This window comes from Thunnus maccoyii, chromosome 8 (genome assembly GCF_910596095.1).
Source record: "Thunnus maccoyii chromosome 8, fThuMac1.1, whole genome shotgun sequence".
NCBI lineage: Eukaryota > Metazoa > Chordata > Actinopteri > Scombriformes > Scombridae > Thunnus > Thunnus maccoyii.
In genome coordinates, this window is record NC_056540.1 from 30,466,240 (window position 1) to 30,538,328 (window position 72,089).

Consider the following 72,089-nt stretch of genomic DNA (forward strand, 5'->3'; position numbering starts at 1 on the left):
TCTTTGGCATTGCTTTATGGTATTTAGGAGTAAGCAAAAAATACATTAAAATATAAAATATTGTAACACAAGAAGGTTAAACAGACACAGATAAGATTAATTGTGTTAATACAAATTTTTTGATTTTTGTGAAAGGTCACTGTTACTGTATTTATTTTAGTGTGAACCTTTTATTTTTCTTGATATTATCATTTTCCTCTTTAGTTCATAAATTTTGAGTTAATTTGTGGGGACATAGTTGTTCTGTGATTTCTGTTAGGTATAAACATTACCACAAGGAAGCCAAAAATAAGGGAGGAAATAATTATGGATTATTGATATTAAAATACACTCTAAAAAACAGGAATGTCAGAGTGTCAGACAGTCAGAGTCAACTGGCCCTTTGGACTTATTTCACCTGTCAGCAGCTTCATAACCCCATAATTTATTGATAATTTATATTTTTTTCAACTGTGCAATACTCTGATGTATATTTATACTGCATTTATACTGTATATTTCAACTAATATTTATTTATACTAATTTTGCAATTTAACACATTTATAGATCACATTTCTCAGTATTATTATTTACACTGTTGTATATTGTAGTATGATGCACATATTTTTACATATTTCTTATTTTTCATATAATTTCTCTATGCTGTAACATGACCCAATTATGCCTCGGGGCTCAATAAAGTATTTCTGATTCTGGTTCTATTACCGCACTAACAATACTCTGTTAAAAGCAAAAGTCCTGCATTTAAAGATGTGCTTTGGTAAAAGTGTAGGTGTATTATTAGTACAATCTACCTATATTTACTTAACTTCTGTTCAAGGTGGAGCTCATTTTATCTGCTTTATATACTGCTGGATAGTTTAATCTATGATAACACTTCATATTTTATTTGTTCATCATATATTTTGTTTGTAAAATATTAATCTGTAAAGTAACCAGTAACAAGCTGTCAGATAAATGTAGTAAAAAGACAAGTACAGTCTTTCCCTACTTCTGCTGGAGAAGAAGTAGCCTATACAGTTGTATAAAATGGAAATATTAAAGTAAAGTACATGTACGTCATAACTGTAAGCATAATACTTGAGTAAATGTACTCAAGTATATAGTTACTTTTCACCATATGGTATCAAGAAGGTTGATTATATCCATAACTGCATCGATATAGATTAAACTACTCAGCAGTACATAAGGATATAAGGTTAAATGAGTTAGAATAGTAACATCATTTTATATGTTTCATATCTAAACATCATAATAAATCTTTTAGGCCTTTTAGTTGGGGGCACCAGGCAGTTGCCTGTCTTGCTCAATGGTAAAGTCCACCACTTATCACAAGGATACACACAATGAGTTTTGGTGAGTAACAGTGAATGTAAACACTTGTTACTTTACAAGAAAACTCCACAGAGCACCTTGAATGTTTCAATGTTCAGACTTGGGAGAGGTTTGTGTACTCTGACTGTTTACTGTGATTCAAGTAGTCATGGGATTTACTTACCATTGTGCATGTTCTTAGCATCTTGGCCTTGTTTCACTTTCCAAGAGACTCAGTACCTGAAGGAACAAAACATTAACAGATATTACACAAGAAAGTTTGTAGATATTTGACATCATCATACACAGAGACGCTAATAAGTAGTAGTGTGTGTTGGCAAGATCGGCAAGTAGATAATAAGCTAATATTCATTTATTTCTTTTCAGTGTAGCCAAAGTAAATTAATATGAATTTAAACTGGCCTGTTTTTGTCATCAAATGCTCATTATATTATTTTCCTGTTAAAGATTTTCACCTGTCTAAGATTCACTGAAAGGTAAGAAGCAATTGCTTGATAACATCAACAAGCCGACAGATATTTTCCAAATATCATTCTTCAAAGTAAGCAATTAATAACAGAACCGTTTTTATCTTACCTCACAATTTATCTGCAAGTTTTAACACAAAGATGTATCTGTTGAGCTGTGTTGTGTTGTGGTTGTTTTGATGCTTTGGCAGCTCAATGATGCTGTAACTGATTTGTGTTACTATTCACCCTGGGATCATAAATTCATTTGAAGTGGGTGGATCTTCAACTCAAGTCTGATTGGTTGGCATAAATTCTTGTAGCAACTTCTGTGAAATAAAAAAGTAAAACTTAGCAGTTACATATCAAACATGAAATAGGAAGCAAAGCAGAGTGACCATAATATGTTTAATCATTAATATGAATTGATCGACAAAGCAAACTAGGGAAGAGAAAGAACAGGATGATCTAATTAAAGTTAAAGTTCAACTTTATTTGTCCCACATAAAACAAACACATTACATTACATCACATTAGTAAGAGTAACACATTAATGAACAAGCATAATCGTTGGAACATCAATAAGACCAATAATAATGATGACTATCCTTTTATCCAACATACATAAAGTATAACCAGCACAGCATTACAATCAAAATACATCAACAAATCCGTCCAGCAGCATCAACATAATCATAAATTAACATAAACATCATCCTACAAGTTCATACTCATGATGGGCAAGCTACCTCCTTTTCCCTGAGTTGAGGAGGGTGATGGCTGAGGGGATGAATGAGTGTTTGTATCTGTCTGTCTTGACTGAGGGGAATCTGAAGGTGGTGCCAGAGGGTAGAGAGTGAAACTCCTGATGAAGAGGATGGGTGCCGTCTTCACCACCTGACTGTTATACAGAACAGACAGGCTACTCTGCTGGACACCTGTAATTTTGCTTTAGTTTAACCAATGCATTCTTGGATTTGATATTTAGATTATCATACCAACAGATGAGGGAAAATGATAAAATTGATTCTATGTAGGATTTGTAAAAGAGTCAACAGAGACCTGTCAACATGAAACTCGGAAAATTTCAGAGGGCAGACCAGTTGATCTCTCCTACAAACCATTTCAGTATTACATTCAAAAGTGAGATTGTTATCAATGATTGAACTGAAGTATTTAGATTCCACCTCTTGACCCTCAGTGATGGTGCTCTGAGTGGGAAGAGGATGGTGTCTGAAGTCTATGCACATCTTTTTTTTTTTTGATACATTGAGTTGGAGGAATCAGTTTTTGCACCAGGTTAAAAAACTATCAACCACAGGGCCACCGTTGAATATCATATTAGTGGTATGTTCACACAACAGTCTCGCAAATTTTGGTGGCATTTCACCTGTAGGTGGCGTTACAGTACAGATAAAACTTCAAATGACTAGGTAAGCAATTCTCTATCACCACAGAATTTTTTGTCAGTATGTGCAGCTGTGGATCTTGAAATACTCTGTTTGGCCACTGGGGGGTGCTGCAACCATTTGAATTTTGTAAAAATGGAACATCTTGCTGTAAATCTTTCTGCAGCCCCAGCAGTAGCTGGCAGTAATCACATGCAGTTAGTTATATATTGTTTATATATTCAATGTTAGTAAGTCCAAATAACACAAATTAAATGCATTATATCAGAGTAGATATGTAAGTATACTTGTTTACTTTTATTTTCACAAGGGTAGGGTGGGAACATTTGGGATCAAAACATGTTTCAAATTAATTCATGTATTCCACTGACAGAGGAGTAAGTTCAGGAGGAGAGAGATACTGAGAATGATGTTTAGGTTCACACTGCAGTAAATATTGTTTTAATTATATGTAGTATGAGGAACATGCCTCCTACAACAGCACCAGTGGGAATTCCTGCAATCCAACCAGCTGCCGCTGTAACTAATAGAGCCAAAACTAAAGGCCTCAGCTCCTGTGGTTGAAGATAAAGAGACACAGAAAACATGAATTTAGTTGCAAGAAAGTTAGTTTACTAACATTAAAATCTCCATGAAAATAATTCGTAACTCTGGAACTCACTTTTATTGTAAATCTGATTTAAAATCCCCCCTCACATATGAATACATGACATACTGTATTGACTGGCAGATAGTTATTTTAATGCTGTTATTTTAAACCTCTTATAGAGCACTTTTTGTACATCAGGTGCTGTATAAATACAGTTTATTGTTATTGTTATTATTATTATTAATCTGTAGCTTCCAAGCTTGTTTGCGCTGAACATCTAATTTACATATTCAGCTCTATTTGGGCAATTGATCAGTTGTTTTGTCCTGCATTCTTAAAGCTTCCCTTGTGGAGTTTTTGACCTCTAGTAGAGCTATAGATCAGTTTTTTATGAGTAGGTTTTTGGCATTGTGCACACAGGTGACACGATACACAGTCCTACAAATCGTTTCACACTCTTCCACGGATCTACATGTGGCTGTAATCTGCTGCCTAACACAGCAACGTACACATGAGATCCATTAAAACTTCCACCAGCAGATACAGAAACTGTTACCCTACTAAATAGCTGAACTGTACTGTTATCAAATTGTTTTTTACATTTCACATCCCTCTTTTAGTCCTTGCTTTTGTCATTTTCATAAATTTCATCTAATTGTATTTATATTATACATTACATTCAACATCCCCTGTTACATAATTTAATCATTCATTGTACATATATTTAATTTTTGCACTTGTCACCTTCATATATTTCATACACTTCATTTCTTTGTCCATATCACAGTTTAATATTTCCATTGTACAGTCAGTATTTCATTTCAAGTTGTATGTCCTATTTCAAAACTATTATTATTCCATTCTGTAAATAGATTCAAATTGAATTTAATTGTAAGAGTACTTTTTTTATTCTATTATTATTATTATCATAATTGTTATATTACTTTTGTTCTATTTTTATTCTTCTATGTTGCGTTTGTGGGAGCAAACAGTAAGACTCATTCTTTGTATGCTGAATACTTAATAAACTAATAAAACAAATTCTGATTCTGATTCTGACAAACGCAGTGAAGAAGAAAATTGTAGGCCAGTAAAGATGAGTGTAAACAACTCAGGATTTAAAATACTTGAAAAAATCAACAACTCTGTTTTGTAAATATTTTATGAGGAGACAGACACAATGACTTTTGGTGAGTAACAGTGAATGTAAACATAACTTTTGTTTGGTTACAAGAAAACTCCACAGAGCACCTTTAATGTTTGTGCACTATTGCACAACTGTTGCTCCTGTCCGCCAGGCACTGACACTATACAATTAAGGTTCACACAATTCCTACACAAACAGCAGTTACCATAAAACAAGTAAAGAACAAATCAGGAACTAACTGTTAATACAGTATCTGCAGAATGACTCTATGTAGCAGATGATCATATAAGAACAGATTGTTTGATACTGAAATATCTAACGGTCAGCTCCTGGATTGTTGTGAATCTCCAAAATGTGAGTGAGAATCATTTTCAATGAACAGATTCAGGTGTTAAATGTTGCAGCATTGTTTTTCTATTTGCTTATGAAATGTCAAGTCACAGTGTAGACTACTGTACAGGCACATGTATCACATGATTGTCTATCAATGACTCATCTATCATGCAGACACTGATTCAGACTGAGAGGTAAAAGGTTCTAGCCATTTTCTATTAGATAAAATAAGTGTTCAGACTTTGGAGAGGTATGTGTACTCTGACTATTTACTATGATCCAACTAGTCATGGGATTTACTCACCATTGTGTGTGTTCTTAAGAGTTTTGACCTGGTTTGACTTTTCAAGAGACTCAGCACCTGAAGGAACAAAACATTAACAGATATTACCCAAGAAAAGTTTGCAGACATCATCATATACAGAGAGAATAATAAGTAGTAGTGTGTGTTGGCAAGATTGGCAAGTAGCCAATAAGCTAATACTCTTTTTTTTCTTTTCAGTGTAACCAAATTAAATTAATATAAATTTAAAGTGGCCTGTGTTTTTGTCATCAAATGCTCATTGGGGAGATTTTTTTCCTGTTAAAAATTTTCACCTGCTGAAGATTCACTAAAATGTAAGAAGCCAACAAATATCTTCCAAATATCATCCCTCAAAGTAAGAAAGCACATAACAGAACTGTTTTTATCTTACCTTGAAATGTATCTGCAAGACGTACCTGTTGCCTGTTGTGTTGAAGTTGTTTTGATGCTTTGGCAGCTCAATGAAGCTGTAATTGAATGTGTGTAACTATGCATCCTGGAAGTTTAAATTTATTTGAAGTGGGTGGATCCTCAACTTAGGTCTGACTGGCTATCATATTTTATTACAGGTGTGTTGTTTAAGTACAGGTCAATGTTCTTGTAGCACATACTATGACGTAGAAAGTAAAAGAATAGCACAGAGTCAGCAACACTGCATCAATGAACAAGCATAGTCATTGGAACAGCAATAAGAATGATAATGATCACTATCCTGTCATCAATCAAATTCTTGGATTTAGACCGTCATACCTACAGATGAGGGAAAATGATCAAATTTATTCTATGTAGGATTTGTAAAAGAGTCCTCAGAGACCTGTCAACATCAAACCATTTCAGTATTACATTCAAAAATGATTGAACCGAGGTATTTATAGCCGATAACAGATTCCACCACTTGAACCTCAACGATGGTGCTCTGAGTGGGAGGAGGATGGTATCCGAAGTTCAATTCAGTTTTATTTCTATAGCTCCAAATCATTAAAAGAAGTTATCTAACTCTTTAATTTACAGAGACCCAACATTCCCCCATAAGCAAGCACCTGGCGACAGCGGCAAACTCCCAGGAAAAACTCCCCTTTATGGGGAAGAAACCTCAAGCAGAACCAGGCTCTAGAAGGACAGCCTTTCTTTTAGTATTTTATTATCTTTTTTTATTATTTTGTTTCACACTTCAATTTTTTATCCTACCTCTGATGTTTCCTAATTGCAAATTCATGAGTTATGATAGCGTTTCCTCAGTTCGTGTTTTTATTGTGTTCTTTATAAAATAGTCAGTTATTGTTTGTGCGTGGGTGGGGGGTGGGGGGTGGGAAAAGGTCGTCAAGCAGGACCACACCACCACGGGTTCCCTGCAGCCACAGTCCTTGGAATCCCACCGTCCATAACTAGGGGGTCCATGACCCTGATCCATAGGAACCTGTGAGACGAGAAGACACAAAAACTCTGGGGAAGAAGCCATGAATGCGTACAGATGGAGAGGAGGAGGAGGAGAGAGGAGCTCACTGCATCATGGGAAGTCCCCTGGCAGTCTAGGCCTATAGCAGCATAACTAGGGGCTGGTCCAAGGAAAGCCTGGCCAGCCCTAAATATAAGCTTTATCAAAAAGGAAAGTTTTAAGCCTACACTTAAACATAAAGAGGTTGTCTGCGTCCTGGACCGAAACTGGAAGCTGGAGCCTGATAGCTGAAGGCTCTGTCTCCCATTCTACTTTTGGAGACTCTAGGAACCACCAGTAAGCCTGCATTCTGGGAGCGCAGTGTTCTAGTGGGGTAATAGAGAACTATGAGCTCTCTAAGATAAGATGGTGCCTGACTATTAAGGGCTTTGTAGGTGCGGAGAAGGATTTTAAATTTTATTCTGGATTTTACTGGAGGACGGTACATCATAACAAATAGAATTGGCTGTTAAGTTTTCCAGGTTGAGTGAGAGAGACTAAGAACAAGGTTTTCGAATGAGTTATAATCAAGTTTAGGTCTAAGGTTGATTATTAGGCTTGAGTTGAAGATGGCTGCAACTCCACCTCCTCAGCCGGTGTCTCAAGGAATGTGAGTATTAATATGACTGGGAGAGTGGATTCATTTAGGCTGACATATTATATTCTTCATGACACAGCCAGGTTTCAGTAAGACAAAATAAATAAATATTATAATCTGATATTAGATCATTTATTAATACAGCTCTAGGTGATAGAGATCAAATGTTTAAGAGTCCAAATTTAATTCTCCTATTTTGTACTATTGCAATGGTGGTGTTTATTTTAGATTTAATTGCTTTAAGTGGGCAGGAGACAGACACAGTTTCTATGTGGTTTTGGGGTGGGTAACTGCTCTAATGGAAGCACAGAGAAGAATGTAGGACTGCAGCTCTGCCTCCTGGTCTCAACTCTGGGTTGTCATGGTTTCGGTCTGCTAATAAACTCAGCACTAAAGGAGACAGAGGAATAGATAAACATATGACACACAGAGCAAGAGAGAGCAGGAGAGCGAGAGGGAGACAGAGAAGCCATCCCAAACTGCTAAGCTAAGTTAACTGCTAAGCTAAAGTAACAGACAACTGTGGGATTAGCTAAAAGTAGGAGATAGCTAAGAGTGCTTGAGCAGAACTAGCGCAAGTTTAAATGTACTGCGGGTAATTATCCACAGTAATGAAGAATATAGGAAAATTTACTGAGCTGAGAGCAGCAAACACACTCTCAGTAACACAGTCAGCAACCAGAAATGAGACAATATGCTTACAGCAGCACGTCAGCAGGTCAGGCAATACACCAAACCATCCTATGCACAAGTCTTTGCACATGTCTTTTGTCTTTGATACAATGAGTTGGAGGAATGAGTTTTTGTACCAGTTTATAAAACATTCAACCACAGGGCCATAACTTGATTCATCATCATGGAGAAGACTGACCATAACTGAGTCATCTGCAAACTTCAGGCTATATCTGCTCTCAAACTGGCTCCGACAGTCATCTGTATGCAGAATATAAAGGGATGTGATGAGAGGACACACCACTGGGGTCAACCTGTAGATGAAGAGAGCTCCTCTGACATGCACTCATTCACCCTCACCCTCTGGGCTCTGTTGGAGAGGAAGTCAAGGATCCAACCAGCCAAACTAGGGTCAACACCACAGTAGTTAAGAGACTTTATCCACCAACAGGTGGGGTTGAATGGTGTTGAAAGCTGATGAAAAATCAACAAATAACAGCTGGGCATCAGTTTTACTTCCCTCTAGGTGTCAACCATGTGGCAATAGCGTCCTGTACACCCCGCCCAATTTCAGATAAACTAATAACATATGTAGAATGTGATCAGGAGGGCAACCTCCTGGTGACAGACAGGACCTGAGTCATATGACCTCTCACCATGGAGACCTAGAGAGAGGAGAGGCTCCACATACACAGAGTGGAAAACTCACGTCACGTCATTAAAAGGCAACTATAAAGGCACACCCATACTGCACAAACACACTGCTTTTAGTTTCAGGTATTATTGTTGAAAGCAAAGCTTTCACTTTCTCACAAGAACAACAATTTAGACCCACTCAATTGCACAAACAATGTTCCCTTAATACCAGGTGTATGACAGAGGTCTATTGGTTTACGTCCATGTTCTTCATTGAGCGGCTTGCAAGCTTCATGCGGCTCGCATCGCAGCTAATAATTATTTAAAAAATGTTATCGGTACTTTTTTACATTTTGGCCTCTCCTCTCTGTCCTCTCCTCTGCTTTCTGCATCAGCTTGACCGAGGGCGGCAGAGTTTACGACAACTACACTCATTAGCTTTTTACTCATAAAACTTTTATTACACTTACAGTAATAAGTACTTTATCAAACCACCTGTTCAACAAACATGACAAACATATTTTCAACTACTCTGCCTGCAGTCTCCCATACACTGCCAGCATGTTTTACATGACCACAGTGTCCTGGTTAGGGTAATAACACAAAAGCTGTAATTGTTTTTGGGGTTTTTTTGTTGTTTTTTTTTCTTTTTTATCTGTAACAATAGTTTATTGAAGAAAATGCAGCAGTGTGTTGTACACAGATAAAAAACACATACACAAGACATATTTAGTTTTTACAATGTTTCTCCTCAACCCAGAACACCCTTAACCCCTCTACTTACACCACATCCCGCAGGCCTTTTCAACAAGGAATAAGATCGTAGTATGTTAGCATAGATAACAAAGATAGAGGTGGCAGTAGATAGAGGCTCCGCAATATTTATTAGCATGAGATGTGTATGAGATAATTTTACTTTTAATGAATGCCTTTAAGGTTTCCCATAACAAAGAAAGGAAGGTGTCTTCTGTTCTGTTAGTCTCCAAGAAAAGGTCAATGGATTCAGAGAAGTGTGCAGAAATTCTCCTAATAAAGAGTCTAAACGCCAGGGTCTAAAATCCTTAGGTTTAAGGTCAAAGCAACGATCAAGGATTACAGTAGCATGGTCTGACACAGTTATTGGTGTGTATTTTGTGGAAACTACTGAGGAGATAAATGCTTTATCGATGAAGAAATAATCTACACATGAATAAGCATGATGCACATGTGAGAAAAAAGTGTATTGTTTTGCAGAGGGATGTGAAAATCTCCAGGGGTTGATGTATCCATACTGCTCTATGAAAGCAGAGAGGGTCTGAGACATTTTGGAGGGTGCTGTCGCTCTAGAACCAGACCGCTCGAGAACCAGACCGCTCTAGAACCAGACCGCTCTAGAACCTGACCTCAAGTAGGGGGTCAATGATGCAGTTCATGTCTCCTCCCATTATTACTATGTGGGAATTTTAATTGGGAAGAGAGAACAACAGATCTCTCATTAAGTTATGATCATCCCAATTGGGGGCATACACAGACAAGAATAACTGGTTTCTGATATGGTGTGCCAGAGACAAGGATGTAATGGCCGCTCAGGTCTGTAAGACTATTGCCAGGGATAAAATGTAAATCTTTCCTAATTAGTATAGCGAGGTCCAAGGTCTACATAGTCTCTGTTGATCGGTATTAAGTAAATGTGTCTCTTGGAGGAGCATTTTGTCTGCTTTTAGGTTTTGAATGTGTGAGGAATGTTTTACTGGGACATTCAACCCACCAACATGTAATGAAATGATCCTTACTGCCTGTCTGCCACCCGCCCCTGTGTTAGCTACATTAGCCATGGCGTAGTATTTGAAACAAGGTATATCGAATCAGTACTGCAGTCTGAGTAGCATGATACCACAAATGGAAAAAGTATTAACAGGTAAATAAAACATGGATAAAGAAAATAAGATAGATGTAACAAGAGTTTAAATTTAAGTAATAAATAAATGAAAAGGTTGTCCTGCCTGCCCAATCCTGCCCCTCCCACCCCTCAGCACCCTCGACTCCCTTGGTACAATGCCTCTCTGCCAAATACATGCTATGGCCTTCACAGTCACCAGATCTCAACCCAGTTGAACACCTATGGGAGATTTTGGCCTGAGGTGTTAGACAGCATTCTCCAACACCATCGTCAAAACAACAAATGAGGGGATCTTTTTGAAGAATGTTGTTTCTCAGCCTTGGCATTCATTCTCTGGAACTCTTCTGGAGGAATGAACACCATTCTTCAAAAAGATATTCCCTCATTTGCTGTTTTGATGATGGTGGTGGAGAGAATAAGAATTACTACCTCCTTATAATTGGAGCATTAATAAAAAACACCTGTCCCATCTATCTACATCTCCGCTGATATGAACACATCCTCATTATGTCTTGTAGCACACCCTACACTATCAAATAGCAAATAAAACTTAGTGGTAATATATAGACTATGAAATAGAGAGCCAAACAGAGAGATTGCAATATGTTTAATAATTAACCACAATACGTGTCCCTTCCTGTTCTACAGTTTACTTGATATTTCATGGTGTTGGACACTGTAGACAAAACAGAAAGATAATGATGAACATTTGATAATAAGATCACACAAACACACTGCTTTTATATTGAGAGATTCAACCTGTTTCAGGTATTATTGTTCAAAGTAAAACTTATCTCTCATGTTCTCACAAGCACAACACTCAGACTCACACCAGTGCACCAACAATATTTTATGATAGAGGTCTATTAGTTATACCCTGCTGTGAGGCCACAATCAAATGTAACTTAACTGTGGGAAAATGATGATCTGTTTCCTCATTCCCTATTATATGAGGACAAATTTACAGTTGTGCTATATTTATTTCACTTTTTATGATTGACATTGCTGTACTCAATCAATCAATAAATCAGTTTTTATTTATATAGCGCCAAATCACAGCAAAAGTCATCTCAGGGCACTTTTCACATAGAGCAGGTCTAGACCAGTATTATGAGCTTGATATAGTTAAAGTATTGCAGTAAAAGTACATAAGTATTATGAGCTTGATGTAGTTAAAGTATTGCAGTAAAAGGTTAGTAGTTTAGTCCAGTGGTTCCCAACCTAGGGGTCGGGCCCCTCCAAAGGGTCAGCAGATAAATCTGAGGTTGTGAGATGATTAATGGAAGAGGAGAGAAGAAAAAACAAAGTTCTGATACACAAATCTGTTTTCAGTTTTTGGACTTTTTCTCTAATCTTTGATTTTTGCTGAAATATTGGATCATTTGAACATTTATTGAAATGAAAGCATGTGAGAAGTTTAGAGGGAAAAATCACTATTTGGTGGAGCAACAACTCATAGACATGTGAAATGTGACCCCGACTACACACTGCTTTTTGTAAGACTTCAAAAGCCAAAAAGGTTGGAAACCACTGCTTTCATCTTTAACAATGTGTTGTATTTTAAGAGCTTGTTATATTATCCATTGTGTCAAATGTTCATCTGAAAAGTAACTAAAGCTGTCAAATAAATGTAGTGGAGTAGAAGTATAAAGTAGCATCAAATGGAAATACTCAAGTAAAGTAAAAGTACCTCAAAACTGTACTTAATTACAATACTTGAGTAAATGTACTTAGTGACTTTCCACCACTAATTAAACTGAAGTGTATCACTACCAAATTTTATATTTCATTTGTTTTCAGAATCACCATCTAGTTAAAAATCTGTTAATTGTCGGTCTGATCAACAAACAGAACTACAAACAACTTTCTTAATTTATTAGAAAGTTTTTTTTCTTTCATGATCTGTTATTTCCCCCATTAACTATTCTTATGGATCAAATTAAAGTCAGGGAGAGTCTGAAAGTCAGAAAGAAACACATTTTAAACACATTTGTATTTTACATCATTTATCGTCGTTTCCATTCAGTCACATGTGAGGTTGCAAATGAGTTATATGAGATATAATTTCAATTTTCCCTGAAACATTTAGCCAAATACATAATTTCCAGTGTTCAAAAGACACTCCGAACATATTCTGGGTTAATCAATGATTAATTCACATTCAGAATATCAGTAAAGAACCTAAATACAGATTGCAGGTTTTTTATTCATGTGCAGGTGTTTGTTAAACAGTTAAGAGGCTGCAGAGAGAAAACAGCTGCTCTGTCAGTGATAACTGTGCACTTTTATTAGTATTATCACAGTGCACATGTGTGCAGACACAAACTTCATCAAAAGTCTCTACAGCTGTTAAATTGATCAGCTGCTGCTGTCATTGGAGGAAAGGATGTCTCATGTCTCTAAAACCATATCTCCTCGTCTCCTCTCTCCTCACTTGGTTTCCTTGCGTCTCTCCTGCATCCTCAGTGGGAGGGACTAAGACGCAAGGAAAAGAAGCAAGTGAGGGACATGTTGATGCAATTTAATGGACTTCAGATGCACCTTATTTAACAAAAATCTTCAAACACAGATTACTCCTGAGGATATGTTTAACATATTCAAACATGGAACAAATAGCACCATCATGTGGCCAGTTATGAAGCACTGGTTTAACTGTTGAACACATGGTTGAATTGCATATTAGTGGTTTGTACATACAACAGTCCTGCAAATATTAATGGCATTTCACCTGTAGGTGGCGCTACAGTACAAATAAAACTTCAAATGACTGGGTAAGCAATTCTCCATCTATCAGATTTTTTTGTCATTATGTGCAACTGTAGATCTTGAAATACTCTGTAATATTTAGAAGTGTTTGGCCACTGGGGGGTGTTCTGACCATTTGAACTCTGTAAAAATGAAACATCTTTCTATAAATCTTTTTGCAGCACCAGCAGTGGCTGACAACAATCCCACGCAGTTATATATATTCTGTAGTTATATATTGTTTATATATTCAATGTTAGTAAGTCCAAATAACGATTTAAGTTCATTAAATCAGAGTTCATATGGAAGTATTCTTGTGTACGTTTATTTTCACAAGGGACAAAGGAGTGATACACTTAGGATGATATTTATGTAAAATGTTTCTTAAACACGTGGAACAGAGCTCCTACAATAACTGCCATTACAATTCCAGCGCCTGCAATCTTCAGCACCTCTGCCTGAAGATAACACACAGACACAGAAAACATGAATTTAGTTGCAAGAAATGTAGTATATTGAAATTGAAATTTCCATTAACATAATACATAACTCTGGAACTCACTTTTATTGTAAATTGATATATTAAAGGCAAATAATTATGACAATGTGTATTTTAATTTCCTGGTTTCTTCCTAATTAGGCATTTTAAATCCATATAAACCATCCAGAGGCAAATTCCAAATTGTGGATCCACCTACATACCTGAAGAGACTCAGGTTTGCCGTAACGGCACCAGGTGGCGAAGTGCTCACAGTTCCTGTCAGTGAGACTGTACTTCACAGCCTTATCCACCATCGAAACAGCTTCTTTCACAATTTCCTTCTTTGGCCTGGGTTTCCACTTGTTGTCGCGTTTGTTATTTATTCTCCAATCCTTTCCGTTGACCACATCTTTAAGTTTTTCTGTCTTTACTTGGGCCTCCACAGAGGCTCCCGACACAGTTGATGAAGCCCCTGAACTGCTTTTGCCTAAGTATGAGGGCGTGACAAAGAGGCACACAAGTTATACAAGGTAAATGCGTTGAAGGTTGTAACATTTTTTATGATGAGTTTTGTATGTATGCTGCTATGTTTATCATTTAAGTTTATGAAAGTTGAATAAAAAGTTAGTTAGTTAGTTCAACCAGGTAAATAATCAAAGCCTGCACTCATGTGTACAGAACAATGCATCTTGGCTGCTATATAATGGTCTTTACTGGGACTGAACAGTGTTTGGGAGTAGCAGTTCTGCCACTGCAATGTAAGAAATGACTCACCGGGGGTAACCATGTGAACAACGTCCCCATCACCAATGTACACAGCCCAGTGCTGATAGCCTTCACGGAGGAACTCTATCAAGTCACCAGGTTCTGGCTCCTTAGCATTCTTGGATTTGAACATCAAGAAATTAGTACATTTAGATACAAATTAGATCAGATTTGACATCACTGGACTCTAGCAGAGGCACATTTAACCGTATCTGTGTTCAAACAACCAAACTTTAAGAGGAAGTAATTTAATCTGTAGCTTTTCAAGCATGTTTGAGCTGAGTGTCTAATTTATATATAAGGCTCCATTTTAGCAATTGGTCAGTTGTTTTGAGGATTTGCAGTAGTCAATGCATGATGTTATGAGAGCCTGTAACAGGAGTTGTGTTGCAATCTCAGACGAGTAGGGCCTGATCTTCCTGATGTTGTACAGGGAAAATTGACACATTTGAGCAATTGAGACCACAGGAACATTAAAGATTAGTGGGTCATCAATCATGACACCCAAGTGAGTTGGGTTGATTCGAGCTGGATGCTGATGTCTTGTTGCATAAAGAGACTGGCTGGGATGACAAGGAGCTCGGTTTTTGAGGGGTTAAGTTGAAGGTGGTGATCTTTCATCCAGTACTGACCCTTAAGGAACTCCTGTAGAAAATTTGTCTGGTTTGGACAAATTTCACCTCCAAGATACTCTAAAATATCTCCCTGAGAGATAGGACATGAACCGGTGGAGGGCAGATCCTGAGATACCATGCTCAGTGAGTGTGGAGAGGAGGATTTTGTGATTAACCATGTCAATGGCAGCTGACAGATCTATCAGCAATAGAGCTGGGTATTGACCAGCAGCTCTAGCTGAACATGGTGTTTAGTGGACTTGTGATGCAAAGTGGACTGAGGTGGGCTGTTGAACTCTTTACAGACAAGTACACATCCACAAACACAATTTTTCTATGGATACCTGAGTACCTGGTGACATCTCCCACAGTTGAATATCCATGTTTATATTACCTAAGAGTGTTTTGTTTCAAGGAAATTACAGTATCTAGTGTCAGTGTCTATATTATATATATATATATATATATATATATATATATATATATATCAAGTTCAGTGATTTTTTTTTTTTTTTTTTTAACTTGTAATGGGGTCATTAAATGACATCTGTATTATGATTTTGTGAGGATTTGTTTACAGATTTAAACAAGCTTAAACAAGCTTTTTACATATTGTATTTTTAATGTTGTCATTGTAATATTTGCTAATGTTTGTAATATATACATTTGAAAACTGTGTTACAGAATGATATTTTTTATATTTACATTGGTCCATGCAAAATGTTTTGTGCAGTTATGTACAGCTACTGTAAAAGTAGATACAGTACCATTAAATTACTGTTTCATTTTACAATTGCTACTGTAAATTAAAAAAACACAGTACACTTACTGAAATTTATTTTACAGAAAATTCACTGTGTTTATATTTACAGTAATTAATTTGCTTAGTTAGTTACTTACTGAATTACAGTAAGTTACTTGTCAATTGCTGCCAGTTAATTACTGTAAAAATCACAGTAGGTTTTTTACAGTGTGAGAAACATGGCAAATAAGTGTATTTCCCAAAATGTTGGAGTGTTCCTTTAAATACACTGTAGTGTCCAAATTACATTCCAATAAAAGACACAAAACTGAAGCCACCAAATTACAGACAATATCCAAAACAGAAGTCAATTGAAAGTATAACTCAATAAAACTGATTTCTCTTTGAAAGCTACTTACCATTTTGACTGCTGCTGTGTGTGGAAAACAGGCAGGAAAAGGAGGAGAGTGACCAGTGTTCCTGAATGAAATGTAAAACGGGGACAGTTTACCCCTCTTAGTCATAACATAGCATGATTTTAAAAAGTAACTCTAACTGAGTTAAAATGTGTTTAAACTGTTGTTTATGATCTTTTACTATGTTCTTTCACTAAGTGTCAATGTTAGTCTTTGATTTTATGCCAAATGTAACAATTAAGTCTCACGTACCTAATTAGAGTTGAAGAATAAGGATCTTTGGATGTGCGGGGCTTATGTTAAACCTGACCACAACTTAAAGATTTAAATCATAAAAAGGGGGAAAAAAGAGAAAATTAAAAATAAAAAGAGACCTGCTGATAGACGTAACAGCGGAGCAGAGGAGAGAGACTGAGATAGTGATGTAACTGATCTGCGCACTGGTATTTAACATGTTTTTTTTTTCTTCCCGAGAACAAATCATTTTAAAAATATTTGTACGAAATAAATGTTTGTAAAAAACCCACTATTTGTGCTGTGCTGAGTAATGTATTTGGATTCAGGCACATCCCTAGTCTAAAGCCACAGCTTGCTGGGCTTATACATACAGTTTATACACACAGATATTGCTCATGTAGGCTATACACACACAGATCTATTTTACTGTCACTATTCAACTCGTTCAAGTGATTGAGTAATGTTCAAAGTACCGTGTACAAGCACTGAATTTGACAGAACTGCCTGTAGTTTCTAACCAGTTCTGTACGTAGGTGTAGTGAGAATATTGAGGAGTTTGCTTTTTTCCATGAATAAATATGCTCATTTACAATTGACACTTATACAGCATCTCCTCTTTGAGTTGATTTTACATTTGTCTTGAATCATATCAGATTATTATACAATCAACAGGGCTGACATCTCAGTAAAAGGATTGACAGCAGTAACCATATTGGTTATACTACTTTTCGGTAACACTTTATAATAAAGTCCGCGTTTTACGGTGTATAACTGCCATGAGCAAAAACATTTGATTTTAGTACACATGTACACATGTAACGTACTGATTAATACGAGGAAGTTACACCATAAATTCCGGGGAGTTACATGGTAAATGTTGGGAAAAACGCGGGCTGTATTATAAAGTGTACTTTTCTATTGAACATGTTTGGCCTAAACAGAATAAACAAAAGCCTAATATTGTATCTGCTGTGCAATCAGTGAAGCTCTGCAACAAGCAACAGCTTAACAACCTCCACGTCAACAATCCTGGAAATGAATGGTACCAAAAGGCAGTGACAAACAGAAGTGGTATGCACACCCCCGCCCCCCCAAAAAACACTCATACACCCCATTCTGGTTATCAATATTGGCGATGAACAGTAGCGGAACGATGATTCAACAATTCAACAAAGTTTGCCCACCCAAAAGCTTGGAATGACCCCCAAATCACAGCGTTTTATAATCGGGAACAAATCCTAGATGGATACCCTAACAAATACTTAATGTATCACCCCTGTCTGCCTACCCAAAATATGTCTTTCCATATTTCTACGTGCCGTGTTGTCCTCTAACTGGAGCAAGAATCCGTATGAACATGTACATACTGTCCTCACGCGCTGGTATTTCTAGCAGATATATCTATTATGAGAGGCTTAGACATATAACTCAAATAAAGTTCGTTAAAAGAAGAGAGCACTTACTTGTCGTTTCTCCGTCAACTTCCTAAAGGGCGAATGACTCACTCTCCAGATGCGATGCAACTTCTGGGACAGTCTCTGAAGAAACGGTAGGCTATTTAAAGTAACAGGGTTGACGACAACCTGGGGACCCGACTCAATTGTTGTTGTTTTTTTCAAAATTTTAAACATATCAAGAATAAAACCCATTCATGAGGCTTTATGTAAATTTAAGTTTTTTGTGCTTTTTTTTTTTTTGACTCAATAGCCACAGTCAAGGTGCGAACTATGCCATGGCTGACATGGGAGATGACAAGGGAGCGAAGCATCTTGCATTTTCTGCATATATATATATATATATATATATATATATATATATATATATACACACACACACACACACACACACATATATATATATATATATATATATATACACACACACACACACACACACACACACATATATATATATATATATATATATATATACACATATATACACATATATATACATACATACATATATATATATACTACTGTGCAAAAGTTTTAGGCACCCTAGATCCATTATGCAATACCATCAGGGAGGTGTCTGATCGGTCCCAGATGTATTCATGACATGACAACCTATTGACCTATTTTCAGCAACAAGATGAATGATGACTCCTGCAGCAGATGGTATGGTTTGGCCCCCCACAGAGCCCTGATCTCAACATCATGGAGTCAATCTGGGATTACATAAAGAAGCACCTGAGACGGCCTAAATAATCCACAGAAGAACGTTCTTTCTCCAGGATGGTTACAACAACCTACCTGCAAGTTACCATGAAAAACTGCTGCTGTTTTAAAGGCAAAACTGCTCACAGCAAATATTGATTTTAATTTAGTTTTCTGCTGTTCACTCAACTTTGTAAGAAGTTAATTGATAAATAAAAACAATTTATAACAATATTTTTGAAAGCATTCTCACTTTACTTTTAGTATACCTAATCGGCTGTCTTTTTTGACTAATGCTGATGCGCACAAATTCATGACACATGCCAAAACCCTCCAACATTCATATTATATACATACGTATGTGTACTGCTGTAATAAACCCAATTTTGATGGCGATGTCTGTTGTGTTGAGGGTTTGGCTTAGGGTTAGGTTGTATTGTTGAGGTTGGGCCTCCAAAGGCCTCACTGAAACTAAGCCTGGGCCAAGGCTGTGTCCATGAAATGGACAATTAAAACTTGTTGTAGCACTAAACCAAATACATCACTGTAAATGTCTCTACCTGGAGAGTAACATATGTCACTCTGGAGACTGTAAATGGCTCCTGCTTTGAAATATTGAGGCTTGTCATTCAGCAACAGAAGGAGCTACAGACACTGGACCAACTGTTATAGGGAGCTCTTGACTTCAGCTATATGACTACACCCATATGGCTAAAACCTGTGTATAGCACATGAGTAAAAATTGCTGACACCACATGTAAGCCAGGTAGGTCAACCAACATAAGAAAAAAGTTTTGAACTGCTGAAGAAATGTTGTTACGCATACTCCAAAATGAGGAACAGCTGGATGATGACGTGAAAGCAGAGCACCCCTCCCTGTGCCACTGCTGAACTGTCAGGCTGTGAGGACACTGAACAGGCTGCTGATCAACCAGCTGCATTTATCACAGGCAGATCTAGTGGGAGAAATTTATCAATGTCACATTCCAGTGAGGGTGATGGTGTCCTCCCCTCCTTGGGCTCTGTGTGTTTGGCTCCACCCCCCATAGCCATATTAAATTAATTTAATTGATATAAACTCAAATAGATATAAATTAATATAAATATCTAATTATTTAACCCATTTTGCTGTTATTGTGGCTGCCTCTGCCACTACCGCCGCCACAGTATACTATCAAACAAGACTATTAACATTATTACGTTATATTGTTGTATTGTTATTATTATCATTATTATTATAATAATAATTATTAACGCTCTCACTTTTTATTTCTCCCCCTCCTCTCTCTCTCTTCTTTTCTCACTTTCATTCACTCACCCTCCCCTCCCTTTTCCCACAATCAATCCATATTGCTTAGTTGCTTTCCACATTTACTATTTTTTCATTGTAATATGATGCTGTCATTGCTGTTGTTTGTCATTATTTTTGTTTGTTTGTCTATTTGCTTGATTGGTCTTTTATTTATTTTTTTTTCCTTTCCACTATGTCTTGTTAACAGTATCACCAATAAAAAAAAACAAAAAGAAAAACAGGAAGCTTTACTGCGAAAAAAAAAAAGAAGTCACATTCCAATATGGAAAATCTGATATATATGCTCAGCTGTCAAATTTCTAATCAGTAAATAAATGGCAGATTATTGGCAGTTTCACACATTTAATTTTTGTTTATTTAGGCCTAATCATTTGTTAAATATTTGTGGTTCTAATATACTGTTTACATTGAACAAATATCGACTATATCATTTTTTAAGACCGTGGGACGTTTATGATTTGTGCGTACACATGGTCTAAGACAGTTCTAAATTTTTTTACAGAGTTAAGAACAAATTCATGTAAGAACATATTGATGAATCCCAGATTTGTGCTTAAAATGTTCATACACACGGTTTAAGCACAGATTTGTGTGTACACACTGTTTGTGAATGAGGCCCAATATTACTACCAAGCTGTTTACATGGCTAATGAAAATGAATATTCAACTAATAAATAGATTAACCACCTTCTTGAAAAGGTCGGCGTTGCTATATTTTTATATTGCAGCCACCTGATTTTAAGTTAATTTTGTTTTACCTTTTGGATGATTTATTTATAAAATTCTTTGATATGGTCTTTTAATTATGTGTTTGTATTTTGCTGTTCTTGTGTTTTTTTTTTTATATATATATATATATTTGTGATTGTTTCTTTATGAAAAACAGTTTGTGTTTAAAAGTGGGTGTATTTCTCTTTTCGACCATAAATGTGGGCTTTTCTTTGTGACATGCGTCTCTAAACCAGCCTTGCAAACTGTTAACTAGTTGGTTTGTTTACAACGCACAGAGCTGACTGTAAACAGGGAAGAGGCCATGTGTTGCAAACTGTGGTAAAAACCCTGATTGAGATGCATAATCTGAATGTGCTGTATACATGTCCAAAGAATGCTCCTAAAACCCAAATAATATGGGCATATCCCAGATGTCTTAATCAGAAGATGCTATATTCGGAATAAGGCCTAATCTGGAATATGCACACAGAATATGCTGTTTACATGATCCTTATCAAATTCGTAATATTGTCATATTTGGAATAATAGAGGAATATTAATGTGCATGTAAATATAGTGAAAAAAATTAAAAAGACACAGACAAGTGTACCAGCTCACCACACAGGGAAAGTTAATTCGTGTATGCAAAGATTTCTTTTTTAAAACACTTGACAGAGAAATCTGCAAGGTCTTCAGGCATCGGTCAGTCAAGTAATCTAGGAATGTCTCCCACAAGCCTGCAGGGAAAGCATTCACCTGGAAACAAAATCCCAGAAGACAACAAAAATCAGATCAGAGATCAAATTGTTTCCCCACAGTTGAATCACACTACTGCAGGAAAGACACAACAAGGCAGTAGTAGTGAGGAAAATCTGAATTTAACAAATATGTACGACCTCTATGTATTTGTTACAACAAAGGATGGAAAGTGAATCCTGAGAAACTCAGTTTCTACAGGCATATATTAAACACGGGATTCAAATTGGGCTTTCACCAACCCACAAAAGGTGCATGCAAATACTGTGAAAAGTTTTATTATTACAAAGACATCTGTCACGTCTTTTCAATTGAGCATCTGGCCAAATGTTTAAGTGGCTGGGATTACTGTTTTAGCCAAATTAATAACATTCAATGAACTAATTTGATGTAAGGATTTTGTAAGGATTATGTGATATTTTGTTTTATCACAATGGATTGTTGTTTCTTTTAATTTCATTAATGTAATTTATTTATATTGTCATCAGACGTGTCCTTGTATAATATATTTGAAATGGAATCAAACATTGGTGCCAAAAAGGTCCATATGACTTTTTTCAAATTTAAAAATGTAGAAAAAAAAATATTTTTTGAATAAATGATAAATTATTGTTCATTAAGTATACTGTCATCCATGTGTTTAAAATTGTAAAAATTATGAAATCAGTGCACAAAGTCAGATCAAACTATGGTTTTTTTTTGTTTTTGTTTTTTTTTTTTGGTCCTTCTGTAAAGTTGGTGAAACATCAGTTATGACATCATTAGATTATTAATACTGAAGCATCAGTGTTAGAGCAGCATGTTACTGTTGTAGCTGCTGGAGGTGGAGCTAGTTTCAACTACTTTATATACAATTAGTAGTTCGCAAGCCCCTCCAAAAGGTCACCAGATAAATCTGAGGGGTCGTGAGATGATTAATGGGAGAGGAAAGAATATGTTACAACTAATTAAAAGGAACAGTATATGTCTACTTTAAATCAGAGTAAAATGGGTTTTTTTCAGCCTTGAAATGTTATAAACTCTGTTCATAGAAACAGACCACAGTGAAGTTAATTTAATTCAGGCTTCACTGTGTCCGTGCCACACAGCCTGTTTGTTTCTTTGCCTTCTGTCTCCATCTAGTGGATAAGAAGTGAATAACAAGTGGTTCCTGATTGGCTTAATTTGCGATGTGCTTGTCTCTGATTGGCTGGTATAATTTGAGCCACTACAAAAGTCTTCCGTAAAGAAATATGTAGAGCTTAAACTTTCCTCTTAATCAATGTAATTTCAAGCTTCATAAAGAATTGATATTCTTGTACAGATACAAGTTTACTCTTAATACGCCGATGATTTTGAAAATGTGCGGTGAAAAAAAAGACGTTCTTCCGGGTTTGGACGAACGAGAACTAACGTCAGACTTGTGCGGTTTCTTTCCGGACGACAATACAGGAAGGACCGGCTCAAATTTATGGAGTTTCGAAGAAGAACAGGACTGTTATGAGAGTTTCTCTCCGAGGCTTTTTGAACAAAATGGGAAACTTGAGATGCTGTCTGAGCCCAGCGGTGGTCCTGCTGGTGTTCGTGTTGGGTCCGGTGTGCGGTGATATAACGGACGGAAACACGGAGCACCTGAAGAGAGAGCACTCGTTAATGAAGCCTTACCAAGGTAACATAGCTCAGTTAGCCCGCCTGCTAACTTAACCTGCTGCTTTCTTAACTCTGCACTCTCTCTACGTTTTAGAAGTTATTTAACAACATTTACAGCTGCTTAGGTAATTGATTTAATTGACTGTCGTGTTATAGGTCGTTCCTACGCTTTAATTAGTAGCTTACGTGCGTTATAGCAATCATGTAATGTCAACAGTCGGACCAGTATCACTGTAACAGTTAGAGACATGGCTCTGTAAGATAATTAACTAGAAAAGTGTCAAATTATTCAGAAACCCTTCTTGTCAGTAAGATTTGAAGATTTGATATTTTGATTTAACCTTATATTTAATCCAGACGCAGCACGTTATTCTAACTAAAGGTGTCCATATGAACAATGAAAGAGGTTTTCCTCGCTGTAATCATTCCTCCTGTTCATACTGTCTGTTAAAAGATCCCCTTCAAATGTGCTTTCAGTGTAAGTGATGGAGGCCAAAATCCACAGTGTGTCCACACAGTCATTTAGTGCAAACATGCATTTAAAAGTTGATGTGAATATTGGCGTGCGCTGTTAGCCAATCAAGCATTGAGTACGCTAGTAGTGTGATGTGTGAAACAAACATCCTTTATGTGTTTATTATTGTGTTGATTATGTGAGCGTTGTCAAAAAGAGGAGTCAGTGGAACATGTGATTTTTCACCGCCATGAATACTCTGGAGAACAAGAAACATTAAAGATGGAAATCAGGAAGCTTGGCGTGGAAGAAATGAGTCTAAAAAACATATTTGCTATCAGGTTAGGGAGTCTTTTCCATTATTTGAAAGAAACTGGGCTCATCAAAAGAATTTAGTGTTCATACCACGTCCTTGTTCTGTTTCATTGACTTAAATAAAGATTAAACATGACAATTAACTTTAGTCTTTGTTATTTGATAGCCGCTAATAAATAAAACATTTTGTATAGGGGCAAGTAAATTTCTGACCCACTTGCCCGACTGGGAAAAAAATACAAAACTTTTATTAATTCCAGCTTTTCAAATGCAAATATTTGCTGCTTTTTTTCTGTAAATAGTCAGTAGATTAATCAGTAAAGAAAATAATTGTTAGTTGCAGCCCTAGTAAAAAACTTTAAAAATCAAACTGATGCAGTTGTAGAGCATTTAAAGTGAGTTTATCACTGTATTCAATCAAATAGTTTGTTGCAGGTGTCTGGAACCGTTACTGTGAAGTAGGTCGAGGAGCCAAACAGCACACGAGAAGGATTGAATTGACGAAATGTTCAGAGTTCCATCAGCAGGCCTTCAGGATGGGGAAAGAAAGTGCAGCTGAGAGGAAAACATTTCAGGTTTTACTGCGTGAAGGAGCGCAGCCCATCCTGAGAGATCAATAAGAAATATAATACTGAGCACGCAAATAATTACTCGACCCGAAGACGGTCTGTGACAACTTTAGATTTGACACAAATGGAGAAAAATTCAAAAGACTTGATATTAACACTTAATTGTCAACTGGCCATTTGGAGTTCTATAATTAAGTCAAGTTTAATTATCTTACACTAACTTAAAGGAAACGTGACAAAAGCTTCTTTTTTTTTCATACCATCATGGCCTTAAGGAGGAGGTTTAAATTTAAAATCATTCTTTCTTAGACGTAAATTGCTACTGTTTTCTGCTCCCCAGAATCTACAGGAGGACTAAATATGAAGAGACAGAAGACTTCTTCTCATCATCTCTTTAATGACCTTATTGAATGAGGGGATGTGCACTTTGCACGTTTTAGCACTGTCTTAAGATTCATCTAGGGCTGCAACTAACAACTAGTTTTGTTATTGATGAATCTGTCCGTTTAATCGATTAGTTGTTTGATCCATAAAATGGTGAAAAATTTCGATCACAGTTTCCCAGAGCCTCAGGTGTCATCTGATGTTTCGTTTTGTCCCGACCAACAGTCCACAACCCAAAAATATCCAGTTCACTGTCTTAAGCGACTAAAGAAACCAGAAGATATTCACACTTGACAAACTGGAATCAAAGAATTTGGGAATTTTCTTCTTAAAGATGCCTGTAAAGGATTAATTGATCATCAGAGTAGCTGCTGATTAATTCAGGCTAATAGTTGGAACGTTCCTCCTGACTGACTCAATTCAAAGGGCTGAAGTTTTATTCATGAGCTACTCAGTGGAGACACGTTTGCAAATGAAACTCAGTAAATGTTGAGTAACTGTTTTGTTCCACATGTTTTACAAGGTGTGTATGTTTGCCCTCATGAGGCAACATGAACTAGAAAACAGGCAGATCTGATAAGACATGAGAAGAGCACACGTTCAACGCAACTCAAATCTACTTATAAACACATTGAAATACAACAGTTGACCAAAGTGTCGTAGAATTAATATAACACAAGTCATAAACAACACAATAAAAACACAAAGACAAAGCAATGAAACTCTCATTCTGAGTTAAAAAGCCAAAGAATAAAACTGAGACGGGACCTCACACGGTCATACAGCTGATCATGTGTTTGTGTTGCAGGCGTCGGCAGCAGCCCTTCCAGTCAGTGGGACTTCTGGGGAAGCACTTTGGTGACGAGCTCATACGTCCGACTCACTCCAGATGAGAGAAGCAAGCAGGGATCCATCTGGAATACAGTGGTGAGGAAGGAAAACATTTCATATATATAGTCATTTATATCCCAGAACAACACCAGTCCAACGTATCCATCAGATCACCTCTTTACACACTGATCAGACTGAGTTGTGACATTCTGTCTTTCTTTGTAAGAAATAAAATGTCACATGTATTTTATGTAAGGCGATCCCACAAAACAGCTATGAAAGTGTGTTGTAGTGTGTTGAAAATGAGTTAAAACCTTCTTTAATCCACCAAGGAAGGAAATATTCAAAAGCATAAATCAGTTGAAAAATGTTTTCGTCCACCGTTGCTGCTATGCTGACATGTATTAACTTCCAATTTATAACTTAAATACCAAATAAACCGACCGAACCTCTTTAAAAGATGACAGTAATGAGACATAATGATCTGCTGCTGATTCTGATTCTTTGCTGTCGAAAACGTTTATTTGTTTTTGTTTGTTTCTGTCATGCAGCCTTGTTACCTGAAGGACTGGGAGATGCACGTGCAGTTCAAAATTCACGGGTCAGGAAAGAAGAATCTCCATGGCGACGGCATCGCTATCTGGTACACAAAGGACAGACTGCATCCAGGTAATGTCGTCGGGTTTGTGTTTTCTGTCTCACAGGTGCTGAGTCACTATTTCAGTGGTTGTTATTAGTTAGAAATCTGAATATCTCACTTAGTTTTATGTTGTGTCAAAGTGTTGGGTGTTTGGATTCATCCAAATAAAACACACACCAGTTCACTGTGTCTGCTGCGTCTTTTAAAATCGCCCCGTAGAGATGTTTAAAGTTGCTCTTCCTGTTGCTGTAGCACAATAAAAGTCAGTGAATCAGCAGCATCTTAAACTGCAGAGAAAAGGAATAAACTTGTTCTTATAAATAATACATTATGTGTCTACCAGGAGCTAATAAAGCACTGAAAACTAATCACTGCAAGACTTCAGAACCTGACGCTCACCTGCATGATCACACATGTTGAGTCATCAGTTTAGCGCAGTGACACAGCTAATTCGAAGACGGTGTTGTTCCCGTTCGCTCACCGCTAGCTCCAGTCAGCTGATTGAAGCGGTGCGCGTGTGGTTTGGGTTCGTCATGATTATTATGTACGATGTGAAATTTGAGCAGCTGTTAAATATATAGAGGAAACACATTGTTATAAACAGCCAGGAAGGACATGTAAACTTTATTGTCTCCACTGGTTTTCCATCATTCTTTTAACAGTATGACAGTAAAAAAAGGTATTAAATTGCATTTTATGTGGTGCTAAAAAGGGTTTAAAATGTCTTAAAGAAACTGATTGAAAGGAAAAGCACGTCAGTGGAGTCAACAGTATGTGAAAGTAAATGTACTGTTAGATAAAAATAAAATGCTGCAGATCAGATAGAGAAACTCAAAGATGTGTATTTGTCCCAGTCGTCCCAACGTAATGTTGGGGGAAAAAGTTTCAGATCAGCTCAAGAAAAAAACTTCTCTTTGGTGTCCAAAAAAAGAATCATCAGGAGTCAGAGCAGTAAAGGAGAGCAGTTTACAGTGCACACAAGGTTCACCAAACTCACTCTGAGTCGCTATAGATAATGCTCCTTCTTTTATACCGTTTGGTTTGCGTAGGTTTTATCCAACCTCTTCTTATTGGCCGATTACACCATCAGAAACTCTTTACATCAGCTGTTGTAAGGCTGAAATCCTTAAAATAATAAGCCTAGACATGTGCTTTTATTTTTTAAAGATGTTCAGGTTTATTTTACACCATTATTTCCAAATTCTCTTCTGGCTTTATTATTTTTTTAAAAGTTATTCTCACCATTTTTCACCCTTATGTCTTGATTCTTTCTTGAGGTTTAATACAGACGTGCTTACAATGAGTGTGATTATCTTTAACATATTTTGTGCCCTTTCATTGATGACAAAGTTCTGTGACATGTACATACATTATGATTGACAAATGCTTCAACATATTGATAATCATCACTTTGCGTCGCCGTTTGTTCCCTTCAGCACATCGTAAGTCTTGAAAAATGATACCACACCGTCTCGTTCACCGTGTTATTCAGCTTTTATTCACCATCTTTCATCTCATCTCTGCTGACCGGAGATAAGTGTCTGGAGTTGTCTGCTCATGTGTCGCCTCATCTCTGCCTCCATCCTAGGCCCTGTGTTTGGAAACCAAGATCAGTTTCTTGGCCTGGCTTTGTTTTTGGATACCTTCCGCAATGACCTCCATGGAATGGATGTAAGTGTGTAGCGTGTGTGTGTGTGTGTGTGGGGGGCTCGAGGCGATTGACCGGCTTGTTTCTTTGCAGGGCCTGTGTTTTCCAACAATGCTCTCTTCCACGGGCTGGCAGTTTTTATAGATACTTACTCAAACGATGATGCAACAGATGTGAGTGGTTGCTCAGGTTTTAACTGTCAGCATGCCGTCTCGGTGCAGATTCTGTTTATTTTTTTAATCTTCACTTTAAATCAGCATGCTGTCAAAAGTTTAAGCATGTTAATGTTAAGTTAAACCCCATGTAATGTTTCTTTTGACACATATTCACCTCTTTATTTTGGCAGCAAAAAGCTAGTTCTCTGGCAGTAAACTCGCTGTTTAAATTTTGTTAAATGTCTCAATTAGGGATGCACGATATTATCGGCACGTCATCGATATCTGCTGTTAAAGCTCTAAAATGAAATATCGGCATCGGCGCCATCTCCTCCGCCGCCTGACTGTGCTTCCCTCGATGGACTGTGTCACCCTGACGGGCCAGGTGTTTCCTCCGCAGGCTCCACTTCACTCGAGCTACCCGTCAGACCCGCTGCTTCTTCCCACTTTAACCCGAATAACAAACCAGGGCTCGGTGCTCCACGTAGAGAGCCGGGGCTAACGTTAGCTGGGAGGCTAGCGAAGGCTAGCTGGCTGTGCTTCCCTCCAGTCGTGCTGCGGCTAATGCTCCGCTAGCCTCTCAGCTAATGTTAGCCCTGGTTCTGCATGTGGATCCAACTGGACCACCGAGCCCTGGTTTGTTATTCGGGTTAAAGTGGGAAGAAGCAGCGGGTCTGACGGGCAGCTGAGTGAAGTGGAGCCTGCAGATATCGGTATTGGCAATCAGCCACAATGATTTGGAAATATCGGCATATCGGATATCAGCAAAAAATCCAATATCGTGCATCCCTAGTCTCAATGGATATTTGTGTTTATTTCACCAGAGCTTGTCATGTGACTTCAGCTACATTCACAGTGCAGCTCTTATTGTCCCAGGTTTTGTCTTTTTTTTTTTTTTTTTTTTAAATCCCTCATAAAAGTTTAATTTGCTGCTTTTTAATCAGAGTGAAACCAAAACTCTGGACTACAAAGACGCTTGTGAACAAACAGATCTTGAGCTAAAATTTTAACGCACAAGTCAAAGTTTGTCACTGTTCTCGTGATAGTAAATAAAGTATTTAATTTGAGTCTAAGGCGGCAAAAAAAAACAATTTTCATTATCAATTAATTTGTCATTTATTTCTGCCATGAATTGACAATGTAGTAGAAAAGAAAACTATAGAAACTGAGGTTTTAAATTCATTATTGTACTGGTGACAGACCCACCAGATATTTGGACCTCTTTCTATTTCCTAGTTCTGTGGATTATCCAGATTAAAATGGACATATACAGTAGATGTTCACTGCCGTCACACCAAAATAATTTTCTATTTACTCCAATTTTTGGGGCGGTGGAGGCAGATGTAGATATTGCAAAACCTGGGCAGATAAAACCAAAACTATCTGGATAGTGAGAAAATATGTTCTTTTTAGCAATTTGGGTGACCAAAACTCAAATTATTTAATCTAGAAAAAATCTTCCCCACGAGTTCCCAGAGCTGAAGGTTTGTCCAATAGTCCAAAACACATAGAGAGAAAAAAAAAGCAACAAATTCCTCTCGAGATTGTTGTTAAGTTGCTGAACCTGTCGGGCCAGTTTGGCTGATCTACTGGTAGGATAAAGAACACAAGACAGAACCATGAAAATATGTATTCTTAGGGGATACATCAGTTTAGTCAGACGTTGAAGATGTGCCGTAACTTAAATGTCTCAGGAACAAATTAAATGCTGCAAATGTGTCTTTGAAATGGATCCTGTAGAGTCTGCAGTGTGAATGTAGCCTTTATGTATTCATAAACACTGGAAATGTATCATGTGAGCTTCTTATCTTACATTTTATTTTATTATCCATCATTTTGTTTTTAATTTAAGAGTAATACTTAGTGTCTATTTTTAAACCCAACTTGTTCATTTCTTCTTTCTGCCTCCAGCGTTCTTTCCCGTACATTTCGGCCATGGTGAACAACGGCTCGGTGAGTTACGATCACGGCAAAGACGGCCGATCGTCCGAGCTGGGAGGCTGCTCGGCAGAGATCCGGAACAGAGAGCACGACACGTACCTCGCCATCCGCTACTCCAAAGGAAGACTGACTGTATGTAGTCAAACTGGTTTCTATTCAGGATTTCAAACAACCTTTATTTGCTCAAGAGATACGAGGATTTTAGCTTTTTTTTATTGTCTTTATCTGTTTTTTAGTAGCTTCTCGACTTTGTAACATGATTTCCATCACGTATGTCTCCCGTAGGTGATGGTTGACGTGGAAGACAAGAACGAGTGGAAGGAATGCATCGATATCGGAGGCGTCCGTCTTCCTACTGGATATTTCTTTGGTGCCTCGGCGGCTACAGGAGATCTGTCCGGTAGGTGGTTCTTTGGTTCTTAGGTTGTTGTTGTGGAGCTTTCTGGTTAGAAAGCTCCACAACAACAACAGCAGCAAGGAAATCACAAGTATTCACTTCTGAAGTGCTCAGACCCCTCAGTGGCTGGAATATCAGGATTATATCTACTAACGCCACCAGTTTGGTGTTTAGTGTTGTAATATTTTATGCATTTTTTAAGTAAAATGTATTATATCATCCAGAAATTTAAGCCTGTCACAAGTTTAAATATTCAGTAATGACAGCGATTGACTCTAATATGAAGATCTGATTCTAGTTTCATTTTTATATTAAGATAACTTACTTTTTCATTGATTATTCTCAGAAACAGACTTATAATAATAATAATAATAACTTTATTTATAAAGCACCTTTTTAAAAACAGAGTTTACAAAGTGCTTTGACAGACAAAGCAAAAGCAGTACAATGCAAAGCAAAGACCTTAAAAAGATGGCGGCCGAAGTCAAAGAAAGACAATAAAGAGATGATAAAAAGTTAAAAAGAAAGATGATCTGAGGACAACATTCACAAAGCAAGAAAAACGGGTTTTAAGAAGTGATTTAAAAGAAGTTACTGATTCTGCGAGCCTTATCTCCTCAGGCAGGTCGTTCCAAAGTCGAGGGGTCCTGATGGAAAAAGCACCTTTAGATTTAAGCCTCGATTTTGGAACAGCCAGAAGGGCCCCACCTGAGGATCTAAGGCTGTGGGCGGGCTCGTACGGGGTCAACATATCTGTTATTAGGGATGCACAATATTATCGGCCGATAAAAGCTCTAAAATGAAATATCGGCATCAGCGAATTCTGGTGAATTCTGCCGATTGTGAGAGGCCGATATGTCGCCATCTCCTCCGCCGCCTGACTATGCTTCTCTTGATGGACTGTGTCACCGCGACGGTCCCGGTGCTTCCTCCAAAGGCTCCACTTCACTCAGTTGCCCGTCACACCTGCTTCTTCCCACTTTAACCCGAATAACAAACCGGGGCTCGATGCTCCACATAGAGAGCCGGGGCTAACATTAGCTGGGAGGCTAGCGAAGGCTAGCTGGCTCCTCTGGTCATGCTGCAGCTAACGCTCCGCTAGCCTCCCAGCTAACGTTAGCCCCGGCTTTCCATGTGGATCCAACTGGACCACAGAGCCCCGGTTTGTTATTCGAGGTGCTGCGGTGTTCGGCTGCTCAGATAAGAAATCCTTCGGGTGACAGGATGTACCACTCTGTTTGAAAAACAAAAAAACTTCATCTTCTTCTTTTTGGTTCATAACGGCGGTTGGCAACCAGCGTATCAGGTGCATTACCGCCACCTTCTGCTCCAGAGATTAAATCCTACATATTAATCCTGTCTGTCTAATAAAGTCAATGAAAACTCTACTGCTCCACCAACTTGGCAGGTTCATTACAGTTTTAATGCTGAGCTCCTGAACTCCAGTCTTCCTAAATTCTTGTCTTTCTTGATCATACTTAGTACAGTTGATGCGTGCATGCATAATAGTCTCCTCAGCCAGCTGGAAAAAAATTATGTGCATATATCAGTATCAGCATCAGCAATCGGCCACAACGAGTTGGAAATCTCAGCATATCGGATATCGGCAAAAAATCCAATATCACGCATCCCTATCTGTTATGTAGCTTGGAGCCAGACGTGACTTGATTTGGCAGGAATTAAAAATCGGTTTTAACATCTATGTTATGTTCCAGATAACCATGACATCATCTCCATGAAGCTCTACCAGTTGATGGTGGAACACACCCCCGAGGAGGAGAACCTGGACTGGACCAAGATCGAGCCCAGCGTCAGCCTCCTCAAGTCTCCAAAAGGTTCATTAAAATTACTCACCAATCAACTGTCTCAGTAAAATCAGTTTTCTCATGTTTCTTTGTGTGCAGTTAAATCAAAAGTAAGTTTCTAACAGATAAAAAAAAAATATATATTTAGACCATGAGTTCAGATGAGCAGCGACCGGACTTTCAGATGAACGTCGACTTTCTCGTTTCTTTACAGACAACATCGACGATCCCACCGGAAACTTCCGCGGCACGCCCCTCACCGGCTGGAAGGTCTTCCTGCTTCTGCTGTGCGCTCTGTTGGGAATCGTGGTGTGCGCCGTGGTGGGAGCTGTAGTTTTCCAGAAGAGACAGGAGAGGAACAAGAGGTTTTACTGAGCGGAGAAAAGAGAGAGAGAGAGAGAGAGAAGAACCTTTTATGAGAGAGAGAGAGAGATGTTTGTCGTGGAATGAACTTGTTTCCAGATGACAGATTCAGCACATTCAATGTGAATTTTTTTTCTAAAGATTGTACAGATGTTTATATCTTTTGAAGCACTGCATTGGGAGTGAAATATGGTTACTTGTGATTTTTTTGGTAAGAAGGCGCAAAACTAATGGCGACCGTCATGAGTGTCCCTGATCAATGCCGGGTTGGTTTTTTTTCTCCTTGTCTTTGTGTTCATTCATCGCAGGGTTAAAACTGACAAACTGTCAATTTTTTTGTCAAACTTTGAGTTTTTCAGTTTCCCCTAAAGACTGTTCCCACATGATTGTTGCTTAATCAGCTTTTTTCCTGCCACAGATTGTGAACTTTGGCGCCAAATGGTGTTTTTCTTTTTTGTATTTCAGGGTATTTTTACATGATTATTGATTGGAAGAAGCAAAGCGGCTCCACGTTATAGCATCAGTGGCTGATGTTGCCAGAATATCCACGTTTAATATCAACATTTTGGTTTTTGTGGCGACACCACCGAAATTAAATGAAACGTGTTACTGCTTCTCTCTCTTTAGAAATGCTGGTTTCTTTTTTTTCTTTTTAGCTATTTCACAATGATTTTATATCGCTTGAAATTGTGTTACAACATGTTCTCCAACATATATTTGAGAAAGAACTGGATGATTATTGTGGGTTAGAAAAAAATCTACATTTTAGGATAGGTTTTTTTTTTTTTTTTCAAATAACCACTGAGTGCTTAAAGTTTCTCCTTTTTTTTTTTAAAATTAATTGGCAAGAAAAGTGCAGAAACATAACAGCTCAACTGTTAAACAAATAATGCGGGTCACTGCTGAGACGTCGTTCTCCCCTGGATTTCTTTATCGGTGAAGTTTCTGTAGGTGGCGCTCTTTTCTTTGTTGGCTCAGTCATGCTAACACTAGCCACTTCTTCTTCTGTTTATTCCAAATTGATAATAAAGGGTTTTAATGCAGTGTTTTATAGCAGAAGCAGACCACATCCACTAACATAAAACGATGGAATAAAACCTTCATGGAAAAGCGGCGGAGACACAACTCCCCGCGGTCAAACTATTAAAACTCAACTTCCTGTTAAAAACACCATCAGATATCAGACGGACGGTCAATTTAAAGCTTTACAAACTAGCAGACTGTTGAATCCTCACCATGTTATACAAGAGATTATAGATAAAGTGGCAAATCAGCTCTGTAAAGGTGGATATTATAACCTCTGAAGTCTGGTTTATATGAATGAAGTCTTGTGAAGCTGTTACTACTCAGCGCAGCCTCTCTGTAGTTTAATACAGCAGAACATTTTACGCTCTCTTGTCTTGTTTCCCCTGCAGGGTCTTTCGAACAGCATTTTTGGGGGGTTTTAATCCAGAATATGCCTTTTTATTGTTTTTCTAAGTGTTTGTTTTTTTCAGTTAAAGGTGCCCTGAGGAGTTTTCATGTCAACAAACAAAAAAAAAAAAGCTCTTCACATTCAGTGTTACTCACACAATATGTAAAAATCCATTTTCTTCCTCGTTAAACATTTGGAAAAGCTAATTTTACTTAAAAGATTCATGTTTACTAGCTTGCAGTCTTCCTCTTCGCTGCTTCTGTCGTCCTGTTGCTGCATTAAAGGGGACAAGAGCTCCGCAGGGTACCTTTTTAATGATGCTAAATTGTGATTAAAACTTGTTGAGTGTGGTAGAGAAAACAGGTTCCTTGAATTCAGTTCTTCAGTATAATGAATATTAGTGTAATTAACTGCTACATAAGAGAAGAAGCGTGATTAACGAATGGTAGCAGACGACGTTAATTACCAAGCTGTTCCGACCGTGGATCGATTGTTCAAAGGCACATTTACACTGGCAGTCCTGTCCTTTAAACTCTTTCATCATCATATTTCTTTGTTGCTCTTGTTTGGTTCATAATTTTAAACAACATTTAACAAAAATGTTCAAAGTAAAATTGAAGATTCGTAGTTTTAGATGCTGCTGAAACATGCAGATTGTTTGTTTTTTTTTGTTTGTTTGTTTGTTTTTAGTCCGAAACAAAATTTTGATCACTGTTCCTGTGTTCTTGAATCATTTCTGTATTTTTTTTTTCTGCCACATCACTTAGTTTTGTAATGAGACTTGAAACAGCTCTTCTCATCAGAAATAATCTATTAAAATGAAAAAAATGAAAAAAAAAACACAGAATTGTGGTGTTTTTTTGTAGATTATTACAAGGATTTGTTATAATAATCTCATGTATGTGGAAATCTAATGAACAGGCAAGATATTTATTTGTATTTTTCCAAATGAGTAGATAAAAAATAAGAAACTTTGCCAGAAGGTTTTCAACCAACTAATCGAGGTAACGTTAGCTAGTTATGTAACTACAGTTATTTAAATATCCCCTCCAACTCTGCTTTGAATAATATGTCTGGTATGGTTTTTCGATTAACAACTCTAATATTCTTAAAATTACATCTGCTCCTTCGTCATTGGGAAATCCAAAATCTATGAATGTGCAAATATATTGTCTGTAGTTTAACTGCTGGAGTCCATTGTCTCTGTGTATGCATTAACCTGCATTCATGTGTTGTAAGTTCACATGCACCTGCAGATACAGTTTCCTTTACAGAACTTCCTTCAAAGATCTTGAGAACACTGGACAAACAAAAGAAGAATTAAAAATGTGTGTATGTACTCAAAGAGGGTAAAATCTAAAGAGAACTGAAATTATCAAAACTAATCAACAACAAACACTAATTACTTTTGCTGCAACTGCAACTGAAGTTCATTCTAAGTTCATGATCATTGGAAGTTTAATGTTTCCATACCTCACTTGTGTAAGTCGTGTACTGGACCACGACTGGCTTCCAAACCAGTTGTGATGTCACAAATCATGCTCGTAAACACAGCTTTAAAGGGCCGGTTCACAACAGTCATTTAGTGCAATACATTTAAAAGTTGATGTGAAGCTTATATTCAGCTTCAGCAGTCTGAGTTAGTCATATCAAGTGGATATCTGACACATTTACAGTCTTTTTAGCATCAAATTCCCTCTTTGTGTTTCCTCAGACAGTGTTTCCCTGTTGAGCTGCAGGTGGAAGTATAGTAACAAAAAGAGGAACTTTGGCACTAAAAAGACTGTAACGTTGAAAGATATCTACTTGATTTGACTCATTTGGACGCTGAAGCTTCATATTAGCTTCAGATAAACTTTTAAATACGTTTTTGCACAGACGGAGGACTGTGGATTTTGTCCCCCATCACTTATAATTGTATTATGAAAGAATATTCTAATGGTCAGTATGAACAGGAGGAATGATTACAGCAAGAAAAACATGTTTAATGTTCATTTCGTCACCTGACATTGTTTTAAAACAGATTTGAAAAACTGTGAATCCATCCTTCTCAGGACGGATACTCAGATTTTTTGGCAATATACTTCTGTCTACTTCTGTCTAAATTAATGACATATTGCTTAAGAAATGGCTAATTATTACAATTAATTGTAAGCACATTTTATATGTCTGATGAAAACTCAGCATGATTATTGATAAGTTCTGGCTCTTCAGCCATTATTATATATTGACCCTATAGCCTATTAGCATATTTCATTTTATACGGTATGTTCTTAAATATGGTGTATTATAACATTTGTTTCATTTTTTTCCTCTTCTATAGAAATATGCAGCATCAATTAAATTCAGATTGTCAATGATGTTCTTTAACCACAAGATGGTGATATAGTATCGATTTTCATCTTCTGCCACACTAGTGCAACAGCACAACTGTGTGTGTGTGTGTGTGTGTGTGCATTCTCTCCTGTCTGACATAAAACAGGCCACTGATCATTTTCTTGTTCCAAACAAAAACTCCTTTTAATGTTTTGCTCACGATTGTGTTTTATTTCAGATAAAACTACAGTTTTTTCCATTTTAAGTGATTTCTTTATGTAACCTGTTATGACTCAAGTTTCTATTGGAAATAGAAGCAACATAAAACCAGATAGATTTGGTAAAATTAAGTTATTTATTGAAATGATCGGTTGCAATTAACTTCAATGTACAAATAACAGGAATAAAAGAGGCATGAATGTGCTGTTTAAATCAAATAAATAAATACTAGAGCTGCAACGATTAATTGATCAGCTGCCAACTGTTTTATTAATCACCAGCCATTTTGATACTTGATTCATTGTTTCGAGCCATTTTTTTTAAGAAGAAAAAGATTTCCAAATTCTCTGGTTCCAGCTTCTTAAATGTGTATTTTTCTGGCTTCTTTAGTCCTCTATGATAGTAAAATAAATATCTTTTAGTTGTTGGCTGTCGGTCGGGTTAAAACAAGACATTTGAGGACGTCATTTTGGGCTTTGAGAAACAGTTACTGACATTTTTCACCATTTTCTGACCAAGCAACTAATTTATGAAGCGATAATGAAAATAATCGTGAGTTGCAGCCCTAATAAATACAACCTGAAGAGGACTCATGACTCAGAGTCTTCAAACAAAACGATAAATAAAACCTCAACTAATATGCTGCGCTCTTAGACAGCAAAGAGTCCGAGTGTAGGTGTGTGTTTGTACTCTAACAATAAGCTAAACCTAACCCAGTCCTCACGTCGTTTAGCTAGCTAAGGTCTTTTCCGTACACACGTGCTGGCTCGGTTTGACTGGGTATGACTCGGCGTGTCAGCCCAGCGCGGCAGGGATTTTCATCTCCATTACAACACGGCCATCTGCTTGAAGGTGTGTCTTTAACTGATGATGCACTTGTCTTTAGCGCTGTTTACTCAGGAAGTTGGCTGGGCTGTGAAGCCAATTTGACATAATGGTGGATACACTTTTTTAGAGCATCACAACCCTTGCAAAATGATTCGTTTCACTATCAGAGTTTGATCTATTCCCTTTGATAACATTTGGAAAATCAAGATTGAATCATTTTATCTGTATTCAAGTTAGCGGAGGGCTAAACAGGAAGTTAGCCGGCTTGTTGCTTAATGATGATGAAGCCTATCTGATGTCACCACATCCTGCTTGGAGGCGGGTTGGGCACGCTTTGACCCGACTTTGGAGATGGTCCATCTTGGGTGCGACTCAGCGTGTTTAAACTGGCAAATCAGTGCGTGCATGGTTTGACTCCGTGCAGCCTAAAGCACCAATGGAAAAAGTTAACATTGAGATCGAGCCTATACAGAGACTTAACGCTTTCTAGTAAAGGCAGATCGGGAGACACAGTGGTGTGCGACTCATATCAAATCACAGCCACACTGACTAACAACTCGAATGATATATATATAACATGACGGTCCAAATTGCATCTGCTGGATTGGAGAGCTGGACTGGGTTCTCCAATCAGAGCTTCAGGATGGCAGCCAGGGAATGAGATGGGCAGCGTCTCGGCAGTGGGATCAATCTCACACTTTACACACACACACACACACACACACACACACACACACACACACACATATAATATACATGTATATATGACCATTTGCTCTGAATTAACAATATTTATAACTTGTTAATTATCGGAGCAATGCTCCAGGCGGAAAACTAGATACATTTTCAATATGTTTCTGTCAATCAATAATTTGTACATTACACATTAAACCTGCATTACCTCTCACACACACACACACACACAAGTTTGCACAGCTATCCTTGTTGGGACGTTGCATTGAGTTTCATTCATTGTGGACAGCCGAAGCCAAACCCTAATCCAAACCTTAACCAGGACCTCAGAAATGACGTTTTACCTCTCTAATTAGGCAAGTTTATTTGTATAGCACATTTCAACAACAAGGCAGTTCAAAGTGATTTACATAGAGCATAAAAGGCATCAGGACAGAATATAAAAGCAACACAAGGCAATAAAAAGACATTTAAATACAATTAAATTGGAAATAAAAAGAAGCTAAAATAGAATAAGACAGATAAAACAAGACATTAAAAGTTACAGTGCAGTGTAAGATATTAACCCTCAAATTCGGTTTAATTAAAAGTAACAGCAAACAGAAAACAGCTGTGATTTAAAAGATCTGAAAGTTGCAGCAAACCTGCAGTTTTCTGGGAATTTGTTCCAGATATGTGGAGCATATTAGGACCAAGCATTGGTCCCCATGAGGACTACTGGTCCTGACAAGGTCAGTGTTTATACCGGAAGAGGTCCCAATGAGGTAACAAAAGCACACACACACACACACACACACACACATACACACACCAGAATACCTATTAAACCAATGAATGGTGGGCTGGATTGATAGTCTGTGCATGTGGAGCCTGTGGGCTGCCACACTGTGCAGCCGCACTGGGTAATGAAAATTCAATGAAGTGCTTGAATACTCTTTCAGTGCTGTGTAGAAAGTGAGGGAGGGGAGGAGACGCTGATAGGAGACAGATTTTCACATGATCTGTGTCTCTCAGCCTCCGGGGGTCAGGAGAGGATTTTTAGACTGTGTCTGTATGTGTGTGTGTGTGTGTGTGTGTGTGTGTGTGTGTGTGTGTCACAGGGCCACAGTTTAAATAGCCCCACGGTTTTACTTCCACTTCCACACCTGGAAGCTGTGATTGACTGGAAACCTGACTGACAGAGTGAGCTGTTGCCTCTGGATCAATGGCCTACATCTTAGAAAACCTCCCCACCTGGGACTAAATGACATGTTACTCACAGCGTAGAGGAGAAACATGTTAGGATCAAGGCTGTAACAAAGGATTATCTCCATTATCAGTTGTCTATCTGTTATTTATATATGATTAATGGACATTTTATAGACCTAATTACTCAAGATTTTAATTGTTTTGTTTATCAAATGGCGGAAAATAAGGACATAATACCAACAAATTTATCAATCAGTTGATTTAGTCAACTTTAAAACTGCAACGAGTAGTCGATTAATCGATTAGTCAATCACCAGAAAGCTATTTTTACCATCATATAATCTTTTTAGTCATTTCTGAAGCAAAACTGCAAAAGATTTGCACCTACCAGTCTCTCAAATTTGATTTGATGTTCTTCTTTGTCAAAAATAATAGAAAATACTGGAGATCTTTGGGTTGAAGACATGACCTTGGGTTGAGGGCGTTACAAGGAGGATTTTTCACTATTGTATGACATTGTATAGATAACACAAGTAATCGATTAATTGAGAAAATAATGGGCAGATTAATCGATGAAGAACATAATCGTTAGTTTCAGTCCGAGTGTTTTGGACAGCTGGTCGGACAAAACAAGACCGTATTTGTGATTTGTCACTATTTTAACAGTTGCAGCCCAATTTAATTATTGATTGTTGTTGATTAATTTTTAATGCTCTGTAACTTACAAAAATGTTCATTTTGCGTCACTAAAGGAAAGAAAATTCTTCCCTACAACAGCCGACGTCAACATGCTGACAGACCTGCGTCAGCGTCTCTTCAGGTCCAATTTAGTGAAACTTTTGGTAATATAATATAATACTATTCACAAAATACGGTTGTGTTAAACTTCAGTGAAATTACTTCATATTCCTCTTTGAGCTGAGAAAAACTTTTACTTCAGACAAACTAAAGAGGGATAGAGGTCACACTGACAAAGCTGCTTTTCAGAGTCGTAGAAAATGTGCTGCGCCGGAGATCAGAGGCTTTCAACAGCAGAAAAAATGAAGAGAAAATGTGAGAGACGTGTCATCTCAGCAAGTTCGCTATTAGTTTTTCAAAACTATAATAGCCTAGTGTGAATACTAAAGATGCAATGATTATGGAATTAACAATAAATGATAAAAAAATAATGAAATAATGTTATTATTACAAATGCGAACATGAAGAAGAAGACAAATATATACCTTTAGATTGATACGTTTATTTTTCTAATGCACCAATGCTCACTAATTCACCATCCCTATAATAAATACAACGTTTATTTACTGTAAACTTGTTTATTTATGTAACAACCTTAAAGGGGGACACATCACGCATATTTTAAGGTCTATATTTATATTCTGGGGCTCTCCTGGAATATCTTTGCATGATTTACAGTTCAAAAAACGATTTATTTATCTCCTGTTGGTCCTTTATGCAGCCCCTCAGTTCAGCCTCTGTCTGAAACAGGCTGTTTTAGCTCCCAATGAGATTACTCAAAGCATTTCTGACTGGCCAGGAGGCTACATAAACTAACATTTGTATAAGAGTTTCACTTCATTTTCTTGTTCTTTACTCAAAATATAAACTTTTACTTTTACAGTATATCCGTATATGCCACAAAAACACTTTAAATACTGTTGGACTGTTTAATAGTCACCTAAAGCCCTTTACTCCACTGTTCACAAAGGGTGCAGGTATCTTACAAAGGAAAGTCTTCATATTTTGCACAGCATTCAAATTCCCATTACACTGTATTTCATTGCAGTCAATCAATCAATTTTTATTTATATAGCGCCAAATCACAACAAAAGTCATCTCAGGGCACTTTTCACATAGAGCAGGTCAAGACCGTACTCTTTAATTTACAGAGACAAAACAATTCCCCCATGAGCAAGCACTTAGTGACAGCGGTAAGGAAAAACTCCCCTTTAACGGGTAGAAACCTCAAGCAGAACCCGGCTCTTGGTGGGCGGCCATCTGCGTTGACCGGTTGGGTTAAGAGAGAGAAAGAAAGAGGGAAAGCAATAACAATAACAGCAGCAATAGCTGGGGAAGGATGCCAACAGGACTGCGAAAGACCACGAAGGCTAGGCCTCCACCCAGGGTTTCCTGCGAGATGAGAAAGCACAAAAAACTCCGGGAAGAAGCAAAGTTAGTGACATGCATTGATGTTACATGAATGCATACAGATGGAGAGGAGGAGGAGGAGAGAGGAGCTCAATGCATCATGGGAAGTTCCCTAGCAGTCTAGGCCTATAGCAGCATAACTAAGGGCTGATCCAAGGCGAGCCTGGTCGGCCCTAACTATAAGCTTTATCAAAAAGGAAAGTTTTAAGCCTACTCTTAAACATAGAGAGGGTGTCTGCCCCCTGGACCGAATCTGGAAGATGGTTCCACAAGATAGCTGAAGGCTCTGCCTCCCATTCTACTTTTAAAGACTGTAGGAACCACCAGTAAGCTGCATTCTGGGAGCACAGTGCTTTAGTGGGATAATACGGTACTATGAGCTCCTCAAGATATGATGGTGCCTGACCATTAAGGGCTTTGTAAGATAGGATAAGGATTTTGCAGCTGCATTCTGGACCAGCTGGAGAGTCTTTAGAAACTTGTTAGAGCAGCCTGATAATAAGGAATTGAAATAATCCAGCCTTGACCGGTTGGGTCAATATGCCCATTCAAAAGGTTAACTTGTTTTTTTTTTGCGACATGTTGAAACTGCTAAACTCCGTCTGGTCCATACTTTGTCATTTAAATGAAACTTTAAAATGACCTTTGTATGCTTCTCAGTTGTTTAAGGATGCTTTCAGGTGAGGGAATACCATGTTGTACCATGTTGTGGTGATCAGTTGCTGGTAAATCATTAACACGAACTAAACAACAAAAACTCCTCTGACAGATCTAAACAGTGAAAATTGTGAATATAATTCACGTTGATGTATTTACCTTTAATCTGCTGCACTATCTGCCAATTTTTCATCATGTGTTGAAAATGCTGGTATCACAGACAGAGAGTTTAAAGTAAAGTACCACTTTTTTTTGGTATTTGGCAGTTTCCTGTGAATTAACTTGGACCTGTTTGACTTTGAGATGTTTTGATAGTTTAGGATGTTTGAATGTCTGTCAACTGAAGGACACACCATGGGGACCTCTCTGTGGATGGTGAAATAAAAACATTAAAAAGAATATAAAGCACTTAAAATCCTTGAGAAGCGAGGAGAAGTGTGCTGAGAAGCAGAAAGTTGCCATCTGTATTACTCTCTGTGCAAGTAGTACAAGTATCTGCTGAAGGTTAACGTCCTGTTTTGTCTTTTCTTCTGGCAAGTCGACCAAAAAAAGGTTTTTCACCAGCTTTTTCAGGCTTTTTTGTACTTTTCTTGTTGCTCTTTATCATCACTCATTTCATTTAAATTGTCTTTATTGTGTTGCATTTTTTATTCCAGAGAAGCAGTGTCTCATCTACCTGGTGGTGATTTCGTGTCGCAGAGTGCGTCATTAGTCGATACCCTGCTGAACATGTGTTGCTGAAACAAGCTGACAGTATATAAGGGCTTCATGGTTGTGTTTTGTACATTTAATATTTCACTTTCTCTTTCTTGCTGACAATATTAACAACATGTTTATCACTCTCTTTGGCTCTTCGCTCATATGTTGTATTTTGCAGTCTCTCCTGAAATTTAGCAAATTGACAGAAATGATATTTTGTGGTTCTTATTTCTTTGCTCCCTCAGTCATGTTGTTTTGTGTATATAACGTCGCCACAGCTGTTGTCTTCCTGTCTTTCTGTCTCTGCTCGATTAGTTATTTTCTCAGTTTGTGCTCCATCGGCGGTTGTGTGTTGCCAGAAAGCAGCAGGACTATTCTCAGACAACGGCCGTCACTGTTTGAGACCCACAGACTGCTCGCCGCTGTGTAATTTCCACATCTACATGCTGTTATCAGCCCATCATATCTCTCTGTCGTACGACAAGGAACACAACATTCTGCATCTGGCCTTCGCTGGCAGGAACACAAAGTTCCATTCCTGCGCTCATATGGGTCACTTTCATCTTCCTCGGCTACACCACCGTCTGATAGGTGTGGATTCATGTGTTTATGTGTAAAAACTTTTATTTACCTAGAGAGAGTTAGAGTTATGTTCTCCATTTCACTTTATCGTGCTTTGTATTCATTGAGTTTCACAAACATTGATGCCCGTGAGCTCAACAACACAAGCAGCTTTCTATCTCTCACTGTGTGACATAGAGATAAAAGAAAAAAAAGGCTGTTGGCATTTAAAGTTAGATTTAAAAGATGTTTTTCTCTCCTTCTGGTTCATTCAGTTGCAGGATAAATTCATAGAGAGCAACTTATAATATCTACTACTGTATACAGTGCTAACATTACACATTAGAGTTTCAAGTGACAGTAAACAGACCTCAGCAGTGTTGCATTTACTGAAGAGTTTCAGTATTTAAGGACAGGTTCACTTTTTCTTTCTCAGAACATTATTCACATGCCTGAGTGTGCAATAAAACAGTATCTGGTTTCTGTACTTGTCTCTACTCCCCATGCTATTGCTTTTACTATTTTAAATATGTGTTTATTTTTTCCTTACTGCATTGTCGAGGAGCTGAAACTTATACTTGTGTAACGAGAAGTAACAATAAAGAAACTTGAACTCGAACATAAAGCAGGGATGCTTTATGGTAATATTGAATTTACAATATTTTTTTATCAGTATTTGTGAGGCATTTAATTAGCTGTACATGAAGAGACATTCCCATCTGTTATTTTTATCTTTAGATGCCTGCAGCTCCCTCTGAGATTTTGGGGCTGAAGTAGTATTTTTTCCACAGCAGGTGGAAGAGTTCAGAAAGTTTAGCTACCATGGCCTTGTTTTTTTTGGACGGTCTGCATGGTCAGTTCTAATCTATGTGAGGGATCCTACTCCACATGGACCAATACCCCATATCGGATTAGGATCAGGGCCAAAACTCTCAAACTGTACGTCCCTATAAACAGGTTAATTTCCAGAAAATCTACATTTACTATACCATGATATTGATATCTAGGTGTGAAATAATACGGACTGTGATAGATTTTTGTCCATATTGCCCATCCTCCCAATTCCTGTGTGTCACAAAAACATTACTGGAATTACTGGAAACAAGGTTTTCAATTTACATGCCTGAAAAGGATGTTATTGCTACTGAAAAGTAAAGGAAAATGTGGAGAAATTACAAATGAGCTGCTGATTTATGACGTTAACTTTTTTTGCACATATCACTGGTGATACAGAGGTTCAGTACGAGTATAAAACATCTGTTACCATCTTTAAAAACAACCACAAGTAGTGCAATTCATCACTTAAACAGGTATGTGACTGGAAAAGGACATGAATGTTGCAGGGACATAACAACTTTATACAAAACATCAATATATTACACTTCAAATGAGCAGTGTAAATCTCAGTAAATTTATACCATACATACAATATAATTTACATCAATGTGTAAATGTGTACAGTGTGTAAATCACTAATAAGAGAAAAACAAAATACAAACAGATTTTTTTGTTCTTTAACAGAATGTAACATTCAAGTCAATGTAAAACAAGCCATATTTAGTAAACATACCTCATAACATTTAAACCAATAACTCCTCTGTGTGTGTATGTGTGTCTTTCTTATTCGGCCTCCTGGCCCTTTTAGAAGAGGACATCCATTTCGCTGCTACCTGGTTAGGGTTGAATTCGTCCAATGAGCAGCCTTCTGTGCTGATACGGATTAAGTCTTCAGCAGTGGAGACATGGAGGCTGCTGCAGGTAGTGTTCTTAATGCGATTTTGTGCCCAAAATCCCTGCTCACACTGAGCGGAGGAGATTGGCATCACAAGCAGTATTTCAACCGAGTGCAGGAACTTTGTGTGAAATAAAAGTTACTCAGGAGATTAGACACGACTTTGTAAATTCTGAAGAATGTTAAATATTGCCCACGTACTTCAAAGTCTGAGCGATATGGCTCCTTGGTGAGAGATGTCTGCCATAACCTTAGGTATGACTGAAGTGTGATATCATCTCCTCTACTGCAATGTCAACAGCTGCTGCCACGTGGAGATTAATTACTGAAAACACCATCAGTCAACGCAACTTGCCCTTTCAGCTCCCGAAAAGCATGTTTACCTCAAAACTGAAATACTGAACTGAAATATTTATTTTCTTAATATTTTCTCTTATTTTGCCATCGAATCACACCTGAAAGGTAACACTCTCTCTCCCTCGGGCTGAAAGCTTAGAAACTTCTCTAACATCCCTCCTGGCTTAGGCCTCAACTTCATCCCTACCAGTTCAGACACTTTTCTCCGGAGCTCAGCAGAAGCTCTGAGTAGGATCAAGTCATTTCCCTGTAGGATCCCGCTGAGGCTCCTAAGATCAGCCACAAAGAGGCTCAATCTCACACTTGATCTAAAAATCTATTTCAGAGATTGCTACAAATGACATCATTTCTTGAAACAACATAGTTAAGAAAAGATTGAGCAACCCTAAGCTGACGTTTCTTTTGTAATACATTACCGTCCTCACCTTTCCTTTCATATCTGCAGAGGGAGAGGATGCAGACAGGTGGCTTGTGTGCTGCTGCAGGGTTGCAGCGTATCGTCCTTTTCATCCTGTCCAGCTGGTTTGAGAAGTGCATTCGATGCACGCTCGGCATGAAGAGTCCAGCGTGCGCCTTTGACGTTGGAAGGGTTACTGATGTTGACTCCTGGAGTTTTGCCCGCTGCCTGCAGCTCCCTCTGAGATTTTGGGCTGAAGTGGTATGTTTTCCACAGCAGGTGGAAGAGTTCATAAAGTTTAGCTACCATGGCCTCCTTTTTTTGTTGGACAGTCTGGATTGTCAATTCTAATCTAAATGAATGACAGTGTCTATAATACAACTTACCATTAGTAAATGTGGGATAAAAACTAATTATTACTGTTCTGACAAGGATGACATAAGAATTGCAGGGATGCAATTATACCAATTCTTGATTTTATGTATATTAGATCACTTTCATTCTAAACACAGAAATAATCAAATTGAAGTGTGAAGCATGCAGTGGAACAAAATTACATGCTGTCTGACCTTTTCTTTGAGCAATGACACCTCCACAATGTCCCATATTCACCTAAGCTCCATCCGCTCTGAAGCCAACTAGCCTCTTTCTCCATCCTGTCTCCTGTCCCAGCTGCTCAAAAGCAGTCTTAGTGGCTTATAGTTCTCCATGAATGAGATGGATAACTTGTATTAATCAGAAGTACAAGGAACTCTGCATACTTTATTTGCATTATTGTCTCGTTATTGAGAAACACCCTAATAGTGGTACTCGACTTGGCTGTGTTGTAGTTCCTGTTGCCCGACCAGCTTGTCTGTTGGTTTTCCATTCTGAAGGATTTGAATGTAGATCATTTAGATGCATTCCTTGTTCGATGCGTCCGCGTCCATGTCGATCATCACAGAAAGGTAGCGACTTCCTCTAATTTCCTCCGCCAGCTCAGACTTTATTTCATCGACTATTGTTGAAATCGTCTCTCCATACTGGACGTGGTTATTGGAATATGGAGTGATATCCACTCCGTTCTTTCTGCACAGCAAAATCAATAGCTTAAACTTCATAAAAGGAAGTTCTTCTCTGGTGATGCAATACACCACATTCATTTTCATTTTCACTTCACGGAGGGACGCCTGGGTCCTCGGGGAGTGAAGCCTGCTCAGGTTGTTGTTTGGCGATGAAGACATCAAGGCAAGGAGGTGACGTTGGGAAGTGCTGTGTGTTATCCCTTTTTAAAATGCTGTTACCCATTATGTAAGGATTGTCTACTCTAATCTTTTCTTGAGCGTCGCTGCACCAGCAACAGAACAAGAGCTGCTGTTTCGCATCAAAAGTTAGCCAATGGAAATCTCTTTTCCATCTGGCATTATATCTATAGATTTTCCTTTTCATTTCATAGGGGTTTGGTTGAGCTCTTGAAAATACAGCTTCATTTTCTCTTGTCTAGCTAGCTCGACTCGATGAGGAAACGCAACCGCATAGGAATTATGGGATTATTCCCTAGGAATTGTGGGAATTGGTGTTGGATGTATGGACTCTACGCAGCCGGGGACATGATATTTAATTGCACGATAGATTACAACTACCAAGTAGAATAGCGATGCACCATTGATTCACCTCACAAACAAGAACACAAACCCTCACTTCACACACACACACACATGGAAAACTGTATCACATGTGTGCTACTGCGGTAAATTCATTCATCACATTTTTTTCGTAGTACATGCAACATATATGTCGCACTGTGCAGCCCTGCTTCAGATAATATAAAAAATCAGCCAAATAATACAGTATATAAAACATGACTTCTTCTGTGGCAGCACTGTAGGATTAATCAAACATGACAAGTTTTGGTAGTTTTAGTTTTAAAATATATGAAATAAGCAAACTTTCAATTCAGAGATTTCCAGTTCTTTTCATTTCTCTCCTCACTGATGTTCCTCATTAACAGTCGTCCTTGAGCTCACAGAGCCTTGACTATCCTTTCTTTGCCGTGCTAACACCTCCCTCCCCTGTTGTTGTTCATCTCTCCCACTTCATCTTGTGACTTACATGTCAGCATCTACTTTACGTCTGGAATCTAAAGGTGTGACTGAGGGTCTTTGTGTGTCTACAAACTCTAATGAATGGCAGTGAAAGTTGAATGGCTCATCAGTAAACCTTGACATCCCCTTTTGAATTACACATGAAGCAGCTGCAGCAGTTCAGGTTTTTTTTTTTCCCTTGCACGCTTGCTGAACTGCTGCTGCACTTGGACAAAATTAACCCCAACACAATTGTTGGGTAAAAGTCAAGTTTTCTTTTGTCAGCTTTGTAAGACTGGTCAAATAAATTGTCTGTGATACATTTGAAAAACAAAAATACTAATTTTGTCATTGCTTCATTATAATATTTGGAGATAAGGCTGCACGTTTAATGAAAATAACATCATGATATTGACTCAGACCTCTGTCATCTCAGTTTTTGTTTAGCAGGGAGATCCATTGCATCAAAACAAATGCACCTGAAATCTCCCTAAGCTGCATCAATAAATGGCACGTTGCTATACAAGACAAACTGTACACAGGAAGAGGGGGTGGTGCATTGATGTAAATAAATCTAATGTGTGTCAGAGAATGTGTCGCGGATGGTGAGGAAGAACAAATACATTTATCCACCCCCAGTTCTGTCAAAAACTGCCTTTACCTTTGTGGTTATTACATTATTCCGTAAGCAAAAGTAACTCCACAAATTAGTACAACCACCCTGAAATGTCACATAAAAGCAAGGAAAACTTCCAATCACTCAATCATCAAGGAGACCAATAAAAAGACGACGGAAGCTAAGACTTGTTACTTATTGTTAGCCAAAGAGATGACTCTGGTCACCACCACAAAACCAAGGATTAATGCTTTGCTTGTCTCTAAATGACTCAATGACCTCTCACAACTATTCACGTTGTGCAACTTGCTCTATTGTTACATTCACATATAGTGTCAAGCAGCAGTCAAGGCAGAAATGTGAAAAATGTTTGTGGCCACGGCAGATTTATGATCAAGCTGAGCTATGGAGCCCAAAGGTTTGTTGTTTTTTTTGTTTTTTTTACCAGTAATAACTTAAAGCTACACAGCGAAGTGGCTCTGACCTGCTGGAAGTTGGAGGTTGGAGAACAAGGGGTCAAACATTGTGAAAGCGGTTTCCTTTTAAGAGGACAAGGCCTTCGTGTTTTGGGTCTCAGGCTGACTGCAGGTGAGCCTTTAGCATTTTATGCAGTTGCTGTCACATTGCTCTACAAGTAGTTCAAACAACAAATGCACAAGTATTGTTAAGGAGCACATAGCAGCAGCAGAACATCTCAGTGACACAGGAAAGACTGTAGTTATATTGGGAAGCTCCCAGTGTGAAAGTGTGTGAAACTGGGTGAATGTTCAGGAGGACGGCTGCACAGACAAAGAGCTCAGTCAGGCTCCACTGTTCTTTTTTTTTTTTTTTTTTCAAAAAAAGGTGAAACAAATGGATAAATACTGTCTTGTCATACAGATAAACTTGTATTAATGTTGTGATTCATGTGAGTGTCAGTCACTCCCTGCAGCACCTGGTGATAAACAACAAGCTGAAAGTAAACCAGTCGGTTCTGCATTAAGTCGCTTTGACAGGAGCCATCTAGGAGTGAAGGTTGGGTCGTGATCTGCATTTAAACTGTCGACATAACTCACCAGATTAACGTTTTTTTTATTACTGCTTGCACTAATGGGCACCAGAGGAGACGGAAGAGGAGGAAACTGTGTGGGTGGCTTGGTGTGTATTTGTGTGTTCAGAGTCAGACTGGAGAACTGGGTTGATACTTGCCCGTTAACTATCAAATTTTTGTCTTGTCTTGTTTTTATCATCCTGGGAACACACCTGCAGAAAAATAAAAAAACAAAATTTTGTTTTGTTTTACATACCTCAGTGAAATGTTTGCAACTTCAAGCTTAATATATGACATATCAACTTTAAATCAAATTGCACAATTCTACTAGGGATGCCCTGTTTTTTCCCCTTGATCAAAGTCCTTCAGCACAGAGTATCTACTAGGGATCTGCCCAGTATTTGTATTTGTATCTGTATTTGTTGAAGCAGCAAAATTTTTTGTATTTGTATTCGAATAAAAGTGGAAAGAGGATTAAAAATCCTGTTTTTGTTTATATATTACACTTATAATTTTAGAAAATTAAAGATGAAAATTACAGTGAAGTCCAAATTAAGAAATATGCATCATGTAGCGGGTGGATGTGACTCCCCTCATTGAGACCTGCTGACAGACGTAACAGCGGAGCGGAGGAGAGACACTGAGATAGCGACTATAACTGACCTGCTTGCTGGTATTTGACATGTTTTGTGTTTTTCTTCCCAAAAACAAATAATTTAAAAAATATTTGTATGAAACAAATATTTGTACAAAAAACCCCACTATTTGTGCTTTGCCGAATAACGTATTTGTACTCGGGCACAACCCTAGTATCAGTCCAGTCTTTTCCTACTTAATACAACTGCACTTTGCTTAGTAAGCCTTTACTAAGTTCAATAGATAAGATAACTTTATTGTCTGTTACAAAGGCTCGATAAAACATATTTAAAACACACATACAGTTAAAAACATCAACTGACAAGAACAATGTTAAACAGGACAGTGTCTATTTTAGTTTGTTCAGGGTGATGATCGCAGAGGAAATAAAAGATTTTTTGTATTTGTTTTTTTCTGGGCCAGTGGGACTTTGTAGTGTCGACCTGGTGGCAGTAACTGGAATGACTGGCGGAGGGGTGGGGGGGGTGAGAGGGGTCCTGTTTGATCAGAATATTCATGGAGAGAGAGGGGTGTTAGTGTATCTGTGGTGGTGGTGGTAGGAAGGTTTGGGCACAACCTGTTTGTGTGGGTATCATATCATTAATAAAATTTGTTAATAAAAGGAAAAAAACCCAAAAAACAGTAAAAAGTCATGGGGAAAATCCATGGAGGAAATGCCCACCTGCCAAACAAGAAAGAAAAGAATAATGCCAGTGGCAGCAGCTGACCTCCTCCCTATAAGGGCCTCCTCCCAGCCTCAGGTATGCCTAAGTGCTGGTTCTTCTCATCGTTCACTGTGTTGAAATGCATACTTCTTCAGTACATACATGTAACCAAATACCATAATATAGTCTATACTGTAAAAGCATGCCCCCCCTTTAGCATGACTCTTACATTTTGTCAAAAACTGAGACTATCCTCCAGTGGCCAGAGGCATCCCAACACCTTAGGACTCTCTCTGGATCCACAGTCAGGGTTTCTGTGTACATACATCATGGCAAGTCCTGACAACCTCTCATCTGACATGCTTGATCTGAGCCAGGTTTTAGCCTCCATAATGCAGAACAGCATCTCTCATATGAACTACTGGCAATGTAAGATATATATGGAAGATGCAGTGGATGTTAGGATCCATTTCTATGTTGTGGAAGGTGTCATTTGCTGTTTCTAGGAGCGGTCCAGTGTGGTTCTGAAACTGATGTTTCCACCAATGGATTTCTTTTTTTTTGATAGTGTCTGGCTGAGGCAGGTCTTCTTTGGGCCTTGGGTACCAAGTAGGGTTGCAAAAATAGCTGGTTCACTTGTCTCTGCAAACCTGGTCTTCAAATCATTAGTAACATGGTCAATGAAGATTTTTGTCTGACGGTGGCGGTGCCCGGCCCCTACTGAGGACAAATTCCACTTCTGTGTCATGTCAGCTTAACAGTTTCAAAAACAAGAGAGGCTATATGAGCTTTAAAAGACATGTATAGAGCAATCAAATAAAGAACATATATCTAGTACATTTAGAATACGTGAGTATATATGTGCTTAAAGAATATATATGTATTAAAGAGTATAAAAATATATATGCGCTACATTGTGAATTTTCCACCACCTCTCATTTGTTTAATTGATGTCTCTTTATGTAGTTTTAGGACTTGTGTGGCCAAATCACTGCTGGTTGTTGTCTGACAATGCTACTTGGGTTTGTAAAAGCCTCTGCGTTTTAATTCAATAGCTCGGTTTCATTTTAGGTTCCACAAGGGAGAGAGCATTGTATAGTGACCCAAGGATGGAGACCAGAGCATAGAGCTGGAAAACAGTGATTTATTTTTCCCCAAAGTTCAACACTTACACAGTAACAGTAGTAAAACACCTTATAAACTGAGGGGATAAAATTATTTTAAAGCTAAACAATAAAACACTGCTCACCAGGATAATATACCTTGACAGCAGAGGGAGAGGGAGCAGTTTTTAAAGTCTGACCTCTAACACATTTTTGTTGTTTTTTTGTAGGATTTGTTGACAAGAGAAATATAGAATAGTCTTAATATTTAAACTCAAACTGAAGCTGCTGCTCAGTTAAAGAAAAAATGCCTAATTTAAGATCCATTACAAAATTTTGTCATAGTTTCAAGGATTTATATGTTTTCTGGTGTATTTTTCCTGCAAACCTGATACAGTGTAAGTGGAGAGACGGGGGAATAAGTCAGGAAGGAAGAAAAGCGAAAAGTGAGCAGGCATGCTGGGACAGATAGCGAGCTGGTGTTCCAGTATAGAAACACTGTCACTGTTGTGGCTGCAGTAGGGGAAAGGTTACAGACTGCGAACAAGCATTCATTCATTCATTCGTTCATTCACCTGTGCAAATATGTTCGTAAATGTATGTACAGAATGTGTAGCAACTGCTACAAACACTCCAAGAAAAATGGATTTACTCAATTCTGTTTGCATACATATTTGTCCTCATGTTTCATTTATGAAGTGTTTACTTGTTCTGTATTTGTGTGTGTATTTGACCCTCCGCTGCATTACGGAGGAAAGCAGCATTTAGTGTCTCTGAAACTGTTAAACATGTCAGTGTGACATACAGCCGTAATCATCTGCAGACTGGATGGATGCTGACTGAGTAACAACACTGCCAGAAACACAGTCATCAATATTTACTCATGTCATCATTTGTGGGATTTGGTGGAAATCCTGCATGATTGTTTTTATAGTTATTTGCTAAAGGAAGCTTGATTGAACATCCTACTTTACACTCATATAGGTACATGTGTTCACACTGGGAGCTGCCCAGTATGACCACAGTGTTTTTGCTGTTGGCCATGAGCGACAGCTGGGAATGGAGGGTGAAATGGAAAAAAAAAAGGGAGACAAGAGTTGAAGGCGAGAAATAAATCTTACATCAGTGTTTTTGCTCATCCGCACTGGAACGTGAGGCGATCATCCTCAAATGTATCCAGACTATTTGTGAGGGTGAAAAAAGAAAATAAATAGGTGTAAAAGAAAAAAAAAAAGTAAAAGCATCGCAAATATTATTTTCCCATTTCAGAACAACCTTTGAATTACTAATGTAATTAATAAAATTTTCTTAAAATCTAAACTAGAAAGCAGCCAGAGAACACATACCTCTGCCAATGTTACCCAATCTTTAAAATGTGCTTTTTTAGTAATTCAATCAGGAGAGACTCAGTTTTATGCAGTGAATGGTGTTTATTGAACAGCATGATAATGAATGTAGAAGTCTTTGGTGATTAGACTCCATCGTGATGTGGCCTAATATGGAGGGGGTGATGAATGCATGAATAGGATAACCCCCCCGATGGAGTCTAGACACTGGTGGCGGTGATGGAGAGGCATGGATTGAGGCGGTGTGGTATCGGCTCCTGGAGACTCGGGGCCTCGCTGGAACGGGAGGTTGGGCAGACAGATGATGATCTGGGATGGAGAGGCGAGGAGCGAGCTCCGGTGTTGCGGCTGTGGAGGTGGATAGGGTGGAGGTGGACGCGATTATTGCCTGAAATGACAGCTGACAGCGACAGAGAAGGAAATGGTTTTAAACTTTGACAGCTAGGCTGTGATTGGCTGTTTAGGGATCGTGGAGGAATCTGATTTGTCAACTAGAAGTGAAGCTACTAACAGCTGATGTGAAAGCGAGAGAGTCTTCCTGCCTGAATTTACGCTAAGCTTCATTAAAACATGTCAAGAAATGTTTGATTGGCATCTGGTTTTGGAGCTGCATCAACATACCCGTAGTGATAATGCTGATTGTCTGATGGTGGCCATGATTTCTAGATGACACTTAAACATTTAATATTAGTACTTCCAGGACTCCATGCTAACTTTGTCCCCAAGGAGTACATGTGCTCCTAAGTGAAAAAAAAAATAGGAGCACACAAAGAAACTTAGGAGCACGGTGAAAAAAGTTCAAGCAACTTTTTATTTTTATAGTTTATTAACTCAGAAATGGGTCGACTTCTCCACCATATAACTTTCACATTAAATCATTACTGTGTCTTACTGTCTTTAGCCCGTTGCCAGCTACCACCTGCTGCTGCTGTTTCTGCTGTGTGTGGGTGTGTGTGCTCAGGTCTTTGTCAAACAAATTTAAATACACTAAAGGCAGCCTGATGCAAGATCTGTATTCTGAGAGAACACCATTTCTCCAAAGGGAGCATCAATGAGGGAACAGGAAATGAACTATCATTCACCTTTTTGTGTTGGACCCCAGTCGAGAAGTGAATTCATTAATCAGGAACAGTCTTCACTGTGTGTTTTAAACTAGAGCTGCAACGATTGGTCGATTCATCAGTTAGACGATAAACAGAAGATTAATCAGCAACTATTGTGATGATCAAACAATTGTTTTACTAATACAAATGCCAAACATTTGCTAGCTATTAGGGGTGGGACAAAAAAATCAATATTGCAACATATCACAATATTTCCACTTGTTAGTGACAAACTGGCACCAAGTATTGATACATTTTTATTTGAACATTGGATCACTCAGAATTGATTCAGCTACTCGTCGTACCAATACCAGAGTGTCACTACTGAAAAGACTGGTGACGGTCAGATGGACAGCAATTGTAGGTGACAATGAAGAAGAAACTCAAGCAAGATAACCAGCCATGAGCAGCTCCTGTGCTCTCTGTGTCCATGCTGGAAACACAGGAGTCTGCTGGAGCACATTCATGGCCCTTTGTAAAAGTTTCTGTCTGGTATCTGTGTTGCAGCTGAGCTAGCGGCTCTGCTATGAGAGCCTCTTGAATACAAATACATTATTCGGCAAAGCGCAAATAGTGGGATTTATACGAATATTTGTTTCATACAAATATTTTAAAAATTATTTGTTGGGGGTGTTCCCCAGAGATAAAGCTGAGCTACTGACACATGCCAAGTGCTCCCAAGAGACTCTCCATAACCTGTTGTTCCCCTTCTCCTTTCCACAAAGTTAGGTTGTAAAAAATAGGCAATAAATGAAAAGCGCAACGCAAGAATCGCCTTTGAAGTTCCTCCCTGCACGTTGCATGTGTGCTGTCTCGGTGTTATGAGTGTATAAATAGGTAGAGGTCTGTCTGCGAGGAGGTGATGAGTAAAGTTTTAGCTCAGTAATCAGCGCAGTCGTCTATGATCTGAGAGACTCCAGTTCAAGACCCAGTGTCTGGACCTCCTTCATAAGGTAGTTTATTCATGAACACTTATTGTAACACTTTAATTTTCTAAAATTAAAAGTGCAATAAAAACAAAAACAGGATTTGTAAGCCTCTTTCCACTTTCATTCAAATACAGATACAAATACAAATACTGGGATCTCTGCACATCCCTAAGATTTTGTTTCACAACCTCCAGCAAACTACTACATTTGTGTGATGGGTCTAAAATAAATGCTGGCATTTCCCTCATTAAAGGGTTTTTTGGGGGAAGTTTTTCCTTAATGAATCAAGTTTATAAAGATAGAGGAGGTTGTACGCTTTGCAGATTGTAAAGCCCCCTGAGGCAAGTGTGTAATTTGTGATATTGGGCTTAAATAAAACTGACTTGATTTAAATCAGTTTCAAATGGATCCAAGTTTAGTTTTACTCTTTATAGAACAGCATTCTTCTGTTTTATAGTAGAATACTTTTTTACATGAATGTGATATATTAATGTTATGTAAATGAAACACAAGTGAGATTGACAAGTGGGTACCCAGTTTAGCTGCCACTCAGTGGGAACAAATACAGATACAAATACAAATACAAATACTGGGCCCTCTGCACATCCCTACTCTCCAGTGTGTGTGTGTGTCTGTGTGGGAGTGTCAGTAAATAGCCAGTCCTGCTGTTTATCATGTTAACAGTAACTGTCGTCAGCCCTGAATATCTTGTTATGCTCTGAATATATCACAGTTATCGGCGGCTTGTGTGTTGTGTTTACTGCCACAGAAAAGGAATACATCTTTGGTTTATTAGCATGATGTCGCCTCTCTGCCGTCTCTTATCAGGCTCACTAACGCTACCGGCAGCTCTGTGTGAGGCACAAACTGAGGTTACAGTTAGTGTGTTCTGATATTTTATGGGAGGTTGTACTCTTAACTCACATACTGTGCTTGTAAAAAAATGTTTTCAGTTCTCACGTCTGTTTTTAGGGGTAAGTGTGAGTGGAATACTCGCACTATAGAGCCCTGATGGGATGAGTTGTGCAAACTTTCAAACCAGTCAGATTGTCACATCCTGCCAGGACATTCTGTTATGTTTGGACTCTTTGTCTTTTTGTTCTTTTGAATTCCTTGGTTGTCATTATCCATCAGATGCCCTCAGACTTTTTTTGTTTTGAGTTTTTGAGGGACTTTCTATCAGTTGGGTTGCCTTTATTGTTTTTGGTTTTTCTGGTTTCCCTGTGTTTTCCCCTCCTGTGTTCATGTTCTCCTCCTCTCACCTGCCCTGTATCAGTCTCGTCAAGCCCTGTCCTCCTCCCTGTGTTTCCCTCAGCCAATCACTCCCAGCCTGCCCTTGAGTCTAGTCACCTGTTCCCCATTCCTTGATTAGTTTGTATTTAAGGTCTGGTTTTCAGTTGAGTCTTGGTTGGATCCTCTATGCTGTCCGGTCCGTGCAGTTTCCTGTTCTGTCAGCTTTTGTTTTGATGCTCACAGTTTTCTTCAGCCCTACTTTCCGGTCTAAGTTGTGGCCGTTCACATTTAGGATTTTAATGTATCTCCATCAGATTTTGTAAACTGAAAAACTGAAAAAAGGAAGATATTACACCAGTATTAGCATCATTGCACTGGCTACCTGTAACATTGAGGATATATTTTAAAATTCTTTTACTTGTTTTTAAAGCACAAAAAGGTCTCGAGCAGCTTCATACCTCTCAGATTGCTTTTCAGAATATGCTCCAAACCGTTCACTTAAGTCACTTAACGCTGCCTTGTTAAATGTGCCACAAACAAAATGCAAGAAGTTATGATGAGGCACCAAAGATCTGGAACAAACTTCCACCACATATTAGACAAACATCATCTGTTTGATATTTTCAAGAAGCAGCTCAAAACTTATTTTTATGATCTTGCTTTTAAATAACTCTTTTATTTTATTTGCCTTTTACTGTTATCAGCTTATTTACTACCTGTTTAATCTTTTTTTTATCTCATGATTTTACTTCCTTTTATCGTCCTTACCTCTTTATCACTGTAGTTTTTTATTGTTTATTGTATTTATCTTTCTCCTTTCTTTTAATATTATAAAATATCTTTTTTTTTGCCTGCTTGTTTGTTTGTACCTCTGTCTGTAAAGCACTTTGAGCCACATTTTATGTTATGAAAAGTTTCTTCTTCTTCGTCTTCTTCTTCTTCAAAAGCAAGATGTTGTTAATCTGACTTCCTAGTATAATATATATATATATATATATATATACACATCAACTGTAACAAATCACTTAGAATAATCATTAAAATTACCGCCGTCAGGTTTAGCACTGCTATGGTTGAGGTTTGTAATGTTTAAGCAGAAAAACTACTTGGTTAGGGAAACATCATGGTCTTGGTTACAATAAAACGTTTACTCATATTGCCCCTGGAGTTATGATTTAAAGTATTTTAAATCCTCCAGGTTACACACATTTTTTGATCTGAACAACTGTCCCAACTTCTTCCCTTTGGGATGTTACGTCCGCTTGTTCCAGACAAGCAAGAGTCATAACTCATACTGCCACTAGAGATCCTTGTCAGGTTCATTTTTACATTTTGTCATTTGACAGATGCTTTTATCTAAAGCGACTCACTAGTTTTTCCCATCAGAACAGTCTCTTAACTTTTTTTTTAAATTCACAATATGAGAAATATAGAAGATTATGTCAAATTGGGCGAGACTTCAGACATCTCACAACTGATTACAGGAAAAACAATTCTTCAGAAAACAAATGAGGATCTTATCTACTATATTTTATTTAAACTTGATTACATTTGTAGAGGAGAACTGCAGAAAAACAAGTTTGTTAAGAAAATCGAAATAGGATTGACGAAGGGATCCATGGAAAAAGCTAATCAGTTCTTCAGTAACCAACGGCTTGAATTTCCACCACATTTATGTTATTGAAGCCAGTTAGAATTTGCAAATTAACAAACATAGAAACAATTGGAAGTGTGAATGAAAGTGTGTATCCCTCCCAGCTCAAGGCCGTTGAGGTTTCTGTTCCAGTTTCAGACAAAGACGCTCCTTCAGGTGTTATCGTGTCCTCGCCGTGGCCTTGTGCTCCTCCACAAGAGAAGAAATAGTTGTTGTTTTTTTTTTTTCCCACTTATTATCACCAACCCACGCTTCATCCACCTACATACACTGTTAAATGTTCACAGAGAAGAAGCTGAATGTTAATTATCGAGTAATCATTTTGTCTTTACAATGTCAGAAAATGGTTATAATTTCTGACGGCCAAAGGTGATGTATGCAGATTGCAAAAGTTTTGATTAATTGTTGCAGCTCTACGACTGATATCCATTTTATTTAGTATTCGGTGTTGTTTTAAAGATTCTTCAGGGTAGAAAAGTCTCTGAAACACGATTTAGACATTTAGATCATCAAACACCACAACATCATTATGGCAAGTTTCATCAAAGTCTAAGACATCAAAGTCAATGTGTGAATGTTGAATCTTTTGGTTTAAAACTCTTTGATTGCAACTAATCAAAGAGCTTTAATCATGAGCAGGATCTTATTGTAAGGCGTAATTTGCAGGTTAGACACTCTCAGTGTGTGCTTTGCAAATTTTGGGAGTCCTGTCATACTGTGAGGGGGTTTTGCTTTGCAAATGTTAACATCTGATTAGGGCCTCCGGTTCAGTATTGACAGTGAGGAGTGAGTCTGACGGAGTGAAACTCTGCAGAACAGCTTCAAAGCTTTAAGCGAAGGCCTAACTCTATGACGGTCTATGATATGAACGAAAGCATTGTTGTGGCAGAACAACACACCCGCTGGGGCGCAAGATAGCAGGATTTTTCCATATTTCCTGTTGTGATAAGAACGCCGCAGGGTAAAATAAAACATGCATGTTTTTTTCTGGTTTTTGCTTTATTGTCACGTTGCACCCTCTGCACTGATAAAAATTAATCGCAAGTTTAAATAGTCTAAAATAAACAAACACCACTATTATTATTCTTCCTTTAGTAAAGCTGCTTATTTCCCTTCATTTGTGACGGCAAATAACAAATTGTGCAGCTGTTTGGCTCAAATCTGTGTGTTTTCACATCCTTTCAGCAGCTCCACCGGCATTATCATCGGTTCTCTGAAACAATGTTTTTAAAACTTTGCATAAAAGTCCAAACGGAAAAGTTTAAAAAGTTTGAACCCTGATCCACCTAACACTGTAGTAACAGGTGTAACACTGAGATGTGGTTATAAAAAATGGCATTATACATTTAAATGGGACATATCATGCACATTTCCAGCACTATATTCATATTCTGGGGCTCTACTGGGATAAATCTGCATGATTTCAAGTTAAAAACTCCTTATTTATCTTATACTGGCTCATTATGCAGCCCCTCAGTTCAGCCTCTGTCTGAAACAGGCCGTTCTCTTTAAGGCCCGCCTCCTGATGAGCCCACTCTGTTCTGATTGGCCGGCTGAATCGGGCCAGAGGCTACAAACTATAGTAGTTGGATTTCACTTCTTTTTGTTGTTCTTTACTTGAAATAAAAGACTTCTCAGATACAACCGCACATGTTTGAGCCTAAATCCGAAATATGCAAGTGGACGATGAGAACACCCTTAGCAACAAAGGTTATTGAACAGACTGCCGTGGTTTTTGACTTACATGAGCATTTTTACGTACGTTCACCTAAAGTTTTCAACTATAAAAATAAAATAAAATGACAAAAGTTGATATGTCCCCTTTAACAGTTAAAAAACCATAAATTCCTGTATTATACATCAAATTTACTGTATACTTTCAGGACTTCTTGTTTTTCTGTGTTTTAGTGTCACTTCCTTGTTTTTCTTTTTTTTTTTTCTTTACCCTCACCCACCTCTATCAGTGAAAATCTGTGTACACAAACACATAGAGGAGTAGTGTGTGTGTGTACTGTTGCTGTTGTCGTGAGGGCGACAACAGCAACAGTGAATCACAAAAATATTTGTCATCACATTAATGGGAACTTTCTAAAAAACCAGCAGGACCAGCAGAACAGAGCGGAGAGAGAGGGAATAACAGACAGATGGATGAATGGTCAGACAGACCGACTGTGTGTTGTGTGTATATTAGTGGAGCATACAGTAACTGTGTCAGAACCAGCAGATCTGCTGGGAATTTGCTGCTCCTGCTTCCTGGGACCTGCTGTGTTTTCACACACAAACACACACACCCTCACACATACACACGCACACGCACACACACACACACACACACACACACGCGCACACACACACATCCTCACACACACACAAACACACACAAACATACACATGCACATACATACAGGAGTTCTGGGCGGTCTTGTACCTCCTGCTTTAGCACCATCTGCCTACTTGATATATGAGCATACCAACACCCCCTCACACACACACACACACACACACACACACTCCTGTTTTTTTGTAAACCTTCATTGACCATGTTAATTCCCTTATTTTTCACTCAAAGAGGATCCTATGTCTATTTTTAAACCTTAAACGCAGGTCGTAAACATGAAACAAACAACCATTCATCACATTTACACTGTTAAAAAGAGTCTCGCTGTCGTGCTTTGTTTTTCTGTTTTCGTGTGGTCACTGGGTTTATTGTTGTTGTTTTTCCAACAGTACCACAAACTGACTACTCGTTCAAAATAGATGATGTGTTGTCACATCCATATAAATTTATTATTATGTATATTTTAACAGATTAATGTCTATGCTCGTTTGTGTTTTGTTTTGGACTACATATTTATCCTAAGCCTCTCTTTCTTTCTTCCATGCTTGTACACAAGTTACAAAGTTGGATTCAGCAAACCCTCTTAAAGGTTAAAGTTATTAATACATTTAGTTTCTCACTAAAACGCATCGTGTGTATCCTTGAGGTCGAACAAGTGGCTTTGAAGGTATTCCCTTATGCAAAGTTGATTTATATATTTTAAATTGTGCATAGTTTAGATCAAATGTTTGCAAGCTTGCAGTCTTCTTCCTGTTCGCTACCTTTGTCGGTGCATTGCTAGTTACTTACCATTAGCAGTATTGTGAGAAACCAGCAGCAGGAATTAGAGCTGCAACAATTAATGGATTAATTGATTAGACAATCAACAGAAAATTAATCACCAACTATTGTGATAATCAATGAATCGTTTTGAGTCACTTTTTTTTTAAGATTCCAGCTTCTTAAATGTGAATTCTTTAGTCCTCTGTGACAGTGAGCTGAATATTTTTGGGTTGTGGTCTGTTGGTTGAGACAAAACCAGACATTTGAGGGCGTCATCTTGGGTTGTGGAAACGGTGATCAACATTTTTTACCTTTTTACAGACCCAACGACCAATGGATTAATGGAGAAAATAACCAACAGATTAATCCATAATGAAATATGAATATTTGTTTCAGCTCTAGCAGATAACATCACCAGTGTGTACGTGCATGATACAAACAAAACAAGGACCCACTCTTAAAAACATTGCTCCGTAGTGCTACTAGTGGTCAAAAACTTGCACCTAGGAAGAAAATCCTAAATGTGGTGTAAGAAAAAAAATGTTCTCTCTGCTGGTGTGACTCTGTCCTAAATGAATGTGAAAAGTGCATTTAAAGTGCTTTACATTTAAAACCCATACAATTATATCAATTATAGTCCCATTTTTCAGTGAAACACAATCTTCTTGACAAATTTCTACACCTATAGTAGCAAAAAAAAAAAAAAAAAAAGGTGAAACTAGAGACCGTTAGACTGTTACGTCTCTGTAATATCTCTGACGCCGCTCGTCTGATTGAGACGGAACCTGGAGAAGCGATGCGTCTCGTCACTCGCTGGATGAAGAGATGCCCGCATCATTAATAGGAGACAAAATGTTCGCCTGTTGTGATTTTTGGCAACACTTCAAATATTTGCTTCAGATTTGCTTTACAGTTGGATGGAACTCCCTCTCATCTCCCCTTCATCCTCTGCTTATCATTATCAGATCATATTACTACCATTTCTCTCTCTCTCTCTCTGTTTCCCTCCCTTTTCTCTCTCTCGCTCGCTGTCACACTCACATGCACACAGCAGGCCACCGAGCGCTGACCGGGCATCAGCTGGTCGGAGGATGATCGGGGGATGTAGCGTTGACGTAATGCTGGTGAAGCGTGACCGACCCACCTGACCACACATGTACATACGACACGGCCACACATACATCCATCCTGACACTTTTGTCTACACGTTCACACACCTGCGATAACACAGGTGGGCACACACAAAAACATGTCTTGACAGTTTGATTGGGAGCTTTGTCTTCTCACTGATGATATTGGCTCATATATTTAAACTCTTTTTAAAGCTTAAATACCTGTCAGAGTGTCAGAGAGAAGCAGAAACAGGCTCCTTCATGCAAATTAGCTTTTTATGAGACTCTCTGCTTTCCCTTATGTTCACTGCAGGTGAGTGGCTCTTACTTCCCCGATGAATGAGGAGCAGAAGAAGTGATTAATCAGCAGGTAGTTGATCAACAGACTTTTATTGTCCATTAGTACTGTGGCCCTGAAGTGCAAATCACAATGACAAATAGGAAAACACAACAACAAATAACAAAGCACAACCGCAAAAGCAGAAAACACAACAACATTAACTTCTACCGGAAAAGGTAGGTACCTGCTATCGACAAAGCTTGTTGCTGATTGGACGTTCTCCCATTCCTGTTTGTCGTTGTGATTTGCGCTTCAGGGCCACCGTACATTAGGGCTGCAATAAACGATCATTATCAATTAATCTATTATTTTCTTGATTAATCAATTAGTAGTTTGGTCCAGAAAAATGTCGATCACTGTTTCCCAAAGCCCAAGTCCACAACAAAAGATATTCAGTTTACTGTCATAGAAGACTAAAGAAACCAGAAAATACTCACATTTGAGAAGCTGGAGTCAGAGAGTTTAGACATTTTTTCATGATAAATAACTCAATGATTAATCAATTAACAAAATAGTTAGCAATTAATTAAAATAGTTGGCAACTAATGGATTAATTGACTAATCTCTGCAGCTTGAATGTCCATTAATCACAATGTTCTGATATTATACAGACTAAATGACCAATTGATTAAATAAAATAATTGAGAGGTTGATTGTTAATGGACATACATGAATAATATGTGCAGTATATCAAGATTATCATTAGAAATCTGGAGGTTGAAGTGTTAATTTTCTGCTTTTGTGCTTGAAGTGTTGGTATTAATCTAAAAATATGTCATCACAACAGGATCTCCACTTCTCTCACCTTTTTTAAAATATGAACACTGTGGCCTGTTTCCTTTATTTGTTGTATTTATTTAACCAAGAAATATCTTGCCCCCGCTGCAGTGACCCAGCTTCCCCACAGAGATGATTTGCTATTATTTTCTCAACAAAGGGCCCACAGTTGTCTTTTAAAAAAAACACACACCCGCTGCTTCTATGTGTTATACAGTATGCTATTTTTCTTTTGGGTGTGTCACTTTCTTTTTCATGCGTATCATTTGATCTCATTTTACAATGAAGCTCTTCTGGAGGCACTTTGGATGTCACAGCTGTGTGACATGTATTTGTTCCCGCTGAGTGGCAGCTAAACTGGGTACCTGTTGTCAATTTCACTTGTGTTTCATTTACATAACGTTAATATATTGCATTCATGTAAGAAGTATGCTATGCCCAATATCACTAATTACACACTTGCCTCAGGGGGCTTACAATCTGCAAAGCGTACAACCTCCTCTATCCTTATAAACTCGATTCAGTTAAGGAAAAACTTCACCCTAAAAGCCCTTTAATGAGGGAAATGCCAACATTTATTTTAGACCCGTCACACAAATGTACTAGTTCGCTGGTGGTGGTGAAACAAAATCTTAGGGATGTGCAGAGATCCCAGTATTTGTATTTGTAGCTGTCTTTGTTGAGGCAGCAAAATTATTTGTATCTGTATTTGTATTTGAATAAAAGTGGAAATATTCGTATAAAACCCACTATTTGTACTTTGCCGAATAATGTATTTGTATTCGGGCACACCCCTACTAAATCTTATGGGTGACTCTGGTTCAGTACAACTACTACAGCTCTTTTCATAGCTGTGGACCTCATTCCTGTGGGTAATAATACCATAGTAATCACAAAGTTAGTTGAATGAAATCTAGAGACTCTGCAACATCGCTAAAAATGAATTCCTGTGGATCCAGAAACATGAACATGATGATCAGAGAGTTTAGAAACAAAGCCCCAGGTTAGACATATTTAACATATTTGGAAGAGATTATTACTCAAACTATTATGTCAGTTTACATGGGCTGACTTCCTGGTTCAACTCTGTACATGACTTGTGCATATTTACCGACATTTCAGGTGCATTCACTTCCAGTTTTAGCTACAAATAAAGTGGTTTAGATCATTTGGATGAACTTCTGGCTCGCTGACAACGTGTAGTGATGTCGTCGTGTTCCCAGATCTAAGCAATAGACTAGAATTATCGTTTAAGTTGAAATAAATTTTATATGAGAGTTGAAATGATTCAAAGCTCCTGGTTTGTTATTTCAAGTTCTCAATTTCAAGATTTCAAGTTGAACATTTCAGATTTCCAACTTCAACTTTCCCTTAAACACAAATTAAGGTTCAAATTAAAAGCTAAACTTTACGAAGAGGAATGAGAGGAAGATCATCAGACATCGTTCCATTTGGGCAAGATGGAAATTTCAGATTGCAGGAATTTCATATTTCATATTTCATATTCAGAATTTGTGTACCAAGGAAACTTTTGATAAAATTGTTAATTTGTCCATCGCTGTCCTCTTCCTCCTTCTTCCTCTTTGCAGACAGACTTCTTCTGCTTGAATGGTTGATGTTGCACACAGTTTGTAACTCAGTCTGAAGCTTAATTTGAGTTTTAAGGTTAAGTTACGTCTTGAGCAGCATCTAAATCCATTAGAGACATGATTTACTTTCTTGAATATAACTCTATGTGTGACGTGAACCATCACTTGCTTACAACAGTAATATTGACGGCTGTTTAATGAAAGCCCGACACTTTCGTCATCAGAGTATGAAAGCGTGAATAACACTTTTTTGTGATGGTTTGTGAAAGAGTAACTGACAGCAAAGGACTAAAAGAGCTAAAAGGACTGTTTTTCCTATAGAAACAATACTCAACCTCGATTATTCAGGTCTTTATTGATCCTGTTTGGGGAATCAATATTATTTCCAACAAAGAAAACATCACACAATAAATGCAATGTAGAGGCTAAAAGTCAAGTTCTGTTCAGACTTTAGCAAACTTAATAAAATGACGGATATCCGTTTAGTGTGTGTAGCTGTATAATAGGATTTCATGAAACTTTCTTTGTGAAATCAATTTTCTGAAATTCTTTGCCACCCACTCTATTCCCCAAATCAAAAGCTGTCTTCCTATTTTTCTTGCTCTGATACGCTCCTGTATTAAAGTAAAAAAAAAGGAAAAAAAGAAATCATCTAATGGAAGAAAAAGGACTTATTTTTTAAAAGCAGTATTTCATATTTCACCTTCTCTTATGAATAACAACCACCTCGCCCACATTTTCTTTTCCCCGGTTTGCTCCTGTGAATAAAAAAAAATCATTTTCACTTTGCTATTTCCTCACGTGTCTTTCATCTTTTCAATGGTCACAAGAAAAGTTTGATTCCTTTCTCATCAGAGGCTTTGACCTCTGGACCTTGGTTATCGTTGGCAATCTGGGAATTGAAGATTATTCCACCGTTACACACAAAGCAAGTCACCACATAGGAATAACAGAATGTCAGATGCAAACGACTCCACAAGGCCATTGTGAAAGTGCCAAAAACATGATGTTGGCACTTTGTTGTAACTGACTTGGAGCTGCTGACCGTCTAAGGCTGCATTCACACCAAATCAGGCAGTGTGGCGTTCAGCTAAAGGGTCGAGCGGAGGTGTGTGGGTTTGTGGGCGTGTCTAGTAACGTCTTTGTCCTCCCTCACGGCAGACTTTACAACTCTTGTCAGTCTGATCTCCTGCTGTGATTGGCCACCGCAACCAGTGACGTCGGGTTGCATTTCTCCAAAAGTTGACTCTGGCTCAACTTTCCGGCCGTGGTCCGATGCGGCGCTGCAGCGGCCAAAACGGCCGCAGCTGAGCCGCACTACCCCCATTCAAACGAATGCGACTGATTTGGTGTGAATACAGCCTAAGACGTGATCAACTACAGATTATCCTTTTGGGCATCTGAACTAAAATCGGCATAATTCACCCTAAAACAATTTTTTTCCCCCCTAAGTAGTGAAACGTTCATTGTAGAAATAGAAAATATTGAAATAATGCCACTCTGAAGTGGCCTAGTGTGTTAAACTATTGAAAAATCAACTCATTACTTGACCTGACAGTTTTATTTGTGTAGTCCAGTAACACATACAATGTCTCAAAAGCCAAACACCAGTTTCCTACCCAGTGCAGGCAGGCTGTTGGTGGGATAGAGCAGTTACAACATGGTTTAGAAAATGTATAGACTATGTATGTATCCCTGTAAGGCCCACTGCTGCAATATTACAACAATCACTTTTAGCTCGCTTAAAAAAAAAAAAATCTGTAAATGCTTTTTTTTGAAAGACCACATTTACATAGTCAATGGGTCCTATTGTTTATCCTTGCAATGCTATTGGACAGTAAATGTGTTTATAGGTCCGGCCATCTGGCCATGAACTCACACTACCTGCAACCTTTCCGTCAAGCTCATCTTCTTGTTTTATTGGATCGGATTTGTCGAGAAAGAATCATATTAAATATTAAAAAAAATTCTGCATCAGAGGCCTCTTAAAACAACATCTGAAAGGTCAAAAAAAATTGCTCATCTTTTTTCTATATTTGGGCTTTACAGGGTATATATATATATATATATATATATATATATATACTAGAACACACAAGGTTTAAATTAATCCAGTTCTGATGTACCAAATCCAATCTTTCACAATAGGTTGAGCCAAATGAATAGTGAAATGAGATCAGTCCAATTTAATAATTCCAGTAGAATAGATCCATTAATGAGTCAAAGAAAAAATATTTAGCATTACTACAAGACAAAGGATAAAATGTTACCTCTTCATGATATTCACTTATTCAGTAATCGACATGAAAAAAATCATAACAATACTTAAAGGATTGAAGAAGTGTTGATGCTAAAGATCTCGAGAGTTAACATAAAAAGCAGACAAGCAAGGTCTAAGGTCGGTCAGTCCACCAGTTTGGTCCAGACTGAAATATCTAATTAAATGTTGGATTTAAATTTTGCACAGATATTCCCCAAAAGGATGAAACCTAATGATTTTGGTGATCCCCTGACTTTTCATTTAGGGTCATCAGCAGGTCAAAGTTTTCAATTATCCCTGGAAATATCTCCACCTCTACTAGATGTGGAAGCAAACACCCAAGAACATTTATAACCAATGATGTACTAAATGTTCCTGTGACAGAATACATAGTCAGCGAGTTGTGACTTCACTGATAAAGATAAATGTGTCCAGTATGTATGGATTGTGACTGCAAGTAGACCATTAGGCCATAATTGTATTTGGTGCATTTTTTAGGTGTTACTATATGTGTTGTTTGGTCGTGCCTGATGCCTGTGTGTTGCAAGTTGTACCCTATTTGGGTCACGTCGTTGCAGTGTTTTTGGGCGACTTTCTTTCACGCCAAGTTGACGATGACTCAGCTTCAGTCGGGGAAGAAAAAAAGCACTTGGAAAAATGGTTCTTATTGTTTTTTGGAAAGCAACGCCGTTCACTGTTTGGAATCAACTTGTCGTCATCTTAAAGTACAAAAAAACTACTGTATCTTTATCTTGTTCATCTCGATTTTCAATATCCATTACTCCCTTATTTACTTAAGTTTAGCTAACAGTTGCGTGGCAACCGAAAGGGCATAATACGAAGCCCAGCATGCACCAGCTGGGATCTTGTTGTCTCTAATACCAGTCAGACGAGATGTTACAGACAGGTGTAATTTTCTTGCTTCATTGTGTTATTAAAGCCTTGCAATTACATTATGGAAGTGGAACATAAAAAGGCAACGGCTGCTAAAAGCTTAGAGAAGTGATATTCTAGTCACAAGCTTGACGTTACTGCCTCTCAAAAATTTCATCTTAGGGAGGAACTTTATTTTAAAGAGCTATAATTCAGGATTGCAACAAGCATTTCCTAATTACAGCCTTTCTCGAAGATGAATTACCGATGTTTTTTTAAGTGAAATGAGTCTCATTGTTCTTTGTTGACGCTCTGTTGAGAAAAGCTTAGATTTTGACAAGTTGGTTCTGATCCCTCAGAGCTCAGAGACAATATCGACGGTAAGTATTTTGGCAACGCGGCTTTTTCAGGCGTGACGGGTTTGTTCAAACCTGTTAAGTTATGAGAGCTGTCTGTTTGACATGATGAAAGAAAGCGATTTTAGCACGTGTTCCCTTGATCTTCACCCAGTCTTCTTTACTTTCTCATGTTTCTAACTGTCTGTGTACAAATCCCTGCTTTTTCTGTTTTCTTTGGGTTGTTCTTTCTAATCTTTCTCCCTCTCCCGGCATTCATTTTACCTTGTTCCTTCTCCACCTTATCGCCTGTACAATCTACATTAACATGTAGATTCAACAACAAAGATTTTAACAATATCTCATTTCCCCTCGAGTGGTAACTAGCCATGCATACAGTTTTGGTTTTTATTTGTCCAGATGTTGAGATATCCATCCCTGAGATGTCTGCCGTCACACAAAAACAGATGAAAAGCGTTTTGTTTTGATGCTCACAGCATTGAAACATTACAATAAACAAAAAACTAAACTCTATAGCAACGTGTCTCTATGCAGTGTTTTACTCTGGATAATCCACAGCATAACTGTCAACAGTTTTTATTAAAACTACTGTCTACCATGAAATGTGGAGCAGATATCTGGGAAATCCCTTTTTTTTAAAAAACACTCTGGGACGGTATTGTCTTTATTTCCATAACTGACATTGTTGAATTTATTGTCAGTGGGTAACCAGTTCTCAATATGCTAGACGGGAACAAACTTGTGCAACTTCAATGCCAGCAGAGCCCAGAGGAAGCATAAGTAGCACTGACACTGTCAGACACAGCGATGTGGTTTTGATTGCACAGAGTCATAACACTGACTAGTACGAGCAACATAAGGCTGGTGCTAACAGTTGTTTGGATTTAAGATGCAATATTTTTTAGTATAGAAGCTCCCAGTAGCTGATAATTTAAACTAAGAGTCAAGAGGTTTAAATTAGGAATGGGAGGATATAAGATAAAATATACATAATATAATCCTCATGTATAAATATCCTCATATGAGTGACTTGAAAACACTGCCTAGCTTACTAACGTACAGTCCTATTGATTTCCTGATCTATGTTGAGTTCCCATTAGTCACAAGGGGAAATCTGCATCTTTCCAGTCATTCGTCACTATGTCTGCAGGCTCAGAATGTGAATGCTTAGATATCAGTTTGACAGGTAGATTCTTTTTATTAATGGATTTTCTTTTTTATTGTGATTACCTGCTGGATGTTGGCGAGAGTCTGAATCCTTCCTTGTTTGTTTTTCACTAAAAAGGATGTTCATAAGTATGCTTTTGATGAATATCGTTAATCGCAATTATTTTGGCCAGGATAATCCTGACATGACATTATATATATATATATATATATATATATATATATATATATATATATATATATATATATATATATATATATATATATACATATATATCATATCATCCCAGTTTATCGCCTAGTTTAAATGTGACCACATTAACGCATGTGGTTTTTCTTATTTTCTTTTATTCTCGCATCAAGATAGAAAAACCTGACAAAGTATTTGAAGCGAGACATCTAATTTGTGATTGCAAATTGTTGCATTTCTGCATATAATGTCTGAAAAAGTGAAAAATGGCAAACACAATTTCCCAGAATCCAAGGTGACGTCTTCAGGTTGATTGTTGTCCAACTAACAGTCCAAAAGTATTCAATTTATTGTCTAGGAGACTAAAAATATTCACACATAAGATTATAGAACCAGTGGATTTTTTAAATGTTTGCTTAAAAAATGATTTTGCAATTATCAAAATTGCTGTTAATTATATTTCAGTTAATTGACCATGGTCCTATCATTGGAATTCATTCAAAATTAGACTTGATGCATCTTAAGCTTCATCCTCCTGCCAATGCAAACAAGACTGACTTTCTGTCAACTCCAGTTCATTTTCTTTAATTAGTGAAAAACACAGTGTAGGTGTACAGACTTTCCACACCCAGGATATCAGGTTACTGATTTTGAACCACATGTAAATTAACATCAGCACATGAGGTCGTCATAGTTATCACCTACTTAGCTACTTGATCTGTGCGTGTGCTATGTAATTATTACTGTTGCAATTACCTAACAGGAGTAAAACTCAATAACATGGAGAGTTTGAGAGAGCTTGAGCTGCAAATGATTAGTTGATTCATCGATCAGTACACATTAGATCACTTTTATCTTCTTGAATGCTGTGTTTAATGGTTTCTTTAGTTCTCTGTGATAACAAACTGAATATCTTTAGGTTGTGGACGGTTGGCTGGGAGCAAACAGGGCATTTTAGGACGCATCTTGGGCTTTGTGAAACTGTGATTGTGACATTTATCACCATTTTCTGATATTTTATAGACCAAACAACTAATTGAAGATGAATGATAATGAAAATAATCTTTGTAAGAGGTAGGGGAGGTAAAACCTGCTCAATATAATATCTAGTTTGAGTTGTGGTGATTCAGTTCCTCCAGTCCAAAACAACAAGGTTAACGAACAAACAGTCTGTGGTGCAAAAGTTTTTTGAGCCCCTTCTGCTGACTTAAACTTCATCTTTTTGTTGCTGTTGTCTGATGACTGCACGGCATCATTATTTCTGTCTGACGTCCGTCGTGTTTGAAAACAGATAAAAGGAGTGAACCTCAAGTGCAAAGTGTCTGCAGGTCAAGTGATGTTTTAAGCACCTTCACTCCAACATGTGGTCCCCACTCTCACCCTGACTCTGAAAAATAACATTTTTCTTCAGAGAAAACCAATTTCATCCCTTCTCCTCCCCCCTGTTTTGAGTGAGGTTTTGTTTGGTGAAAATGGAAAGTGGCTTCTTCTTTTTTTTTTTTTACAAAATTGAAACAACAATAATGTTTTATCCTTTTGGAGGAGCGCTTTAGAAATGTGATGTGAAAAAGCGTAGCGGATCATTTTGTTTAGTTCAGACAAGCTTCAAAAACAGGCAGACTTCAGAAATGTCTCAGGTTAGGATCCTTTTTCAAGAGTCAGCCTTCAAACAGGAGGAAGAGGAGAAAATCTGCATTATTTCCACAGGTAAACATGCACATATTCAGAGCTACTCCTTACAATAGACCTATTATTAACACTCAGTCTTTTGTACAAAATTATGATGATCAAATTAGCACAGTTTCAACTACAGACTATACAGGCCTCAGGATGATAAGCATGAACTTTTAATTACTTTTCATTCAACACTTTCACCCACTTACTGT

The 72,089-nt window shown here is 37.9% G+C and overlaps 2 protein-coding genes across 2 annotated transcripts; one reads left to right on the forward strand and one right to left on the reverse strand.

The window, feature by feature from the left end:
- Nucleotides 1-13,134: 13,134 nt before the first annotated feature.
- Nucleotides 13,135-16,579, reverse strand: LOC121902185 (phospholipase A and acyltransferase 4-like). Its single transcript, XM_042419433.1, has 4 exons — nucleotides 16,550-16,579; nucleotides 14,784-14,892; nucleotides 14,231-14,496; nucleotides 13,135-13,986 (listed from the first exon to the last, which is right to left on the reverse strand). Exons 1-4 carry the CDS (start codon nucleotides 16,550-16,552, stop codon nucleotides 13,897-13,899), a joined length of 468 nt encoding a protein of 155 aa, XP_042275367.1. The 5' UTR covers nucleotides 16,553-16,579; the 3' UTR covers nucleotides 13,135-13,896.
- A 6,543-nt stretch (nucleotides 16,580-23,122) lies between these two features.
- Nucleotides 23,123-33,641, forward strand: lman2 (lectin, mannose-binding 2). The gene is made up of 8 exons (XM_042419683.1): nucleotides 23,123-23,369; nucleotides 25,881-25,999; nucleotides 26,455-26,572; nucleotides 28,132-28,214; nucleotides 30,258-30,419; nucleotides 30,573-30,687; nucleotides 32,400-32,519; nucleotides 32,704-33,641. The coding sequence occupies exons 1-8, from the start codon at nucleotides 23,201-23,203 to the stop codon at nucleotides 32,862-32,864; spliced, it is 1,047 nt and encodes a 348-aa protein (XP_042275617.1). The 5' UTR covers nucleotides 23,123-23,200; the 3' UTR covers nucleotides 32,865-33,641.
- Nucleotides 33,642-72,089: the final 38,448 nt, after the last annotated feature.

Coding starts and splice junctions, on each gene's coding strand:
- LOC121902185 (XM_042419433.1), bottom strand. Junction 14,497..14,783: donor TGTTCACATGGTTACCCCCG/GTGAGTCATTTC, acceptor CCTCATACTTAG/GCAAAAGCAGTTCAGGGGCT. Junction 13,987..14,230: donor GCAAACCTGAGTCTCTTCAG/GTATGTAGGTGG, acceptor TGTTATCTTCAG/GCAGAGGTGCTGAAGATTGC.
- lman2 (XM_042419683.1), top strand. CDS start 23,201: ATGAGAGTTTCTCTCCGAGGCTTTTTGAACAAAATGGGAAACTTGAGA. Junction 26,573..28,131: donor AAAGGACAGACTGCATCCAG/GTAATGTCGTCG, acceptor CCTCCATCCTAG/GCCCTGTGTTTGGAAACCAA. Junction 30,688..32,399: donor GGCTACAGGAGATCTGTCCG/GTAGGTGGTTCT, acceptor GTTATGTTCCAG/ATAACCATGACATCATCTCC.